Below are 69,278 nucleotides of genomic sequence, written 5' to 3' on the forward strand. Positions count from 1 at the left end.
ATCTACTAGTGGTGGCCTTGAACTGTTACAAATGATATCAGAGCCAGGTACTAGGTGGTGTGACAGTAAGGACGTTGGGTCCCCCCAAGGGGGATGGACTTTGTGAGATCCCACATCGATTGGAGAAGGGAACAAAGCATTCCTTATAAGGGTGTGGAAACCTCTCTCTAGTAGAAACGTTTTAGAACCGTGAGGCTGAGGTCAAAGCGGACAATATCCACTAGTACATGAAACTAATTTAATTTGAGAATACATGACTCTTTGTCAACATTGACTTACTATGAGAAGTTTGAACAGGTGAAAAATCCTCAACGAGACTTGCCAGTGGGGATAGCCTCTTCATTATCTCTTTGCTGTGCACTATATATGTTGGTCTCGATTGTCATTGTTGGTCTGGTGCCTTATTATGAGATGGATCCTGACACCCCCATCTCCTCTGCCTTTGCTCAGAATGGGATGCAATGGGCAGCGTAAGTGTGTAGCACTTGTATGCTTTAAATTTTGATTATCTCAGCTGAAGATATCATCTTTCTGCACCAGTTATGTGGTGAGTGCAGGAGCTGTTACTGCGCTGTGCTCAACATTGCTGGGTTCTATTCTCCCTCAGGTATTGATATGAACTCTTTGAGCTATCTCTCATTTTTAAGCTTTGTTCTGCCACCAAAAAGCACTGACTTTGATCCATGTTCTTCATTTTCAAGCCACGAATCTTGATGGCAATGGCAAGAGATGGGTTGCTGCCCTCTTTTTTCTCGGATGTTAGTAAAAATACTCAAGTTCCTGTTAAGAGCACCATAGCAAGTGGTGTTGGTGCTGCAATCTTGGCCTTTTTCATGGATGTTTCAGAATTAGCTGGGATGGTAAGGCGACTCTTATCTTGTTTTTGTATGTTATGGTTGCATCTTGTTGTTGTGTACGCTCCTGAGCTACGTACATTTTCACGATCTTGAAATCTCATTAATTGTAACGACCCAAGCTCACCGCTAGCTAGATATTGTCCTCTTTAAGCTTTCTCTGAAGGTTTTTAAAACACGTTTGCTAGAAAGAGGTTTTCACACCCTTATAAAAATGCTTCGTTCTCTTCCCCAACCTATGTGGGATCTCACAATCCACCCCCCTTCGGGGTCTAGCATTTTTGCTAACACTTGTTCCCTTCTCCAATCGATGTGGAATCCCCCAATCCATCCCCCTTTGAGGTCAGTGTCCTTGCTAGCACACCGCCTTGTGTCCACCCCCCTTCGGGGCTTAGCCTCCCCGCTGACACATCGCTTGGTGTCTGGCTCTGATACCATTTGTAACGGCCCAAACTCACTCTAGCAAATATTGTTCTCTTCGGACTTTCCCTTTCGGGCTTCCCCTCAAGATTTTTAAAACACGTCTGCTAGGGAAAGGTTTCCACACCTTTATAAAATATGCTTCATTCTCCTCTCCAACCGATGTGAGATCTCACAATCCACCCTTTTTCGAGGTCCAGCATCCTCGCTGGCACATGTTCCTGTCTCTAATCGATGTGGGAACCCCCAATCCACCCCCTTTAGGGCCCAGTGTCCTTACTAGTACACCGCCTCGTGTTCTCCCTCCTTCGGGGCTCAGACTCCTCGCTGACACATCGCCCAGTGTCTCGCTCTGATACAATTTGAACAGCCCAAGCCCACCACTAGCAAATATTGTCCTCTTCGGATTTTCCCTTTCGGGCTGCCCCTCAAGGTTTTTAAAACACGTCTACTAGTGAGAGATTTCCACACCCTTATAAAGAATGCTTCATTCTCCTTCCCAACCGACATGGAATCTCACATTAATGCTGTTTCCATTTCATAGAGCCTAGTTGTCTTCCTATTTCTGTCGACTCCGGAACGTGGAAGAACAAAACTACTCGAGTTATTGATTATATTTATATGGGAAAACTGGTTCAACAATGTTTTGAACTGTGTGCAGGTCAGTGTTGGTACCCTTCTTGCATTTACCACAGTGGCTGTATCAGTGTTGATTCTCAGATACATTCCACCCAATGAGGTGCCATTGCCATTATCTCTTCAAGAGCCATTTGATCCACTGTCCCTAACATGTCAAATGAGTGCTGATGATATTCATGAGAAAAGTTCGGAGATCAATTCTCCAAAGGACAGTGCTAAACCCTTGCTTGATAAAGTGGATTCATCAATTGACATCCCCACAATTGGCAGCTATCTGACTCGATATGGCTGTAAGTTTCATGCTTGTTCTTCATAATGAGCTTCTTCGTTACTGCCAGCATTGTAACCATGTGTTCTTATTTGCTCATTTGTTTGATCGTTGCAGGCATTCTAAATGAGAAGAGACGACGGAAAATTGCCGGATGGTCCATCTTGTCAACATGCGTTGGGGCACTAATCCTAACGTATGCGGCTTCAAATTTGAGCCTTCCAAGGTTGGTTGTTATTACTGGCTTGGCTTCTATTTGTGACGTAGATTCCTGTTTGTTCTATCTCTGTTGGTATGAGGCCTTTTAGGGAAACTAAAAGTAATGTCACGAGATCGTGTGCTTAAGGTAGATAATATCATACCATTGTGGAGGTTCGTGATTCCTAAAATGTTCCGTTGACAAATCTATTAGGGTTGTTCATAGAGATTCAAATTCATGAAGGGAGTAAAACTAGACCATTAATCTCTCGACCCAACAAACCAGATATTCATTACTGGTTGCCTATTGTGAGATCCCATATCGGTTGGGAGGAGAACGAACATTCTTTATAAGGGTGTGAAACCTCTTTTTAGCTAAAAACCTTGAAGAAAAGTCCTAAAGGAAAAACCTGTGAGATTCCATATCCCTACTGTGAGATCCCACATCGGTTGGGGAGAAAAACGAAACATTTTTTATAAGGGTGTGAAACCCCTCTTTAGCAGACGCGTTCTAAAAACCTTGAGGAAAAGTCTGAAAGGGAAAGCCTGTGAGATCCCACATCCCTACTGTGAGATCCCTCATCGGTTGGGGATGAGAACAAAACATTCTTTATAAGGGTGTGAAACCTCTCTTTAGCAGACGCGTTCTAGAAACCTTGAGGAAAAGTCCAAAAAGGGGAAAGTCTGTGAGATTCACATCCCTACTGTGAGATCCCACATCGGTTGTAGAGGAGAATGAAACATTTTTTGAAGGGTGTGAAAACCTCTCTTTAGCAGACATGTTTTAAAAACCATGAGGAAAAGTCTGAAAGGGGAAAGCCTGTGAGATCTCACATCCCTACTGTGAGATTCCACATTGGTTGGGAGGAAAACGAAACATTTTTTATAAGGGTGTGGAAACCTCTCTCTAGCAGACTCGTTTAAAAACCTTGAGGGGACGCTCGAAATAAGAAGTCCAAAGAAGACAATATCTGCAAGCGGTAAGCTTGAGCTGTTATACCTACTCAAAGATTTTGATACCCTAAAAAACGAGGCGGTTAAGATTCATGTTCCTGTCGTGTTTTTTTTATCCTCAGTGGACTAACTAGTAGAATTATGTATGTTTTAGTTTTTCTTGCTTGTCTTGTAATTATATTTTGCCCAATGTGTTTGTTCCATCAGCTATGTGCGGTATTCAGTTTGTGGAACAGGCGTTATGCTTCTTTTATCTGCTTTGGTTGTGCTTTCGTGCATAGACCAAGATGATGCAAGGCACAACTTTGGGCACGCAGGAGGTGAGACATTACTCCTTTAGCATTTTACTTTTTCTTAGCTGAATACTGCTCGGGTTCATACGCATAGTATTAACTTAATATTCGAGTTCGGTAACTAACTAGCTCGAAAAAAATCCTCTTTGGATCACCTATCCTCGATAGAATTGCTAACAGAACTCGTGTTTGCTATCATGGTTAACTAGTGCTTGGATTCGAGTACCTTTGATTCTAATGAAAGTGTGAGATCTCACATCGATTGGAGAGGAGAACGAGTGTCAGCGAGGACGCTGGGCCTTGAATGGGGTGGATTGTGAGATCCCACATCAATTGGAGAGGAGAACGAGTGTCAGCGAGGACGCTGGGCCTTGAATGGGGGTGGATTGTGAGATCCCACATCAATTGGAGAGGGGAACGAGTGTCAGCGAGGACGCTGGGCCCTGAATGGGGGTGGATTGTGAGATCCCACATCAATTGGAGAGGGGAACGAGTGTCAGCGAGGACACTGGGCCCTAAATGGGGGTGGATTGTGAGATCCCACATCGATTGGAGAGGGGGACGAGTGTCAGCGAGGACGCTGGGCCCTGAATGGGGGTGGATTGTGAGATCCCACATCGATTGGAGAGGGGAACGAGTGTCAGCGAGGACGTTGGGCCCTGAATGGTGGTGGATTGTGAGATCCCACATCGATTGGAGAGGGGAACGAGTGTCAGCGAGGACGCTGGGCCCTGAATGGGGGTGGATTGTGAGATCCCACATCGATTGGAGAGGGAACGAGTGTCAGCTGAATGGGGGTGGATTGTGAGATCCCACATCGATTGGAAAGGGGAACGAGTGTCAGCGAGGACGTTGGGCCCTGAATTGGGGTGGATTGTGAGATCCCACATCGATTGGAGAGGGGAACGAGTGTCAGCGAGGACGCTGGGCCCTGAATGGGGGTGGATTGTGAGATCTCACATCGATTGGAGAGGGGAACGAGTGTCAGCGAGGACGTTGGGCCCTGAATGGGGGTGGATTGTGAGATACCACATCGATTGGAGAGGGGAACGAGTGTCAGCGAGGACGCTGGGCCATGAATGGGGGTGGATTGTGAGATCTCACATCGATTGGAGAGTGGGACGAGTGTCAGCGAGGACGCTGGGCCCTGAATGGGGGTGGATTGTGAGATCCCACATCGATTGGAGAGGAGAACGAGTATCAGCGGGACGCTGGGCCCGAAGAGGGGTGGATTTTGAGATCCCACCTCGGTTGGAGTAGCGAATGAAACATTCTTTATAAGGGTGTGGAAACCTCTCCCTAACAGATGCCTTTTAAAAATTTTGAGGGAAAAACCCAAAACGGACTCTGTTGACGGTGGTCTTGAGCTATTACATGTACGAAGATACTGATCTATTGCATTTTCTTTTGTTAGGTTTCACCTGTCCATTTGTTCCTCTGCTGCCAATTGTGTGTATCCTCATCAACATATACTTGCTCATCAATCTCGGGTAACGAACGTTTCATCTTTAAGCTCATGTGTATCGATATCTATAGTGTACATTGTATGGTATCGAAACCATATTCATTTTGCTCGTTCGTTCCTAAGTGATGATCCCTTTCATACCCTTTCAGAGTCGATACATGGGCTCGGGTGTCAATATGGCTAGCAATTGGAGTGATCGTTTACGCCGTCTACGGTCGAACCCACAGCTGTCTACACGACGTAATCTATGTACCAGCGGGGCATGCCGAGAAAGTAAACAAGTACTCGAGGGAGGTGCTGGCTTGATGGATGAGGTTTGGTTGGTAGTTATCAAGAGAGAATTCATTTATAAGGGATCTATTGATGAATTGGTTATGATATTGTTATTTTCATCCATGGAGACTAAGTTGTCTCCTTGTATTATAGGGTTGGTTATAGAATTTCCTTAGCTTGTTTTATTGTTGGGAGGAGGTTAAACACAAATAATGTAAATATGAACGACATTTCATTGTCATTCCTATATATATATATATCTATCTCTCGGTTGTAAATAATATCGGAGATTTATTCCAAATTTATATATCAATTGTTGTGTCAGTAAACAAGTTACCGTTCTCAGTAAATTTCACAGATTGAAACATGGTCGTAATAGGGCGGTATAAACTCTTTGCATGGGCTCGCTGCGCGCTTGTATGGTCTGGAGAACCTTACTTGTCTTATAGTTTAGGTGCTTTATTCGTTTTTGGTTTTATTGCTAGTTGTTTTGTCTGGTTCAATAATACTGCTTATCCGAGTGAGTTTTACGGGCCGACTGGACCTGAAGCTTTTCAAGCTCAAGCATTTACGTTTCTAGTTAGAGATCAATGTCTTAGAGCTAACGTTGGATCTGCTCAAGGACCTATTAATTTAGGTGAATATCTAATGTGTTCTCCGATTAGAGAAGTCATTTTTCAGGGAGAGACTGCGTTTTTGGGATGTGCGTCCTCCTTGGTTAGAACCACTAAATTTTTTGGGCTTTGAAGTATGGATCATGAGATGACTCCTCTATGATTGTAGTTCTCAAACGCTCCCCTCAACCAGTAATCAATAATCACTTGAAATCTAAAGTAGAATATGATGAGGATAAAAATACTTAGTAAGCAACCTATTTGTTGGCTCTCGCACATTCTTGTCCTAGTAAGATTCAACTGACTTTTCTCTCGACTCTAGAAAATATAGGTCTAAGTTTTACATGTACCTGAGCTTTTAGGGAGGTTTTGAAATTTTGAGCAGTTCTCTTGTATGTTATATAAACTCCTAAGAGTATGGAGGTTGTTCACCTTTCTTGGTGTCGTGGATCTACTAGACGACGTAACTTAGTGATAATGCAATCTTAATCCTCAGTGATTCAAGCTTTTGTTGAAGCAAGGATTCTTGAATCAAAGAAATTAACACCTCCTTATACAAATTTTGAATCAACCAAGAGATAATGCTAGAATTAGATTACCTCTTAAGATCAAAGATTTAGAAACAAGATTTTAAACCTTGTTCTAAATTAAGTCACTTACAATTGAACCGGATAGAGACTTGATTGAATGGCTCGGATGCCATCTACCACAAGAATTACATGAAACTTAGAAGTGACAAAGATGATGCTCAAATGTCTGAAAGTGAAAATCTCAACTTGAGAGCTCAATTTCATTTATCAAAAATATGATTTTTACGTGTTAATTTGTGCGTATTTATAGTCCTCCCATAAATGAAACTTTCAACTCTTCAAATGCCCGCTACTAAAAGAAATTAGTTGCTATGATTAACAAGTTCTTCCCATTATCTTTCAAATGGCCACTATAACGAGTTATGGCTGGTAAGTTACTCTCCACTTCAACCTTACAAATGTTCACCTCCGAAGCACCAAATGGTCCTTCTTCTATCGAGTCAACTTGTAACACATGAAATGGAGGTTGAACCGAGCCTATCCAATTTTGTAGATGAAGAATGAATGCTTGTTGAATCTTTTTGGCCTTAGATTATGTAATAGGGTCAGTTGTAACATTTGAAACACCATCACTTAGCCCTGGGGAAACTTTTTTTTTTTTTGTTAGACTTTTCTCGGCTTATATTGACTTGAAAGTGAATGATCGATACCTTAGCTTGAGGCGCAATCTCTTTATATCATAGGAAAATACGATGTCTCTCTCTAAACATCTCTATGAAAGGTTAATGACAACTCTACCATAGGAACCACTACAGAGCTGAAAAGTCTGGGGAGCGACCCCATGTGTTGACCAACTACTAAGTTTATCTCTGTGGTCCTTAACCCCCTCTTAGAACGAGTCTACAATACAGTTACCCGGTTCAGGGGGTCTAGACTATGTCTACATAAGATAAAGGCACTCATCATGAGAAAAAATACCTATGTCCCTCGTTCTCCTCTTAGAAAGGGTTTATGGAATCATGTGACCTTGGCTCTTGACCCATTTCTACACACGATTTTAATTTTTCAAGTAGCCTTGACGTGCCTACCTATTTTACCTTGGTCAAGTTCGACAATACGGGTTCCTGATTACCTACTAGGTCCAACCTAGGTCTTCGAATAGTATTACTGAAGTACTAAAGGGAATAGGAAATAGTCTGGTGCTGGTGGATACCATTCACACTATTAGTAGGCATGATAAGCTTCGATATCATGGAGGTTAACTAAATTCTTAAGAAATCTAATCAATTTAAAACTCAGATCTCATCTCGAATATTCACTTGACTAGCTCCTTAGGGCTAACTTAGTCTGAGAGCATTAGGGTTTAAATCTTTAATTGTAACTCAAGATCTTGGAGTGCTCGGTAATACAATTGATTATATGAACTAAAGAACTCATTTACATATATACATGTAAGCTCAAGAGGAAGATACATCCATCAATCACTTGGAGCACATATGAAAACAACCTAAACCAGTATCAGCATAACAAAAATATCTCATACAACAAGCAATTCAAAATATCATACTAAGGGCATTTTAGTAATTCACCACAACGTACATAAAATACTTAACTAATCTACTCGTCTAATGCCCTAATCATGTATAATCAAACTAGCTATGACAGGTTATATATGCATGCTAGTACATTCTAGTGATCTCGTACAAGTATTGCTTCACAAAAATCGGAATGGATACTTACATAGTTGGGTGTGTCCTGCCTGTGCTCGTTTCTAGCTTGTAAGGTGCTCCAAATTCTTAAAAATTTTCGATGCTTGAACCTAATTCAAGTTATAATAGGTTTAATATTGAAATCAAAGTGGAAGACAATCAATGAAGGTCGAAACAAGCGAAAACATGCTTACCATGTGGGCTCATTGTAGAGTGGTCGTTGTCCCGAGTATAAGTTCTGGATTTTCATATTTTTTCTTTATGTAACTCGATTCAAATTGGTTCTTTCATCAAAGTTGAATAGTTTTAATCCAACAAAAGACCTACCATTTAGATGAACGATTTTTGAATGTTAGAAAAGATGTACCGATTCCTCCGTCTGAACTGAATCCGAGGACATCAGACTCGTTTTCTCCTCCTATGTTGCCCTGTTGCAAGGTGCTTAGTTACGAGCTCCAGTTGTGGGTGTTGGTGCGAGAGTGTGGAGGACATTTTAGAGTTCTCAATTTAGAGTTGACGTAAGGGGGAACCCTCTTTGAACTAGGTGCCCTCGAAGGATATGATTCTAACTGTCGATTAGCAGGGCTGCAGGCACGAATTCGTATTAGGAACGCATGGCTAGATCGATCGATCGGTCTTCTTTGTAAGGGCTACGAAAATTCTACTTATCATGCCTCTCTTTTACTGTCGCTCGGGCACACACTAGACGAACTGAAGAATCAAATTACTTCTTTTTTAGAGTGCAAAACCCTTAAAGGAAGCCAGTACTGAAAGGTGGTGAGAGTGAATCTATCTTACCCAAGTTTTACGGAGTTGTACCAGCTTTACGTCGAGATCTTCCTATAAAACAGGTCTGTTAGGGAGATGTTTTTACACTCTTATAAAAAATGCTTCGTTCTTCTCTCCAACCGATGTGAGATCTCACAATCCCAACTAATACTACTCTCACCCAAGCATGCTTAACTGCAAAGTTCTGATGGGATCCCGTGTATTAGTTTTGATGGGATTGTGAGATCCCACATGGATTGGAGAGGGGAACGAAACATTATTTATAAGGTGTGAAAATCTCTTCCTACCAGACATGTTTCAAAAACCTTGAGTGAAAACTCGAAAGACCAAAGAGGACAATATCTTATAATAGTGGAATACACTAATAATAACGCAGGGTTATTCAAAAGTGTAACGAGCGTTAAAACGAATTTGATTTATACAACATCGATGAACCGCTTATGCACCAATAGAAAAAGAAGAAAAAGGCTTTCTTTTCTCACTGCCTTCTCGGTTGTCCTGTCCTGTTCAATCTGTTGTTCTTTTGTCCAATCAAATATCCCGGTCGAGCTGGTTTGGCTGTATAGACGGTATCTCTTTATTCTTCGTGATATTGACTGCATTAGATTAGAGTGTTGCACATTGTCTTGCTAGTACCTACTCTAGCGCGTCTTGCCGGATAAGGAGTTGATGAAGAACCAGAAGGCCTCTCTCTAGGGCAGCCGCTAAACATGCTAAGGGGAGAAAGAAGCAAACAATTTATGCCTTTGATCGAGACAAATAAACTCTGGGCGGGGGCCAGCCAAAGAAGGTCAGTCGGACTCGGTTAGGACCCTTGATCTAGTTCAGCTAGGTTTTTCCATGCTGGCGAAAGAGGCGAAAGAAGCAATCCATAGAAAGATTTGGCACCGCTCACTAAATGAGGGAGAAACTAGTGATGATTGCCATGGATGCAGCCGGTCGAAGCCAAAAAGTTCGGGATTTGTGGCTGGGTCGGGATGTGGTCTTGGAAAATTGAAGCGACCCCCATCCACATAACCACAAAATGTTTTCTCGAGCAAATCATTCTTCATCGCATAAGCCCATTACAAGTCATTTCCAGAAGTTTCTTTTGGAAGAGCACGGGAAAGACCTATAGAAAAACGGTATAAGAAACCCTAGAATAAACCCTACATACTTCAGTTCCACCATTTGTACGAGGATCTGTCCTACTCTGTTTCGAGATTTCCAATCAACCGAACCCATAATTTCAATACGTTAAATCCGCCCATTATGGCATTTAAATGAGGGAAAATAAACGGTTGAAACCCTACAAAAAACAGCATGCTAACAAGGCTTATGTTGAAATAATATTTTTTTGAACGTGTTAAAGAATATAATAGCACTTATATTTCGATCTATGTAATGAGCTAAAATAGACAATATTTACTAATAGTAGGCTTATGTTGTTACAAGTGGTATCGGACCGGGCAGCATGCTAACAAGGATGCTGGCCCCCACAGGGGTGGATTGTGAGATCCCACGTTGGTCAAGAGGGGTCGAAGCATTTCTTACAAGGGTGGTCTCTAGTAAATGTGTTTTAAAATCGTGAGGTTGACGACAATACGTAATGGACAAAAGCCGACAATATCTGTCGGAAGGTTATTTCCACTATTCTTGAAAATATTTTAAATATCAGATTTAAAAAAAGATATTGAAGAATATATTAAAAGTATTTTAATAATTTACTAAAAAAATAATGAAAACAAAGGAAAAAATTTCAAAGTTTATCAATAATTATATTAACGTGAGCGGAAATACTTCATTTAAATTTCTTCATAAAACATAAATTTCATTTTAAAACACTATCATAGACTTACGTGTTCAAAAAAACCACAATAAAAGACTAAATAAAATAAATAAACGTTTAAATTAAAAACATCTTATTCTAGCCTAAGTTTAAGAAAATAAATGCGACTACTCTATGCATGTGTCATGGTTTCGAATTGCGATGTCATCGTCGGCCGTACATGGATGTCTTACCTTTACTATAATAGAATATCACGTGGCTTGAGTATTTTAAGAAATACTCAAGAAGTGACCCCACTTTTAGGGTTAAATATAGTTTCATAAATGGGACCTATCATATCAGTCTATATTCCTTAGGTGGTTATCCTAAACGGGTTAATTGGATGTGTATTTACTATTCTACACACAGTCCACACGTGTGAGTATGGACCCACAAGTTGGTTCGTACACCTCCTGGGCCCATTTCTTGTCAGGCGAGCATTCTCTAGTAGTTGTTTATGTTGGACACCCGTTTAGGAATAGTGACCATGGCAGCATTGCGATAAACATAATAATTGTTTTCCTGCCTAAACGTCGCAGCATTATGATAAACATAATGATCATTTTCCTACCTAGCCGTCGCAGCATTATGATTACCATAAAGATCGTTGTTCTGTCTTGTAACGTACACGTTCGTACCATCGTAAAAATGAGGTATTCCATAATGCATATACACAAAATATTTTTTTTTTTTTCCTTTTTCATTATCATGTATGACAACCCCTCTAGCGTTTTCTTTCATATAATATCATTATCATAACTTTCATGTAATTTCGAGGTTGTGTATCATGTCAAAACATCTTATTACATGTCATGCATATCATACATCTTATCATGTCACGTGTATCATATCATAAGTATATTGTGTCTTCCAACATATCATGTCATATCGTACACGTGTCATATCATAAAGTATATCACAATATGCGTCGTGTTATCAAACGTATCGTACCATAACATATGTCATATTCTTCACATAATATATCATAGTCATATAATTTCGTTAAACACATCGTACCATAACATATATCATATCATTCACATAATATATCATAGTCATATCATTTCGTCAAACGCATCATACCATAACTTATATCATATCATTCACTGTCATCTGTGCAAGGAGACCTATCCTTTAAAACCATAGAATGACCTTGAGCTCTTTCCAGTTTCGGACAGGGTTGGATATGTGGTATTTCACCACACAAAAGCGTACATGGACCCACTAAGCTGGCTCGTATACGTACTCCAGGTCTGGCTTGCTCATGCTCAACGCTCTATCGAGTCGCCATACGTCACGGAAGGGAAAGGCCCACATCATATCATGACAAACATAAATATTAAAGGTACACATCATACTAACATAACACAATGGGGAAAATATCTTGATACACATGACATACATAAACGCATGAGTTCTCCATGGTTTAAAATCATAATATAACATCAAAATCATTTCTTTCTTCATTTCATCCCTGACATAGTACATATATGTGTCATCTATACATAGTAATCATCGTGGCTTTCATCCTATATCATCACATAGTCCATCACATAGCTTTACACGACAAAACGTAACATGAAATGCATAGTGTTTCATTTCATTTATATCATGACATAATAGATATCACATACATACATAACATGACATCATACATCATTACATAGCACATATAAACATAGCATAACATTATGGTACATGTAGGGGCCACAAGGCATGCATCATCGTACATCCCAACTCCAACAGGAAAGTCACCTAGTCACTACCTAGCTTAGGCTAGTGTTGAAATCTAAGTCAACCTATGTGAGCGAGCACATGACATCAATTTCAAGTTCAAATTTCTGTAAAACTATTTATCTAAATTTTAACAATGGTCTATGTGTTAGACTTCATACGAACATTAAGACTTTGCATGAGCAAGGTTTTCGAATGTCTATATATGTTATTTTATTTAAAGTTATAGTATCTATACTTTCTTGTCATCTGACATTTCAAAATTAAATTCATTTTTGCAATTCTTATTCCTTAAAATCAAGTTGTGTTTCATGTTTTCATTGTTTCTAAATTGTGTTTGGGAGTAACTATTAAATTTTAAAAAAAATATGTCAATATTATTTTTCGAATAAGCCAATTCATTCAAGATCCACTCTTTTTTCTATTCAAAGATCAATCTTTTGTCTCTGTGTTTGCGCATCGAGAATTTTTTTTGCAGACGAAGAGATGTCAAAGGGGCTGCTTACTTCCCAAACAGATCTTCCTATATGTATATATAAACGCTGGTTTATCAAGAATATGCAAGAAAAGCACTTCGAATTGTTGATTCATCACCAGAGATGGCTTAGAACCAATAGTTCATTATCTAATGGATTTTTCCGTTCTAATATCCGAGAGTTATCAGTATTTATCAAATTTGTTCCTATCTAACAGAACGCTATTGGATCAAATGACAAAGACATTGTTGAGAAAAAGATGGCTTTTCGTGGATGAAATCTTTGTTGCTATGGGCTATTACACTTATACATAATTGATTAATACTAAGTAAATTATGTTTTAAACCATCAACCACATGTTCATTACTTAAGAGTACAGTAACAACATATAAGCATACTTAGCCACAACAACTTTTGGTACGTTATTAGGCTTAGACAAAATAGTAGATGCTTTAACAAAAATAGCTTTTGAACTTGAAGGAGTAGATTTAAATTTATGTGTTGTTTGTTTTATCTAGATTTAAATTTTGCCCCATTTTTTCTTTTTTACATTTTTATATTTTATATTCTTTTCTTTTCTTTTATTTGTCTTTTCAGTCATTGTTCGAGTTTTAAAGTCTCGAAAATCGAGTCATGACAGATTAGTATTAGAAAAGTCCAGTAAGAGAGTCGTACACGTACACTTCTGACTCAACTCAATGACACGTCTTGTTGTGACCAGGTATGTAGTCTAACCATGTTAAGTAGTATATGATATGTTGTAAGACGTGTATGAACTCGATTTATGCTTGGGTTATGTAGTTGAAATATTCAGTTATGACAACATCATAGAGAATTAAACAGTGAACGTTAACCCTATATGTAATGCCCAAGCCCAATAGGTTAGCTTTCCGAACTTTTCTATTTTAGTTTCGAACTTTTAAGATTTTATTGAGTTTTAGAAGCCAAAATTATAGATGTATAAGTGAAAAATGCTCGAAGTAACCTCATAAACTTTTTAAAAAATAGTGAAATAGTCATTTTGTCAGGCAAGAATCAAAATCAACTCACGATTTGTTTAATTTCAAGCGAAAAAAGAATGGTGTAAAAAATAAAAACTTGTAAAAATTATAGATCATGTTGAATGAATAAAGAAATCAACGGACCCAAAAATGAAAGTCATAATTTAAGGTATATTTGTAATGAAGTGATACCCCTAAAAGATGTATATAAAGGAAGCAATGAAGGGAGTAAGAAGAAAGCAAAAAAATGGTGTCTAAAAGTAAGAACGGTTTGGAATCTTAGTTATTTGTTTGGATTCCTAGGACGGGAATCGCGTTGATCAATCAAGAGTTTTGCCGCCACTCCTTATTCTTATGGTTACTTGTTGTATGTATCATACACTGATTGCATTGTTTTCCACGCTTCATACCTCACTATTTCTTTTTAAGGTAAGGTAAGGTAAGGTAAGGGACAGGTATGGTAGGGTAGGAGCATAAGCTTTTGCGGGATTATTCCGATCTTGACAAAGAGCAATTTTCATTGAAAGCGATTCCTTCGCCGTTCTTACGAATCCCCAGTTTCCACTAGTAAATCAAGAAGGTGGTCAAACTCTCTGGAAAAGAAAAGACTGACGGTCAAAAGAAAGAGGAAAGGCCTCCAAATATTCGGGTCTTGGGCTAATTCAAATTCTTTCATGGAATTCCATCACTTGTTTGACGAGGATTTATGAGTTGCTGAATTCTTTCCATTCTCTTCGGTGCAAGAACCACTATTAAATGGTGATTATACTTACAAGCTGCCAGACAAAGGCCGAATGACACTGAAGACGCTGGACTCCAAAGGGGTGGACTGTAAGATCTCACATCTGTTGGAGAGGAGAACGAAACATTTTTTTATAAAGGTGTGGAAACCTCTTCCTAACAAACGCGTTTTGAAAACCTTGAAGGAAAGTTCGAAAGAGAAAACCCAAAGAATGACAATCTCGTGAACTTAGGCGGTTACAACATAACTCTTTCCCCTCTCACCATTTACCATTTACTTTGTTGTACATCTTAAGAGCTCACCAGGCTAAATAAATGCTCCTTCTAAGCAACCAAAACCTTATTTGAAATTTATCCTTCTAAAGCGTTCGTCAAAATCTGGCTCTAAATCAAACTTTTTCCTCCATTTAGGCATTTAACCTCCAACAAAAAGGGTGCATTGATCTGCCGTGCTTAAGCTCTCTTTTTCCCTTATTCTTTCTGTAATCCAAGCTATTAGAAAAATCTAACCAACCAACCTTTCTAATAACAAGCAGGGTAAGAAACTACGTAAACATGAACAAAACATCACACTTCTGCATCATCATTTTTGAGATCCCACATCAGTTGAAGAGGAGAACGAAGCATTATTTATAAGGGAGTGGAAAACTCTCCCTAACAAACACGTTCTAAAAACCTTGAAGAGAAACCCGAAACCCAAAGATAATATCTACTAGTGGTGAGATTGAACTGTTACACACACTCAATGAACAAAACATCACACTTCTGCATCATCATTTTTGAGATCTCACATCAGTTGAAGAGGAGAACGAAGCATTACTTATAAGGGTGTGGAAAACTCTCCCTAACAAACACGTTTTAAAAACCTTGAGGAGAAGCCCGAAACCCAAAGATAATATCTACTAGTGGTGAGATTGAACTGTTACACACACTCACTTATCTAAAATGGGTTGGGATGGGATGGAACAAGAGAGATGAATAATTTTCTGTGAAGTAAAGAACAAGAGTTTTTTTAAAAAAATGTTCGACACTTGCATTTGTCAAATGCTAGTCTAGTTTGGCTCTTTTTGCTGGGCTCAGTTTTGTATGTCCTAGTTTCTTACTGAAACTTGGTTTTCCCTCTATGCTTTATTTAATGCTGGACATTGTGAGAATGAATCACACAATAATCATTATTAGTGTCTAAAGTATAATGCAAATATAGACAATTCTCTTCTCACGTATTCACGACGTATTCCAAAGATCAAGAGGGTGAGATCCCACGTCGGTTGAGGAGGAGAACAAATCGTACTTTATAAGGGTGTATAAACCTCTCCCTAGCAGACGCATTTTAAAAATCTTGAGGGAAAGCCGGAAAGGAAAGCCTAAAGAGGACGATATCTGCTAGCGGTGGGCTTGAGCGGTTACTATGAGACTCATTTTTTTGAATAAATACTTGGATCCAAGTTTCTGCAATGCTAATGACCAACTAAAAAGCCCAATGTCCAAATAGACGAAGTCGTTCTAGTGACCAACTCGAACCTACCCTCTCTCTAAATTCCTCTACATCCCTAAAAGTCCTACTATTATAGTAAAGATGACACAAATCTTCAAGACACATCTCTAGCAGAACAGAAAATCCTTAAAATCGTTGTTAGAATAAGGATAAGAGAGGATAATTCCTCATCTTTTTAATCACTATTCAAAATCCAGAATTATGCTTAGAATCCACAAGTATATAAGAATTCATCCTTGATCAACACGAACGTAAAAAGAAGATAAGGGTTCTCATTCCTTACCAGTAAAGTCATTCTTATATTAACTACCAACCTTTCTGTTAGCGACATTAAAAGAGTATGTGGATATAAGCATGACCCCTCTCACATCCACAGCATCCATTTTTGTTCTGGTCGGCAATCCCTTTCTCAAAAGATAAAAGGAACAAAATAGAGAATTAACAAATATACACAAATTATGAATTAATGAGATCATAGATAAAATTTAAAGAACAATAATCAAATTAATACTACAAATTCATTCAAGAGTTTGATCCTGAGATCAAAATAAGAGAATAGATCTCACCATCAGATTGAGGTGTTTGTCTTTTTGATGATGAAAAAAAAAAGCATAGATAATACTCTAGCGTTGTAGAGAGGCTAAGATCTTTTTATATGGCATTTTCGATGTGTCCCTATAAATCTTATTACCTGAAGATTGAATATTGGAACCGTCCTTACGTTTCTATTTATATATATATATAGAAAGTTAAAAAATTATCATATATATAATAATCCAGAAATTGCAATAGAAAAGAAAAAGGGAGGTTTGTGATGATTTCGATAGTTAAAAGGAAAAGCTTAACGCTTTCAGAAGAGTTCGATTGAAACATTTTTGTAGATAAAACATATTATGTAAATAACGAGAATTACCTACCAAAAAACAACTGCAAGGGGAAACATAATGACTAATGAGTAACTATATTACATCAGCATACAAAATCCAGGTACATTTCTAGTTTGAAAGAAAAGAAAAGATGGGTGCTTAAATAACTTGGTAAACCCATTAAGCAAGCAATTTTTTTTGTTTCTAATTGAACAATGAAAAAGGGATAACTGGAAAAGCTTCCTAACCGTGCTTTTACGTCATTAAAACTCAACGAGATTCCCAATCCTTCAACTTCTTGCTTCCTTTAGGCTTCGCAATTGGTGCATTCATTCCAGCCATTTTTGCGTTGTATTTTGCCCGAAGAGGATCGTTATAGGTCCAACTGCATTACATGACAGTAACAATTGGCGTGTCATGACAACCACGCTACGAACGAAAAAAAACAAACAAATAGAGAAGACCCCTTGGAAACAGGGCATCGTTCTAATCATATCTTCATATTCTCCAGTAGATATATATACAAACTAAAAGCCTCGATCTCAAATATTAAGCTCACCACGTCTATTAACCTCATGCTCATACCCAAATTATTTTTATCATTCTCTACTTAACACAATCTCAATGAGTAGACAAGGAATTAGATGCTTTTTTTTAATGGATCGTATTGTAGTTAATCTAGGTATAAAAGGGATACTCAATTAAGAAATCACAATTGACATTGCAATACTTTAAGATAGGAAATTGAGAAGCAGAAAGTAAACAAAGTTAAATCAACTTACGGGTTGTTCCAGTCAGTTGTATCTTCATTGACAAGATGAGTCCATTTTGTTCTCCCACTACGACCAAAGTGCTTGACCTGCATAACCTTGGGCAATATTGTCTTGTCCATCTTATCTTCTCCCGTTGGGGAAGAGAAATCGCGATGGAAAATAGAATCAGATCCTGCGGTTCCAGCATTATCATCAGCATCTTCCTGAAAGAATGCACCCTTGTGGAAATATTTCTGCATGAACTTCCACTTCTGCTTAGGAGGTGGAGCAGGTTTCGGGTTCTTCCTCTCCCATTCTCTCCTCTCTTCCTCAGTCATATTTCTCACCTTCTCAATCTCCTCCCTCTCCTTCAACATTGCATCTCGGAGTTCTCTATCCCTCTTGATCCTCGAGATCTCTCTAACCTTCCAAGCCTCATATTCTTCGGCTTCGTTAATTTCATCATCAGTATCCACATCCGCAATATTTGCCTCCATTTCCAAATTCTTCTGGATCTCTTCATCCTTTCTAATCTCCTCAACCACAATGTGCTTTGTCTCTGCCTTCCTTTCCTCCAATCTCCTTTTTCTCAATTCCTCAAGAGACCTTTCCTCCTCTTCAATACGATCTCGTTCAGCAATTGTCTCTCTCTCTGACTTAGGAACAAATATTGGCTTCACCATTGCTATACCAGTAGGTTCATCTTCTGAGTCAGTTTCATACTCAGACTCCTCTTCTTCCTCTTCCTCTGGTTCCTCCTCCTCTTCTTCTATAGGAAATGCAGCTTCTTCTAGCTCCCTTTGTCGCAACTTTTCCTTGATTCTTCTTCTTCTTTCCTCCAAAGCATCCTCGTCCTCTTCCTCTGCATCTATTCCCTCCTGCCTTCGAGTTTCCTCTTCAATGTTCAAAACAATCTCAGCTTGGCGAATACGTCGATGATCAGCTCTGATCTCCTCCCGATTATCTATCCTACTCTCAGCTAGACGGCGCAACCTAGGGTCGTCCTTCTTAGAAAGATCTGAATCTTCCTGACTTGGAAATGCTTTCTCAAGCGCTGCCACCCTGGACATCCTAATATCGCCATCTTCATCAGCATCATCCGCCCACTCGGGTGCCTTTCCAGGCCAGTACCTCTTAACTTTTGTTTGTCCAATTTTACCTCTAAGTTTATCCCTAACAGCAATTACAGTATCACTAACACCCGCGGTGACCGACATTGTTACTCAGCTAAATTTCCAGAAGCAAAATATAGACCGAAAAGAAGGAACTTTCTGCTTTTTCAACTTAAAATTCCCTATTCGACGAAGCTTAAATCAGGCTTCCAGCCTAATCAACGTTGGTAAACCTGAACACCAATAATGAAATAAGTCAGCGTTAAACAAAGAGTCTCCGAGCGTAACAAACTAAAACAGTCACTTTATGAATCAATAAAACGCAGCAAACAAACGTCTCCAACCAAAAAAATTAATAGTAATAATACACATACAAAATAGATAATAATCAAGCAATAGCTTCACCACAAGATAACCAAAACCCTACACTATCACAACGATTTCTCAACCTTCCTTCTCATACATGAAAACTCGAACGGGAACAGGAATAAAAGCGCGTCTAGATTCCGAGAAATTCTCAATTATTAAACGAAGGGCGAAAATCCAAACGAGGGAAAGATAAAAACCATGGTGAAATTTCAGCCGGAAATAGTCGAAAGACAGAACTACCTTCAGATTTTTCTTGACTGAACTCGGAGAATATCAAACCCTAGACGGAGTTGCAGAAATCTGATGGAATCAACGAAGAGAATGGTGGGAGAGAAAAATGGCGGAGCGAAGGTAGCAGTCCCGATCCTCTCAATTCGAGAATCGATGGAATTTCTAAGGAAATTCTTTTGAACATTTTTTGGGCTTAAAGCATGTCAATTTTCAATTTATATTAAAGTTTTTCAATTTTTTTTTTTTTTTTTTTTTAATTTTAATAATGAAATGGTAATATGAAAATGCTTTGTTAAAATTATTTTTAGGTTAGAGACAAATATTAGAGATATTTAAAAAATTGGGTGACTTAAAAAACCCGATCTAAATTTATATTTTATTTAATTTCATAATTATTTATTCTATTATTTATAATCCAACCACTCTTAAAAATAATTTTGTAACTTTTTAAAAAATATATATCGAGCAGTAATCTTACTTTATAAATTTAAAAATAAATAGATAAACCTTTTACATATTAATCTTTTACTTTATTTGAATTTTCAAACTCAAGTAACTTAAATTTAAAAATAAATAGATAAACCTTTTACATATTAATCTTTTACTTTATTTGAATTTTCAAACTCAAGTAACTTCAAACTATTAATCCTAAAGTTTGTGTATAAGTGATTATCTGATAATGAACAAGAAATATCCGTCTTTCTAAATTTTATTGAACTCATAATTATTAGATACTTTTTATGAATGTCAACAAAGTATCGTAAATAAATTACTCCCGATTGTTCAATCATTTGATAACCAGAGTTATTTTTTTTATAAATGATCACTATAAGTCAGACTCAATAAAATTTGATCTATCGTTAAGGTGGAGAACTGAACTAAGAATTCTCTTTCTTTATCATCGATCGAATCCCTGTTCGAGACCCAAGATTCTATTTTATCATCAATCCAATCACCGTTCCCCGTCTAAAATAGATGTTGAATTCAAATGAAAATTCAAAACATAACCTCAAACTTTGGGTGAAAGCAATGAAAACACAGCCAAATAAGGTTGGGATTTTCCATTTTTTCCCATTATCTCCAGGAGATAGTGCAACAAAATGACTAAATAAATTTCCATTTTTTTGGCATGTTAGATTCAGTTCAAATCCCTAAGAGTTCAGCTTCAAGTTCCCTGATAGATAAAACCTAAAGGATGATGAACAAACAAACAAACTAGTGCCAAACAAAACTGACTGAAGAACATAAGATGGCACCACATTGTCTTGATTCACCGACACGCTAAAACTACGAACATACAGTTGCTTTTTCTTCAGCCGAACGTTGAAATGAGGAAACTCTTGTATATGCTCATGAACTTTGCCACAAAAGCTGCCATATCAGACCAAAAGGGAGATTAAAAACTGAGAGACAGAATTTTTTTTGGCTTCTTCCAGTTGAGTCTATAAAAGGTTGAGAACAAGAAATCTTTTCACAAATGTCAAGAGCATGAAGAGTCAAATCCATCCATGATTCAACAAACCATTAAATTGTATGATGATATTATCCAGCACTTGATGATGAAATTAAGATCGTGGCTGATAAACTAATAGAATCAGAGGGAAAAAAAGAAGCACAGAGGCGTTAAGTTTTCATGTCAGAACAGTTACTCTGATATTTTGTATACCAAATGGATTTACCTTCAATATGGAAGATGGATTTCTGGCCAAGCCGCATCCTGTGTTCCTGGGAAAAGATTTAAGCAAAGATGAGATATGAAACTGAACAAAGGTGAAACTCTCTGCAGCCATGTTTTATCAGTGATATCATATTGGTGAACCAATGCATGTGGATCTATGGCCCGCCGCTATAGTGTTCACAATATGATAGAAACTGAAGTAAGTAGATGATTCTTCTTACGTGATTGTGATGGCAATTTGACCAGAGTAAAAAAGAACAGAGACGTATATTGTTAAAAATTTTCTCTTCGTTGCTTTTATATCCATCATAAATGTGAGATATCACATCGGTTGGGGAGGAGAATGAAGCATTCTTTATAAGAGTGTGGAAACCTCTCCCTAGCAGATGCATTTTAAAAACCTTAAGGGGAAACCCGAAAGAGAGCCCAAAGAGGATAATATCTGCTAGCGATGAACTGTTACAATAAATCTCAAATATAATTTTCTATTATTCAATTCTCAGAATCTCCCCATCCATCAGTATTCACCCAAGTTCCAACACACAAATGCTTAAAGTACTTTGGAGGAAACACTTGATTGGTGTTTCTTTCAAAAGTAAAGAACATTATTTAATTTTAAAAAACTACTTTCAAATATATGTTCATACACACTTATTCTATCAAGTCTAGGAGGATGTAATCCGCTAGTTACTTTTGACGAAAAAGGTCCAGAAATTGCAAAACAAGGAAAACTTGGAGAACTCGTCATAAGACAGAGAGGAAAAAAGTTATTTTAATGAGATTGATATTCAAATTTCCAGCAAAAGTTCTGATATTAAATAATAAAAGGGAATGTAAACAAATTGACAGGTCAAATTATGAACTTACATAATATGCAGCCCAATGACAGACCTCATGCTTTAATTCAGCATCCAATTTCTTGAGTAGCTCATAAAGCAGCCTCTGAGAAACTAGATAATATGAATCTCACATTAAGACAGAAAAAATCAATAGAAATTGGGAAAGAATAATTACCTTCAATATGACCTCTGGTGGAATACAATTAACCAGTAGTTCATATAACTTTCCACGAACCTGGTACAGTCTATACCACAAAAAAGAAGGCCAATTTATTTCAAACTCGCACAATTCTACAACTAGTTAATAACAAAAGAATAGAAAAATTAAAATTTTCACTAGTTCTCACCATATATGTTTCTAATGGACAATTAAATGAATAGGACAATTGCAATTTCTCACAATTCTATAGTTTTTTCTCTGCTGGACAAAAACAAAAGTCAAGGAGGCTCCAATCAAGCAAGATAATACCTAATAGATCATTACAAAAGTCCTTATACACAGAACCGGAAAGGGAAGTGTGGAACACCAAACTTCCTCCCTAGAACGCTCCACTTCCTCAACAACTATATTGTTCCTCTCACCACGAAGACCCCATAACAAAGCATAAATGTCAGTTATCCACAAAACCAAGCTTTTTTTTTTTTTACTAAAGAGGAGATGAAGCAAAGACTCCTCGATAGAATGACAACCACATTGATGCCAAAGGGTTAAAATAAACAAGTCCGGACTGCCAATCATAATCACAAGACTACAAAAGATGATCGAGGTCCTCCATTGCTGCCTTACAAAGGCCAAGGACATGTTGAACAAGGATTAGGAATCTTCACTCATCAAATTCTCAATTTCATCAGTTATTTCTACACCTATTGAGGCTATAAGTCCTCGAAATCGTCGAGAAGAGCAAAATCGATCTAATGAAGTTCACTACACTCGGAAGAAAGAGTCAGCTCCTCTTATGTTCCCTATTCTAGAAAAGTCAGCTCCTCTTATGTTCCCTATTCTAGAAAATTCAGATTTTAATGAAGATGTTCTAGAGGAATCATGTTCATGACTTCTAATAACAGTGCCAAATCAAGTCCATTCTTCAGCAAATGTGAGTCAAATGTCCTCTGAAAATTGAGCTTCCAACATTCATCTCAATCAGATATCAACCTTCCGGTCCAGAGCAGGTTCTCATGTGCCTTCATCACTTTCGATCGATTTGGATGGGGAATCTGATGTTAGTTTAAGTAGTGTGGAGACAGTCTCAACTCTTGAAGCCTCAGAATTTTAGGGCTGATAATGATTTCATTTTGGAGGTCTCTTACGCAGAGACTTTAGGTCTTCTTTTTCAGGATAATGAGAATGAGCCTCCAGTAACAAATTCAGCTACTTGTGAAACTCTTCCAGTAAGTACTTCTCCTCCTCCACCAACAATTCAAAGAATAATTTTCCTTTAATTAAAATTTGTGGTCTTCAAATTCGTAGTATTCCTCCAACATCCCCAATTGATTTTTAAAATTTGTTTAACTATTGTGAGTTTCAACAATGAAAGTTACATCATGGAATACTAGAGGCTTTGGGGATCATTCTAAAAGTACAGCTTTGAAGAAATTTATTCGGCTTCACTGCCCATATTTGGTATTAATTTAGGGATCAGTTGTGTTTGAAAATTCAAGGGTACCAAGACAAGCTCGTTTTTTTTTTTTTTTTTTTTTTTTTTTTTTAACCACTTTCCTTTACTTTTTGGAAGCTGGAAGTTTTGTTTGGAGGCCTTTCCCTTTTAGATTTCATAACAGTTGGCTGTAAATGTCAGATTGTGAGATGATTTCAATAATTATTCTTTGTGATTCAATGAAAATTCTATCCTAGAACACATGGGGGTTTGAAGAAGTTTCAGCAGCACCGTTGTCCAAATTTGTTCTTCTACAAAAGCCAAATGTTGATATTGTTTATTCAAAGCTCATAAATTCATGTGGAATTCCAAGGTAGCATTGTATGTTCCCGTGCTTAATGCATTCGTTGGAAAAAAGGTAGTTCATATAACATTTCTTTTGGTTGGTTAAGGGATGAAGTCAAATTCCGATTTAAGTGACCTTTAACTGAGGAAATTATTATAGCTCATTTGCATGAAGAGAATTTAAAAGATGTCTCGATGGATGAGCTAGTGGCTGAGAAGCTTTTAATAATGCATGAAGCATTTGTAGTTTTATTATTCCCAGGGCTGAGCTTTATTTGATTGTAATTGCCGCTATGTTCTTGATTTTTCTTTTTCTTTTTCTGTTTTCACCCCTTTAGGAGTTTGTATCCCATGAACAATTCCTTCATTATATTAATGAGAAGTTGTTTCTTGTTCAAAAAAGAAAATTCAATCTCGACTAAAAAAGGTGAAGTATCAGAGAGGACACTCTAAGTTCTAGTGGTGAACAGGAAATGCTACCACCTTCATCCCACCAGACAAAGATCATCATAATCAAGGATACCATCAATAGAAGTTTAAGGATTGTTTATCTTCATGTAATCATTTGTTCTTGAAGAATAGTTGGACAGCAGAGTTTAAGAAACAAAAGCAGTTTCATTATCGTTTGCATAACAGATGGGATGTCAGAAGTACCCAACTAATGTATATGAAGAGAAGCCACACGTATATGATATTGAGATGTTTGTTATAGCATAAAATACAACAGAAAAAGGTACATAAGAGAAGTACCTCTTGGGGCTCTGCTCCTTCATTATGTCAGACGCTATCTCAGAGATGTACTCCTCCCAATCCATCGGTGGTATTGCCTGGTTACTAACAAAAGGATACCTAACCCAAAAGATAAAATAAATTAACAGCTCAGTACCAATCCATAAAGATTGATGTCCAATGTAATTTGATGACAAGCAGTGAGAGAGAAGCTTAGATCATTATGAGTCCAAATGGAGACTAACTGTTGAACACGACAAGTCTCGAATGATAGTATAGCTCTCCTCAAACTCCGGTTTGATTTTTCTGCAATGCGGGAAGCAAATCCAGATGGAAGTTGCAGTCCTTCTTTCTTCCCAATGAACTCTAGTACCTTGACAATCTGGTGAAAAGATGTAACTTTTTTTTAACAGCTTTTAGGTCCAAATGGCTACAGTAATTCTTTCTTTTTATTATTATTATCTGAAAAGGCATTCTTTCTCCTGAACTTACATCTAAATATTAAATTAGATACAAATGAAATTTATCACGTTGGTTAGAACATAACATTTATAATTACATTCTTCTGGTCCATCATTTAGTTTATTCAAATTCATATTCAGCACAAAAAGTTAAAATTACAATACAAAGAAACCATTCTCTCCTGACCTCATCATCTGTTGGTCCATTTATTCGCACATTTAGGCAGCGAGAACGGATTGCTTCAGTAACTCTTGATGAACTATTGCAGCAAAGTATTAACCTACAATACGAGCTATATTTCTCCATCGTTCTCCTAAGAGAGTGCTGTGCTTCTCTGGATAGTTTGTCAACGTCATTTAGAACCAAAACTGATACATCACAAGCACCAAAAATCTCAATATCTTATACATATACAAAGTCTTGAGCATTCAAGCATACTGGTAACAAAAGCTACCAAATGATCAATGAAAAATCAATAAAGTTCTCAAGCATGATCAACTTATAAATATGGTTGGAGGGTATGGGGAAGAATCAACACCTTTATGTCCCCTTTTCCCTTTGGAGTCAATGGGTCTGTTTTTCGCCATATCCTTGATTATCTCTTGAACAATATACCTATCTTGGAAACCTGCATCGCTGGGAGTGAGCTCGACGTGGTTTGTACTTGATATGGTGGTTAACTCTATTTCAACATTTCTAGTTCCAGCCTGAGAAGAAAAACGAAAAAGGAAGGGCATAGAGACAGAGAAAGAAGAGATTATGAGAATATTAAGTGAAACAGCAAATGAACAGCTTCAACTAGTTAAATTTTTACGCAATTCTATAACATTCTGAAGTAACAATCATATCAACAGATAACTAAATTGCTTTCAATTGCCTTCCAATGGCATCACTAAAAAACGGAAACTTACATCAACTTTCCAGGTTTTATTCTCCACCTTCACCTGCAGCCAAAAGGTAAGCGAAGATCAACCACAACAAACAGACAGAAAAAAAAACAAAATCCCAGCAAGTAAACAAAAACTCAAGAGCCAATACCTTCTCCGCACTTGCTCCAAACATCTGCCGGATAAGCGCCATGACTAGGGTTTTCTTTCCGGAACCGGAGGGGCCAAAGAAGAGCAAATGAGGGCAGTCCTGCTCGGTAACCTACGAGAAGATTAAAAGAAAAAACACATCAAAAGCGCCAAATTGAAGCATGAATTCAGGAATGCAAGGAAAAAAGAGGTAAGAAAACAACAACGAAATTTGGTTACCAGTTTCTTAAGATTCTGTGCTACATCTTGATGAACTGTGATCTGATCTAGGGTTTTTGGACGATACTTGTCGACCCACAGCATCTTCCCTGGCGTTTCGAGATTAGCGTGAATCGAGAAAGAGAAAGAAGAATCGTGCGTGAAAGAGAGAGCAAAAGCTTGGGCGAGGCTTGAAATGGCGGGAAAAAGAAACAGAACTGATGGCTAGTGAGAAGGGAGGCGACCTCAGCAGTAGGGTGTGGATTGCGGGCATTCAATTTTAATTTTCCTGTTAAATTTTATAAAGGCTAAATAATAATAAAAAAAAATATTGTTAAATTATAAAATATAATATTTTTTTGTAAAATTATAATATATAAAAAAAATTATAAAATATAATTTTTTTTATTTTATAATTTTATAAATTCAAAAATACCCTAAATTATAAAATTAATTTTAAAAAAATTGTTAAATTATAAAATCAATTGACAGCTGTGGGATTTGAACCCACGCCCTTTCGGACCAGAGCCTAAATCTGGCGCCTTAGACCACTCGGCCAAACTGTCAAGTTGTTAACTTGTGGATTTGTAAATTTACTTGTTTGTTTGTTATAGTTCTTATTTTTATTTTATAAAACATTAAGAGAATTATGGGATTAAGAATTTGTTTACAACACTTCAGTAATTGAGATTTCAAAGTAAATATCTAACACCAAACCAAAAAGGCTGATGTCATGACTTGAATGTTGTGGCTTGTTCGAAGAACAGATCGAGACTTAAACGGGTTGAAAATACGATAAAGTTTTTTACAAATAAAAATAAGAAAATTTCCGAACATAATATGCATACATATATATTTAAAGTTCCAAACAAAAGTATAGTTTACGTGTTCAAAATACAGAAGGGACCAATAAAACAACAAAATAATTTTAGAGGTTGTGGGTGTGGCTCTCTATAGCTCGTGCTTTAGATCTCGCTCTCATTCCCGATCAACTGCTAATTACTTGAAAAGCATGGAAACTATGGAGTGAGTACAAGACTCAGTAAGCAACTTACATGTAGACTCTTGATCGTGGCTACGGTGGGAGTTAAGGTATACTACCTTGTTCTAACCGGGAACTTGACATGGTTTCTTAGCTTGTGGTCATGGGTTATGTTAGTTGTCTTGAACATGTCCCTAGACTACTCCTATGGAAGACCTAGAAACTCACATGGTTGGAGAATATCATGAACGTAAAACATGTCATCTGACAAGAAAAGTTGTCAGGACATCCTAAGACAAGGATAGGACAAGCCGACAATAACATGAGGCAGGGTAACCTATTAAACATGGCAAGCGTCACGGTAAAAACATGGTACATGGCATCCCATCTAGGTGAGGAAAATATGAAACATGACAACCTGCTAGAGAAACATGGTGAACGGCATTCCACCTAGATTAGGAAAACATAGAATCATGATGCATCTCGTACTGGAGGTTAAGAATCATATAGGGCATAGGTTGGAGTAACACCTAGTAATCTTAAAGGGGTCACGCTAAATTTAGAACATGGGGTGCATGGTGATCTTATTTGACTTGGTTCACGGCCCTAGAGTAGCATCTTAGTACTTAAATTCATGGGCTAACCCTAAGGTATAGCATACCCTAATCTTGTAACATAACACAAGGTTCATGGCCCTATAGTAACATAAGTAACAGAGTCACGGTAAATTTAGAACACGGGGTGCATAAGGCTCGACTCTTTTTCTTTTGAAGTCTTAGTCATTTTTTACCATCCCTTCGAAGAGCTAACATGGCTAAGTTTAGGGCATAACATGATAGATGAACACGACTCTCCACAATAGTATGATGTTATTCACTTTGAGCATAGCTCTCCTGGCTTTACTTTGGACTTCCCCAAAAAGTCTCATTCCAATGGAGATTGTATTCGTTGATTATAAACTCATGATTACTCCCTAAATTAGTGGATGTGAGACTTTTCTTTTCATCCAAGAGTGAAAACTAGATTGGCTATGCAACCTCTGGATAAAAAATGAATCTTAAAAACTTTAAAACTTTGATTTAATAGGTTAACTTTCAACGTTATTAAGCGTTTAATTTTATGTCTAATAATTATTCAAACCCTTTAAATAAATATTTAGTTCATATTAATTCGAATATAATTAAATAAATAAAATATCAATTATCATACATCGATTTATTGTATGAGAAAATTTGTAAATTTCGTATTTAATAAATTAATCATCAATTATATAAAAATCAGTACTTATAAATTAACATAAACATGACGGGCGTTTGGCTCGGTTAATAACTCAACTCCACCCATTGTAATCCTCAAACTTCCTTACCCAGTTAATAACTCGATCCGGGCTGTAGATCTAGTATTAGGCTGAGGGCAGAATGACCGCGTTAGGTTGAAAGACACTGTGACGTATAGGGTTACGATAGATGTCTAATGAGGATTACATGGTACAAACCATGAAATTATAGATTTGGTAACGAACCAAAATCACGGTAACAATTGGAAAATTAAAAAAAATAATAAATAAATAAATAAAAAACGTCTCGAGCACAGAGGAGAGAGAAATCTCTGGGAGCGCTTTCTCTGTAACGAATCCGAAAATTAAAAAAAAAAAAAAAAAAAAGACGAAAAAAAGACCCACTGCACAGAGGAGAGAGAAAGGTTCGTCAGAAAATCACAAGAAGTCGGGTAAGGAAGACGAGGTCCATCGAATCCGAGTTGGACCTGAACCATAACCCACACCCCAGTCCAACCTGTAGCGGCTCCGACCCGAGACCCAAACTCACCTCGGTACAACTCAATCAACAGCCCACGCCTGCAACTCAGTCGTGAATCCGCAACCCGAACCGCGTCTGGACCCGCGCCTTGACCTGACGTTGCTGCACGACGTGGCTTGCCCTGCTGCTACCATGTGTCACCTTGTGGCGCGAGCAAGCCGACGGCGCGACGGCGGCTCAGTGGCTAATCGGCTCGACTTTTAATTTTTTCCCCGATTTCCACTGTTCTGATCCTTACGAATCTATTTTCTTCCCCGATTAAGGTAAGTAAGGCCATTTTAGAGCCGTATTTCACATTGTTAGTTGAATTATTAATAAAAATGTGAAATACTAGCGAAAGGTGATAATCGGTGCGATAGGAAGCGAACCCCGACAACCTTTGAAGTAGCTTTCGAGGAACGGAATCTTGCGTTAATGAAATTAGGGAGTACTTCGGCTAAGGCCAACTAAGTAACTAGTTTTACTATAGGATAGACTAGAAATTGTATGAGTTATGATGATGCATGAGTTGTATCGTACAATGATATACGAGTATATGATGAAGTTTTGAGTATATGATGATGTATAAGTGTATGATGTGATGGTGTTAATATAACACATGCGGAAGCAATTTGGATCTTAGGCACTTTTAGAACATCAATTATAGTATATAACTAGCATGTTCATAAGTATTAAAACTTAATTAGTTTAGATACTAACCTTTTGTAGTTCAAATTTCTTTTTCCTCACGAACCGGTTTCGAACCACCACTAGTGTCTTCTCCACTATCCTCCGGCCTTAGAACGGGATTGTGGAATCCGGTGAGTGACTAAATTTGGGAGGGATTTTGTATATGTGAAGAGAGTGTTTGTGAGAGGTTTTTCTCAAGGTTTGCCACCAAGAAGAAGACCTTCCATGTACCAAGATCACTTTATTTAAAGAGTCATATTTGCATGTTCATGCAAATTTGAGATCACCAAATTTTGACACTTAAAATTCCACTCAAATGTTTGGGATTATGTGGCAAGCATGCATGTTTGAGTTAACCAAATTTTGACACTTAAAATTACACTCAAACTTGTGGGGTTTATTTGGCAAACATGCAAGTTTGGTTAAACCAAATTTTGACACCTCAAAATTCCACTAACATGGATTTTTCCATTTGATGAAAGTCAACATTTTGACTTTCTTCATTTTAATTCAACAATTAATTTGAATAATGAATTTCAAATTAAAGTAACATTAAATGATTAATTAAACTATTTAATTAATATTTAATATTAATTCGAATGTCAATCCCAATACACATAATTGATTAAGATATTTAAATCTTATTTAAATATCTCAGATTCTCTCCTTTTGTTTAATTCGTAAATAAAACAAAAATGCGGTTTAATATATCATATATATGTAGCGCATATTCCCTAATTTGAATTCGAACACTTCGAACTCACTCGTCACACTATTCTATGGTTTAGTCTGATATGAGCTAGCAGAGGGACCTAATGGACCTATTGATCATGGGCTCCAACGATCCAAGATTAACCGGCTAAACTCATTAACCTTGTTAATCAACATTCGTTAACTACTAGGACACTCCACTATAGCCTAGTAGTTGCACTCCCTCACTATAGATATATTTCTGTCCATTTGATATAACCATGATTAGTAAGTCGATCCTTCACAGGTTGTTTGTAACTAGAGCTTGGTCAATTTACCGTTTTACCCCTAAAGTTACTTCTTGTTCCTTATGTCTCACTGATCCTCTAATGAACAATTGGTTTGTGGTCCAACCAGTAAACTGAATCCCTCTCAGGCCAATGAGAGGGTGGGGCCCTTGTTCAAGACCGGGAGTCAGTGCTTAAGGGAACTACCTTTCTTCTATCCCTAAAAGTGGGTAGGAGTGAATTCCATCTTGCACCCCACGTCCCCAGTCATTCACCCAGTCTTACACCTGAAATGGGAGGCCTATTGAGTCGGCGAACTAGAGCCACTCTCACCCCATGCAAATTTAAGGATAATTCCGAATAAACAGGAGTTCATGGTTAGTTCAGGATTAAAACCGAGTTACCTAGGTTATCGAATGAAAAGAAAATCAGTCTCAACAGTAAACGACATTATAAAGTGAGAGTGGTTTTCTTCATGGTCCGATCTTATGCAATATTCATTGCATAGGACGCCCCCACTCACATGTCTCCACATGTACAATTTAATGATCACATTGTTTATATCATATACAAAAGTGGGCCGCATCCATAGTGTCCCCAGAATAAGGTACTCAGCCTTATCCTTATACTATGATCGTTTTGACTATATACTTGAACTTGATCCACTCTTATGTCTTTACATATAGTTCAAGTAATCATACTATAGCCAGAGTGTTCTTAGTTTATTGAATTTAGATTAATGATCGTAAAGTTCACTTTATTCAATAACAATCTTTACTGAATAAATAACAATAATAACTTTATTGAAAATAGAATATGTTTTTGTTTACAAACTATGAGTTTTAGGACATAAAACTCAACATGATGATGTATGAATTATGATGCTTAATGATGTGCGTAATATATATAGTTTGATGTATGACATACTTGATATGCTTTTATGCACTTTATGACAATATGATGAGTATGATGATTGCATGACGTTTGTCTTAATATGTTATGTTTTTCATATTAAGCATGCTATATGATGATGAGTGTCATATTGCATCATGTCGATAGACCAACATAGGACATAACCTTAAGAGCATGAAAATGATATTAATATAAATATCCAACGAGCATGTGTTACTTAATATAACAAAGAGATGAGTCTAGAAGGTTGTGTTAGAAGAGACGACAAGATGGAATTTAGAGCGACCTCATGTATATTGATGTTCGTAAGCATAGGGATACTTCCCCAGAGACGATGAGTTCGGACGCGCATAGTATGATGATGATGGTGTTCATGGGGAGCATGACACTATGGAGTTCTGTTAACCTTTGGACGTCGCTACAGATTAGCTTGATTAGAGAGGGTCTAGGGGGTGTGCAAGCCCCCTGGAGATTCACATTTGCACGTGTGGATCGTGTGTAGAGAAGTACTACACATCCTATTTGTCCGAAACTATAGGTCACCCCTAGAGAATAGAGATAGATCCTAAGAGCATGATTGCATGTGTTTGCATTTGCATGACCCCCTATAGTGAGACCACTTACTTAGTATTCTTTAATACACTCAGGCTGTGTGCCACATCATTTTTTAGGTAAAGGCAAGACGCACATGTACGGAAGACGGCGACATCGCGAGCAGAGACTGTGGCACGTGCATAGGGTAGACTCATAATTAAATTCCTAGTCTCATGTTAGAATATGCTCTTTTGCATTTCATCATTTTAAATTATTTTATATTTGTTTTTGTTTTATCTAAATTCTAGTATTTCGTATTTAAACACCTAAGACCATACTGTGTTGGGATTTATGCCATAAAGCCTTGTAATTCATTATTTAGTTTCTAACAATAATTTTTATTATTTTATTTGTAATTTAATTATTATCCATGGCATAAAAATTCAAGGTTATTAATGTAATCTTGAACCGTACGTAATTGACATACAAGATAATCGTATTCAAGTAATAACCTAAAGAGTCTATAGTATATGGATAATGTTGGGTGTCTTATCCTGGTAACACTTTTGATACGATCCACTTTGTAATCGTTACAAGTGATTTGATCCAAATCGTTCATGTGGAGACATGTAAGTGGGAGTATCCTATACAATGAATTTGTATAAGACTAAACCAATAAATAAATCTCTCTTTATAAACCTGTTAATGAGAAGATAAATATTTCACATGATAATCATATGCGACTCGATCTTAATTCTGAGTGAGTTATGAACTCCGAAAGCTTGTCCTTTAATTTACATGGGTGAGAATGACTTTTTGAGCCGATTCAATATACCTACCATTTTAGGGACTTGACCAAATAGGGAGTTGGGAACATAATATCATGAGATGAAATTCACTCCTTTGCTGAAAGTAGATGAGTTGTTCTCTTAAAGTACTGATTTCGGGACCTGAACAATGAGCCCTACCCTTTCATTGGCCCGAGATGGACTTAGTTTATGGTTGAAATTAATATATAAAACCTATTTAATTGAAGATTGAAATTAATATTTAATATATTAGATAGGTTAAATATAAATAGAAAAAACATATTAATTTGTAAGGTCAAATTAATATTTAATATATTAGATATATTAAAAATATATATATATATTTATTGTATTTATTACGACTAAATATTAAATTAATTAATAAAATTTCCCGTAAATAAAAATATATTTGAAATTTAAATGGAATTCAAATTAGTTAAATATATATTATGATATGCTATAGTATTTAAATATGATTGGTATAAAATATTATATCGATATGCAAATATATTATTAATAAAGATTCTCCAAGAGTCCGTATAAATAGGATTCTCGGGTTGAGCTAAAAACATACAAATCTCTTCCAAAGAATAAAATTACATCGGTATAGAATTCTCAAAATTATTATTCTCCAATCCCTTAGGGATTTTCTTTCGAGAAGCTCTCATAAGCCTTAACCTTGAGTTCGAGTCATAGCAAGGAAGATCTCGTGGAATATTGGAGAGCTTTTGCATGGTTAGAATACTTCTTACAAGCTAGGGTTTCTTCAAAGGCAGAGTTCTTACCTTTGAATTTATTGCTTTTGTTTTAATTCATAATAAAATCAAAACAGTTCCAATGCTTTAGAGTTCATTACCTTTCATTGGTATACGAGCCTATTTGCGATATATGCAATTTTGATTTTGCAAAATTGATTTTGTCCTCGGGTTTCAAAAACCCTAAATTGTACCGTAAATTGATGAACGCCATTGTCTCTTTTCAATTTACAATAAACCTAACCCATAAGGTATAGATTTGTCTAACAAGATAAATCTAGTGTCACACCGATATGCTAAAACGATCAATTTTGCAAAATCAAAATTGCATATATCATATATATGATTTTAAATAAATTACGCACCGTACTACTTTTAATTCAAAATAAAAATCAATAGGATCTTATACCAATTAAAGGTAATGAACTCTTCATTCACGTAGCGGAAACATCAGAACCGTTTTGATTTTATTATGAATTAAAACAAAAGCAATAAATTCGAAAGTAAGAACTCTACTTTTGTAGAAATCCTATCTTGCAAAACTCGTTCGAGTATTCCAACCATGCAAAAATTTTTCAACATTCCACAAAATCTTCTTTGCTAGGACTCGAAAGAAAATCTCTAAAGGATTGGAGAAGAATAATTTCGAGAATTTTCTTAGAAATGTAAGTTCATTCTCCAAAATTTTTGAAGTAAATGGAAAACTTTTAATTAAACAATTTAAATTTTTTAGCTAGGTTGTTGCATAATCAATCTGGTTGCCACCGATTGGGTACCAAAATTCATTCACCAATTTGTCATCCGCAATTCGTTAAAAACGAGAGAAAAAAACCCCTTAAATTGGCGATTTTCTCGGGAATTTCATCGATTCGAGCTTCAATATCCCCTTCCGCTTTGGAGGCCAATTTCATCACAGATTTCTGCCATTCATACGCAATGGATTCATCTTCTTTAACCATCTCATCATCTTTCATTTTCCGTAATTCATCGCAGAAATTACTTGCCATTAGAAAGATTCAAGACGGTTTGTGTTTCCGAAGGAACAAATTCTCCAAGATCTTCGCGGTCTATCCCAATGGCTCTGCTTCTGGGGTTCGTACTTTTCAAATTGGTTATGTGATTCTATTTGCTGTTTTATATTCAATGGACGAATATGGTCCTGCGTTCATTTAGGTTGAATCTATTGTACAGTCATTTTTGTGCATTTGAAGGTATTTGGTTGTTTGGTGCATACATTGGATTATAATCGACTTTTTTGAGCTATGCTTTTCTGCTAGAAGCTGAACATTTTGGTTTAAAGTTAGTGCTATATTGTGTTGTTTTTTTTTTTCCTTCTTATGTTTGCATTCAGTTTAAACTTGACAAGGTTTAATGAGAAATGGTAAAGCATAGAACTCCCACATGTGAAAATGGCGGTCTCTTTATATAACTATTGTTTGTCTGATGGTCAAATGGCAGGCTCGTTTCATATCTGTAACAAGAACCATTTTATACCGTTAATTCCTTAGTGTGAGATTCCACATCGGTTAGGGAGGAGAACGAAACATTTTTTTATAAGGGTGTAGAAACTTCTCCCTAGCAAATGCGTTTTAAAAACTTTGAGGGAAGCCTATAAGGGAAATCCCAAAGAGGACAAATGGTATCATAGCCAAACACCGGGTGATGTGCCAGTAGGAGGTTGAGCCCCAAAGAGGGGTGGACACGAGGCGGTGTGCCAGCAAAGACGCTAGGCCCCGAAGGGGTGGATTGGGGGGAGGTCCCACATCGATTGGAGAAGGAAACAAATGCCAGCGAGGAGTGCCAGCAAGGATGCTGGGTTCCAAAGGGGGTGGATTGGGGGGAGGTCCCAATCGATTGCAAAAGGGAACAAGTGCCAGCAAGGACGCTGGGCCCCTAAGGGGGTGGATTGGGGGGGGAGAGGTCCCACATCGATTGGAGAAGGGAACAGTGCCAGTGAGGACGCTGGACCTCTAAGGGGGGTGGATTGTGAGATCCCATATCGGTTGGAGAGGAGAACCAAGCATTCTTTATAAGGGTGTGAAAACCTCTCCCTAGCATACATGTTTTAAAATCATTGAATGAAAGCCCGAAAGGGAAAGCCTAAGGAGGACAAAATCTCCTAGCGGTGGGTTTGAGCCATGTACCACGGCCTTTTGCCTGCTGAATTGGCATAATTGATTGAAACTGGCAAGAGCATTTGTAATAAGTAAACAAGCATTTGTGATAAACCTCAGCAATCAATATCTAATGTCACTAGCTGTTGGCAATAGTAGCTAGACATCAAACATAACCTCTGCTTTTCGCCTTTTCTGTCATATTCCGATCTACGTGTTTGTGATTATGTATTCAATCATATGCTTCTAAGTATATGATCTGCTTTCATAGTTTGTGATTGCTATATAATTATGGTTTTGAGAATCTTGTCAAATTTTCTGGATGTAGCCGAGGGATTTTTCAGCTGCAGATGTTCACAGACAACGAAGTGCTTTTGAATCTTTATTTTGCTATGATAAGGCTATTCCGGAAGAAATAATTGAGATGCCTGTTGGAATATCTCTGGCAGAGAAAATGATTGGAGATAATCCCCGTTGCACTGATTGTCATGCTAAAGGTGCTGTTCTTTGCACAACTTGCTCCGGTTCGGGCTTGTATGTCGACTCGATATTGGAGAGCCAGGGAATCATTGTGAAAGTTCGTTGCCTCGGTAAAATCTGTATGTTTAGTTCTCAGATTACTTCTTGAAAAGTTTCTGTCCTAACTCTAATCATCTTCTTGTAGGTTGTGGTGGAACTGGTAATACCATGTGTTCAGAATGCGGCGGTCATGGTCACCTGGGATCTAAATGAGTTCCAAAGACTCGTTTCGAACGTTTTGTCTTGAACTGCCCCCAGCTTTAATATTGGGCATGGATTATGCAATGATGAGGAGATATATTAATCTTGAAATTTAGTGAAGATTGATAGAGTTCATCTTTCATTTAAGCAGCTTGTCTTGCCATAGTTTGGAGCAATTATATCTGATTCAGTTCAACTTACTCCATAGTGTTCATTTCCCTCAAGATGTGTACTTGTTAGTCAAACCGACACGAATTCTTTCTGAACTGACTACGAAATCAGAAATATATGAACTTCAAGGAAAGTTCAACGAATTCTTTCTGATTGATAGAGTTCATCTTTCATTTAAGCAGCTTGTCTTGCCATAGTTTGGAGCAATTATATCTGATTCAGTTCAACTTACTCCATAGTGTTCATTTCCCTCAAGATGTGTACTTGTTAGTCAAACCGACACGAATTCTTTCTGAACTGACTACGAAATCAGAAATATATGAACTTCAAGGAAAGTTTTCATAAATTACTGCATGAATCTCTTTGTTTTTATTCTTGTTAGTAGTTCTGAAGCTTTATTATGTGTTTGAAAAAAGAATCTACCATGAATTTCTCTCTAAGAACAAGATTTGCAGGGAAAAAGGAAGAAGCTTAAAGCTGGCATTGCTGTTTCAGTGGGTGAAGGCATTTTTTTCTTATGCCAGTCTCTTACTGGAGCTTCAGGAATGGTCTAAATCTGCTTCTTCACTTGTTTTCATGTTTCAGGGTTGGTTAAACTTGCAACCTCCGCCGAAGTTCTCGAATCCGGTCTGGCACGGTGGAGTCGAACCGAGGATGCAGGGGATTGTCTGCATAAGCTACGTAGTAGGCAGACACACATGCTTGTGGCCACGCCATTCCGATTCGACACTGCAACAACAACAACAACAACAACAACCATGAACATCAATCCAGAAGTTAAATTCCTCTCAGGTATTACCATTAAATTCAGTTACAGTTTAGAACAGTTCAAATATTTCAGCTCATTACCACAAAATAGCCAATCAGGAAGGCGTAGATTGCTAATTCTGTTGCGTAGCTCTTATGTATTACAAGTGCCCAGATCCCACTTATGATGCTACAGATTGCACCACCCGAAACCCCGCAAAGAACGCAGAACGAGACGGTGAGATCGGAGTCTATAACGATTTCCAAATCCACCTTCTCGAACGCCTCCCAGGTATCATATGAAGCTTGCACAATCCCTTTATTGTAAACTCCAACATGGACAAAACCCCACCTGTTTCCATGGTTTCTCAGCATTGAAGCTAATTCTGAGTAGCAGGGTGCACAAGAGAAAAGGAACTCATCCGAGTCTCCTGCCACCAACCTCATGGAACGGGCCGATCCGTGAATGAAGCTGATAAAAGGGATGATGGCTGAGCCAAGAGAAATAGTTCCAGCTGAATGCTTTATTATGTCGTAGAAAGCTGCTCGTATGTCCTTTTCCCGACCCCAAGCTAAATTAAAGTACTTTATGCGCGAGATTGTAACGTGCACTACGTTCTTGATAACCTGCAGAGTCCAGGTTAGGCTCAACAGTATTGCTGCTATGAACAATGCCTTAAAACTCGACGTAATAGAAGTTGCTCCACCGATGCCGATGACCACGAAAGCTGCGTATAGAACGCCAATGAGGATTGATCCAAAGACAAAGATTGGAGTGTTCGTAGGAGGGTACTTAGTAGAAAGTGATAGAAGTTGAATTGCATAATTCAACCGGTGATCGATCCAACAGACATATACAGACACAATCAAGGAAGAAACTATGAGGATAACTCCTGCTGCTAAACCGCCACGAGATCCGACAATGATAAAGAAAACACCAGAAGCAAGTGATAGCACAGGGCTAAACCAGAAGGCTGTCTTGAAGGCCATAGAAGGTGAACAGCCAGTGAAGGCCTGCCATGAAAAGGCAATGATTCCAGAGCTCCCAATAGAAGCCAACAATGGAGGGTACCATTCTTTGGGGTGAAAATGATGCGTTTTAGAAGCCGAACGAAGTCCGAGAACTGTCAAAACAATCACCAACACGGCTACCAGACATATATGAATCTTGAAAACTATGCTAGAAAGCCACCTGAAAATTCTCCATCCCATGGCAGGCTCGATCGGATGGCTCGGTTCTTGAACCTACAACAACAGCCAATAAGATTCCTTCATATACATGTAAGTCAACGTCCATACACCAAAAATGGATCTGAATTTTCATGGATATGATAATGGAAATGCTTTCTTGATTGAGAAAGAGAGAGAAACCTGGTTTGGTGTTGAAGATGAAACTCTACTTTCTTGAGCTTGGTGGGAGTGGTTCTGTAACACACTTGGTAGCGTTCTGGCTTCCATAATTTCATTTCAGGGGGAAATCAGCTCCTAAAATCCACCAAGAACAGCACCAGTTTTTGTAGTAGTTGCTGTGTTCTTGAAGTTCTATGGGTTGGTTGAAAAGCAAGTAATCTCCTTTGAAATCCTGGGCCCTCTGAGATTTGGACTTCTCAAGTCTTCTTAAACTAATCAGGTTTTGAATTCTCAAGAACTCTCTCTCTCTCTCTCTCTAGATATGTACACATGTATGAGGAATTTCATAATTTTGGTCAAAGTAGGTGTGGGTTTCTGTTGTGCTGATGTGTCATGATGTCGTGGCAGCACGAGGGAACAGCAACGTGGATCAAAGGCTATCTTCCTTCTTATCCATGTCTGTGAGATCCCCATCGATTGAAGAGGGGAACGAAACATTCTGTATTAGGGTGTAGAAACCTCTAAAAACCGTGAGGCTGACGGTGATACGTATCGGGTTTACAACCTCTCTGGAACGAAAAAGGTCTCCGCTTTCTGTTATCCTTTTTCTTTTTCTTTTTCTTTTTCTTTTTGTGTTTCATTTTATGAATGAACTCAAAGTTGAACAAGTTAGCTACAACCTTTTTCTTTTCTTCTCTTTAGTTATTTATTTAAGAATCCTATGTGTTTTTCAACTCTTTTGTGTTTTTTTATACAAAGAACCAAATTACAGTTTTGCCCTTCCAAGTTCCAATAATCTAAAAGTTTTTATTCATTGTTAATGATTATAAATGAATGATTGCTTTGCAAGTTAAATTCTGACTTTGTCAACGTTTTTGTTCACAGATAAGATTGGAGGGACTGTGAGGGAGAAAGCATGACAGTCAAATCCACAAACGCCATGTGGCAGCCAGGTTAGTCGAGTTAACGTAATCTCGCTTCTCATATTCTAAAGCTGGAAAGTTGCATGCTTTTCACGTCTTACTGATAGACCTTACCAAAAGGACAAACATAAAGTAGGCAAATTGGTTAGGCTTGGTTTCGTTTTCTTAACCCGAAACGCGAAACCGAACAATTTGTTTGATAATTTCTTTTTAAAAAATTTAATAGTTATATTGTTTTGGAATTGATAAAGTTGTTTGAAATAAATGGAAATAACTTTATAAAATGAATTAGGTTCTTATGGGAATTTCACAAATGTTCACTTTTTTTTTTTTTTTTTTTTTTTTTTTTTTTTTTTTTTTTTTTTTTTTTTTTTTTTACCTTTATGAAAATATGCTTCTCCAAACTTTAGAATATTAGAAACTCTTACGGAACAAATTTGAGTGTTAAATTAAAATGTCCTTTGTTTTCATTATATTCCATGCATTATACCTTTTATGAAAAAGAAATATCAATTTCTACCATGTTCTAACATTTACTAAGTTACACCAACGGCTTCTGATGCGATTAATCTAGCTTGGGTTTGATACGCTCGGATTCTTCCCTCTTAGATGTCAAATGGGTTCATAGATTATGAAGCCAATTAGACTATGATTTAAATACTTTTTTCTGATTCTTTTGTTTATTTTTTATTCTTTGTTGGGGAAAAAAATTCGTTCTTATCCTCGTAGCTCAAGTTGTATAACTCTCACTCGAAGGAAAACAACCCTTAAGTTTAAGCATTTCATTTATTGAGTCGTCTCTAATCCTTTAGTTTTTGTCTGTCTCCTTTAGAATCTATTTTAATTCTTCGTTAGGATCTAGTTTAGTTATTGAGGCAATTGAAAAAGATTTTTACTTGTTGAGGGATCCTTGACTTTTCCCTCTTAGTTTGAACTAGTTGGAAGCATTTAAGGTTAGTATAACTACTTTTTAGTTAGTTTAAATTATTTTATGTAAAATTAGGTGAGTCAATTATGATTATGGGGCTCTAGAATTAAATTTCAAGGACTATTTGTAACCGCCCAAGTCCACTGCTAACCAATATTGTTAGGCTTTGCCTTCAAGTTTTTAAAATGTGTATGCTAGAGAGAGGTTTCTACACCCTTACACGGAATACTTCATTCCCCTCTTCAACTGATGTGGGATCTCACAATCCACCCCCTTTGGGGGTCCAGTGTCCTCGTTGGCACACCGCTCGGTGTCTGGCTCGAATATCATTTTAACGGGCTAAAGTGGATAATATCTGCTAGAGGTGGATTTGTGGAAACCTCTCCCTAGCAAATGCGCTTTAAGACCGTGAGGCTGACAACGATACGTAATGGGCCAAAGCGGACAATATCTACTAGGAGTGGGCTTGGGTTGTTATAAAGCATTAAACTAGCATTAATGGAGTAGTGACTTCGGCCTAAACCAACCAATTAAGTGGCTCTACTATTGGCTTAGTTGGATGAATTGTATTATGTATGATGATGCGTGCCCCATGACCCTTGCACGTGTCATATATATGCATGATATGTTAAAATATGTTATTTTTGTTTGATGTTATGCTATGTTATGTTATTCTCTGCTATGTTATGACATATAATGACATGTTATGCTACGATAAGTTATGTCATATGATAAAACTGTCATTTTGTAGTTATGTCATGTTATATAAAGTTATTATAAAATCGATAATCTATGATGCATAAACATTCATAGACCATACCATAAAAGCTATGACCCGAACACCCTGAACCAACCCAATAAAAAAAATCATGATTGGATTCATTATTTAATAAGAGTTATTTGGGTTAAAAAATTACAATCCGAACAATTAGGTTATAAACTTATTTGTGTCGAGTTCAAATAAATGAAAACTTTACGAATTAAGTTGGTTGATGGATTTCTCTAAAATTATATTGAGTTGAACCAAACAAACTTGGAATTATTGAGTTGGGTTAGTTTAAGTTCATTATTTAATAATGGTTGTTTGGGTAAAAAAAAAAAAATTTGCAACTCGAGTAATTGGTCAGGTTTAAAAATATCTCAACCAAACCCACAAATACCGCTAGCAAGTGTACATCACTAAATTTCGAAGAGACACCAACACTCGATCTTGAAAGATATGAAAGATCTCCCTCCAAGTCGTACATACGACTTCCATCGAATACGACTTTCCATAGAATGCTATATGTATCTACGAGATCGAGTATGGAATTCTGTCTACTCACTTTAAATTGAGTATTCATTTCCCTCCTTTTCCTGTTAGGATCGGAAATCCTGTATTTTACATATTCATACGATTGAGTCCTTGTGTTTCCGAAATAGTGTAAAAAAGTTGCTTCGAATCATTACTATTTGACTCGTATAATTCAGTAATAATTATCACGCATCTTTTCTCTTCAAATTAAAAGATTTGAATTTACGACCGAACTCCGTTTAAAAATTAATTAATTTGTACATACGTGTTTAATTGATTAAATAATTATCATATATAATACAACTACCATATGGTCTAGATTACACATCAACCATATTTTAAATTCATAAATAGTTGATTTGTTACATTGACTTATCCTCCCAATGATAATAATAAATCATTGGTTGACTAGGTGTGAACTTCCTTTAATAAACTATTTTCCATTTCTATAACTACCAAAGAAAATGACCTATACAACTACCATTGTTGTTAATATAATCAATCTCGACTTTTACAAGCTTCACGTAAGTTGTTCGTTATAATGTCAAAGTTTGAATAGAATAACTCTTGGATATGGGTTGATGAGTAACACCGAGTAACACCGAGCATTTGTTTGATGGGTTGATATATGCAAGAATGAAGCCCGACTCAGTCACTTTTACAAGTTTCTTCGCTTAGTTTCAAATTGTAACAATTCAAACCCACCGTTAGCAAATATTGTCTTTTTTGGGCTTTCCCTTTTAGGTTTTTCCTTAACGTTTTTAAAACGGGGAGAGGTTTCCACACCCTTATAAAGAATGTTTTGTTCCCTTAACTGATGTGAGATCTCATAATCTACTCCTCGGGCCACGTCACTGGCAAACCCAATATAAGTTTTCGTTTATTTGAATTAATGAGAAATAGGTTTATAATCTAATTGTTCAGGTTGTAATTTTTTCAACCAAAATAACTCTTATTAAATAAAGAACACAATCATACATTTTTTGGATTGAGTTGGTTCAGGGGTCAGGTCATTTTTTCTCGTAAAATATTTATTTATTTATTTTGAAACAAATAAACATTTAATTAAGATTTACAACTCAATTTAAATATATATTTTGAAAAATTACCTTAGAAATAATTTAAATTTTTATTATTTTAAGAATGGTCGGTAAATAAATAATAAAAAAAATAGTTACGAAATAAAATAAAATAAATATATGCACATATGATAATAATAAAAAAAAAATTGATTAAGCAATAAAATAATAAATGTACGGACGTATTTCAGAGAAATTCAGGCCCATTTTCGGAATTTAGATACTTGGGCCACCCATACAAATGGGGCCCATTATGAGATCACCGACAGGAATTAAATAACCGCGTGGGAATCACGTTCTTTAATTCAATTTTCTGACCATATACTTTTTCAATATTTTTTTTATACCTCACAATAGTATGGTACGGTTTGTTAGGAATTACGGATCTCTACAATAGTATGATATTGTACAGTTTGAATATAAGCTCTTATCGTTTTGCTTTGAGCTTCCCAAAAAGCCTCGTATACATGTTGATGTATTTCTTACTTATAAACCCATGATTGTTCCCTAAATTAGCCAATGTCGGACCCCCTCTCAATAGTCCTCAACACGGACACGTACACTATTAGGTAGGAGAACGACTATTATGTTTTACATAATGCTGTTATGATGACTACTACTTCTAATGGGTGTCCACCATAGAAACCTCCCAGAATATGCTCGACCGACAAGGAAAGAAGCCCAGCAGTGTGCAAATTGACTGGTGGGTCCATACTCACACGTATGGGGCATGTGTAGGAAATGAATTGCACATCCAAGCTACCCATTAGGATAGTACGGTAGGAAAATAAACTGTTATGATAGGTCTCATCATTGCATTCGCATGTTCTTGCATTATAACCTCGATAAGTGGGTCACTTACGAAGTATTTTTAAAATACTCAAGCCTCGTGCTATTACATTTTCCAAGGCAATGCACCCCTGTAAGGCTGACGGAGACATCGCAACCCTGAGACCGTGACACATGTATAAGATAGATTAGCAGTGTGCGAATTGACGGATGGGTCCATATTCACACGTGTGAGCTGTGTGTAGGAAATGAATTACACATCCAAGCTACCCATTATGATAGTACGGTAGGAAAATAGACTGTTATGATAGGTCCTATTATTGCATTCGCATGTTCTTACATTATAACCCCGATAAGTGGTCGCTTACTGAGTATTTTTAAAATACTCAAGCCTCGTGCTACTACATTTTTCAAGGCAATGCACCCCTGTAAGGCTGACAGAGACATCTCAACCCTGAGACCGTGACACATGTATAGGATAGATTAGCAGTGACACATGTTTAAGATAGATTAGCAGTGTGCGAATTGACGGATGGGTCCATACTCACACGTGTGAGTTGTGTGTAGGAAATGAATTACACATCCAAGCTACCCATTATGATAGTACGGTAGGAAAATAGACTGTTATGATAGGTCCCATCATTGCATTCGCATGTTCTTACATTATAACCCCGATAAGTGGGTCGCTTACTGAGTATTTTTAAAATACTCAAGCCTCGTGCTATTACATTTTCCAAGGCAATGCACCCCTGTAAGGCTAACAGAGATATCGACCGTGACACATGTATAGGATAGATTAGTAGTGTGTGAATTGACTAATGGGTCCATACTCACACGTGTGAGCCATGTGTAGGAAATGAATTACACATCCAAGCTACCCATTAGGATAGTGAAAACAGACCGTTATGATACATCCCGTCATTGCATTCACATGTTCCTGCATTATAATCCCGATAAGGGGTCACTTACGAAGTATTTTTAAAATACTCAAGCCTTGTACTACTACATTTTTCAAGACAATGCACCTCCTGTAAGGTTGACGGAGGCATCGCAACCCCAAAACCGTGGCACATGTATAGAATAGATTTGCATTTTCTTCAGTAGTATAGGTCAGTGTAGGTTGAGTTGTATTTTTTTATTTAGCGTAAGATTTATAATTAATTTATTTAATACTAATTTTGTAATTTATTTGAATGGGTTTTAAAAAGTAAAAAAAGGGAACAAATTCCCTTCCCTTCCCTTCCCTTCAAAGCAAGGAACCCCTTATTCATCACACACTTCCAAACCCTTTTCCCCCATTTCTCCATTAATGCCTTCTTCTTCTTCTTCTTCTTCTTCATTTTCTTTCTGAAACTCAAAATTTTCTCGCCCATTTTCTCACCCATTTTCTCGGGAAAATGAGTCTCAAGCTTCTCACAATCTCCTTCCTTCTAACATCCACTCTCCTCTCTTTTTTCTTCATCCAAACAAAATTAACCAAACCCATCGCCGCCATTACTCCCCCAATCAACTCCCTATACTCCCCCAAATCAAATCTCTCCTATCCAGTCTCCTTTGCATACCTGATCTCCGCCTCCGACGGCGATGCCAGACGCCTCAAGCGCCTCTTGTCTGCCATCTACCACCCCGGGAACCACTACCTCATCCACATGGATCAGGGCGCCTCCGCCTCACACCACCGCGAGATCGCCGAGTTTCTGACTCAGAATCCCGTTTTCCGACGAGTGGGGAACGTTTGGATGGTCGGAAAACCTAACTTGGTCACTTACAGAGGACCCACCATGCTTGCTACCACTCTGCATTCCATGGCGATTCTTTTGAGAACTTGCAAATGGGATTGGTTCATCAATTTGAGCGCCTCTGATTATCCCCTGCTTACTCAAGATGGTATGGTGAGTGAAATTTGATGTGGTTTTTGGTCGATTTCTTTAATGGGTTTCGTTGGAATTGGATGATTCGTTCATTTATAAATCCATTGATGTTGTTTTCGTTGGATTTCCTTTCTGGGTTTTGTTGGAATTGGATGATTTGTTCATATAAATTCATTGATGGGTTTTCAGATCTAATCGATGCCTTCTCCGATTTGCCTAGAGATCTGAATTTCATTCAACATTCAAGCCGTCTGGGTTGGAAGCTGTAAGAATCCATTGTTTTCCCCAAATTTGATGATGTTCTTATTGTTTTGTTTACATTTTGGATTGGAAATTGTGAATTCAGGAACAAAAGAGGGAAGCCTATCATGATAGATCCAGCGCTTTACAGCATGAACAAATCAGAGATTTGGTGGGTTATCAAGCAGAGGACACTCCCCACTGCATTCAAGCTCTACACAGGTTTGTTAACTTTGATTCTTTCTGGATATAATTATTAATTAGTAACCATGTGAGGGTTCTGAAGGATCTTATTGCATTTAAATTAGGATTATCACGTGAGCTAGTTAAGTTATGATTTGCCTAGGGAATAGACATTCTTGTTTAAATAACTATGTTGCTTGCTTGATTCGATTCGATTCGAGCTTATGACCTCGATTAAGTAGTCTCCTTATAAGGAAAGAAAGGTAAAGAAAAGGAAAACGTTGTCTTATGTGACACTCGAGTGACGGGAAAGATGCACCTTCCTTTTTGGTGGGTACTAAGCACGGGAACTCAAATCGGATCGGTGACTTGTGAAAAACTCAAAAATCACATGAACTCTGGAAAAAAAATGCACCTTACTTTTTGGTGGCTCAATCACAAGAACTCTGTAAGTTAAACCTGTTGAAAAAGCGTGTGTTGGTTTGTAGGAATAATCATCGTTCCTGTAAGTTAAACATGTTGTTAGTTTGTCATGAGAGCTTATGCTAAAAGTGGACAATATCATACCATTGTGAAGATCCGTGATTCCTAACATGATATCAGAGTCATGCCCTTAACTTAGCCATGTCAATAGAATCATCAAATATGGAACAAAGAAATTGCTAGTATCGAAAGTGGAGTCAAAAGTGACTCAAGTGTCGAATAAAAGGTGTACTTTGTTCAAGGGCTCTAGAGAAAGGAGTCGGGGAAGCTCTATAGTGTACTTTGTTTGAGGGGAGGATTGTTGGGAGGGAGTCCCACGTTGGGGTTTATAAGTGAGGAATACATCTTCATTGGTATGAGACCTTTCGGGGAAGTCCAAAGCAAAGCCATGAGAGCTTATGCTCAAAGTGGACAATATCATACCATTGTGGAGATCAGTGATTCCTAATAGCACGTTGAAAAAGCCTGCGTTAGTTTGTGGGGGTAGTCATCGAAATTTCGAGAAATGGGATATTACCTTTTTACCCCTAATTAGCGAGTGAATTTAGGATTCAATCGAATAAAATTAATGTTTTAAAAAAAAAGAAGTGGTTGCCTAACGAAACCAAATAAAACGAACTCGTTTCGTGTGGAATTGGAATGTCGTTTTCCAACTAGATTTAAAGGTGATTTAGAAAATAGAGATATGGGTATTGGTAAAAGGGAGTTATCTATAGGAGTTTGGGCATTCCATCACTCATACCTACTGACGTTCCGATATAATTACAAGTTTAGTCCCTGATTTTTATGCATATTATAAATTTAGTCCTTAATATATAATATATTATAAGTTTAGTCCCTAATTTTTATGTATATTACAAGTTTAGTCCTTAATTTTTAGTTATATTACAAATTTAGTCCCTGATTTTTTATTATATTACAAATTTAGCCCTTGAATTTTGAGATGGTATAAATTTAATTCTTAAATTTTAAAAAATATGTCTTTTAATAAATTTTATATCTAAAAATCTTTAACAAATATAAATCTTTTAAAATTAACTTATTTACTATTAAAATTTTTAATTTGGTGTCTCATATATAAATTTTAAAAAATTACTAAATTTGGAAGTTGAAATTGTAATATTAAAACTTCATGGGCTAAAATTGCAATTTAGCTTTTTTTTTTTTTTATAATAAATAATGATAATAATAATAATAATTTTTTTAAAAAAACAATTTTTAATTATAAGTTTTTTGAATTTTAAAATATTTCAAATATATAATAATAATAATGACTTTAATTTTGTGTGTAATTTATTGGGTGTTTTATAATATTTAATTATGTGTAATATTAAATATGTTAAAATTTGATTTATTTAAAAAATTGATTATAATTATTGGCAGGTTCAGCATGGACAATACTATCAAGATCATTTGCAGAGTATTGCATTGTGGGTTGGGACAATCTCCCAAGAACTCTCCTCCTTTACTACACCAACTTCGTTTCCTCACCGGAGGGATACTTCCAGACCCTAATCTGCAACTCCGATCACTACCGAAACACCACCGTCAACCACGATCTTCACTACATCGCTTGGGACACGCCTCCCCGCCAACACCCCCGCTATCTCGGCCTCCCACACTACAAGAAGATGCTCACCAGCAACCGCCCCTTCGCCCGAAAGTTCAAGGACAACGATCGCGTGTTGGACAAGATCGACCGCGACATCCTCAACAGACATCATCATGCCTTGTTTTCCTACGGCGGGTGGTGTTCCGGGAATAGCATGTTTGGGACCGGGTCTTGCTCGGGTCTCGAAGAAGAGAACTATGGTGTGTTGAAGCCTGGACAAGGGTCTAGGAGGTTGAAGACTTTGCTCAATAGGATTCTTTCTGTTAGGTACGTCAAGAAGATGCAATGCAGATAGATAAATACTATTCTTTCTTTGCTTCCCACTCCCACTCCCACTCCCACTCTTTTGTTTGACTTTATATTAAACAAATAACCATGTTTTTTCTTACCTACCACTCAACTTGGTCTTACAATGGGTCCAAAACTAATTGGCTTTCAACACGAAATCTACACGATTATGCTACTTAACGGTCGTTAAAGTATGTGAGCTGCTCGGATAGCTTCAGATCAAGTTCTTAGTGGAAGATGGATTGAGATCGAGGTAAGTGAACCTACTGATGATGGATGGCTATAAGCTAGATCGGAAGACTTGTCATTGTATGTTGGAATGTATGATATTATGTATGCATTGTGATGTGTATGATACGGGTTAGACCTCCTAGATGGCTTAAGTGGAAAATGGATTGAGATAGAGGTGGGCGTTATAAGCTAGACCGGAAGACTTGTCATTATATGTTGGAATGTATGATATTTACGTATGCATTGTGATGTGCATGATATGGGTTATGACCATGAGATTCTAGTAGAATTGTGATGTTGATGATGCATGTGTATGATTCATGTCATGATATGGTGATAAGATATTGGTCATACTTTTAGGAATGGTAGTCCCGAGAGGAATGATAGTATTACATTAATAGTCATAATGGTATGTCACGAGTTGTATTAGACAATCGTATTTTATGGGACCTCATGCATATGTAAGTTTACGAGCCATGATATTTAGAGAATGTGAGGACGTGACGATATGACTCCTCTGATGTTTTTCATGACGGTATGGTCATAACTATATTCTCTACAAACTTAGCAATATGGCCACGAGGGAGAGTGGTGATATTCCCCCTACATTTTAGTGGCGATATGGTCACGATTAGACGATATGACCAATAAAAGAACGTTATGAAAGGAAAGTCTTCACATATAACATATTTGTATGTATTTGCATTTTTCGACCTCAACAGTAATGGTGGATTTTGTGTGTACAAAAGTGGTGCACATAGAACTATGCACGTAAAATTGATACACTTCCTAAGTATATGAAAAGAATTAGAGTCAAGACCATGAATTAAAGTTGGTGCATTCTTCCACCTCATCAGTGTGGCCACTTACTAAAATGATATGAACTTAAGGCTTTGAAGTTTTTAAAAGGTCAAGTCACATCATCTATTATATCAAATAGGTAAATGATAGACTCGAGAATTATAAGTTTACTTTTAAGATTTAGAGGTTTTTACGATACAAAATCAAAAGTTTAGAAATCTATTAAACATTTTTTAACGTTAGAGAACAAATAGATACAAATCTAAAAGTTTAGAAATCAAAACGCCCAAATTAACCGACACTATTTCTTCCGATCACATTCCTATCAGCTTCTTGATGATTCTCAAAATGTCAACAATCAAGCATGAAGAACACCCTGAATCTCAACCTAAAACCCAATGAAGAAGCAGAAGAAGAAGAAGAAGAAGAAGAAGAAGAAGACAATGATGAACAAAAACTAATCAAATGGGCATATACGTCGATCTAAACCGATCTAACATACGAAACCGTATCGATTCTGGAATCGACTACAAGCTAATTCAACCAAGGCAAGAATCTGTACCACAACAATTCAAAGAAAAAAAGAAACACTTCCTAATTCTTACCACAAAATCCACTGTCATAACACCAAACTCAAATAGAATCTTGAAAAACTAAAGTAATAATTGTCAATTCATCAATACACCAAAACTTTTACATACATGTTTATACAAAAAAGAAGAACAAAATAAAATAAAAAAAACCACATTTTCTCCCTCAAACTTCAAACTCTTTAAGGGGGATAGGGATCGTAGGAACGTGCTCAATTGAAAGAAATCAAACCGCGACTCGGACTCACTTTTCAAAAGATTGCAGAGTGGAAAAAGAATGTAATCAAACTGGAAAACCAAACCCAAATCCTGAAATGAAGAGGAAAACCACAAAAGAAAACTCCCATATGATTCTATTACTTTTACCTCTTATGATTACCAGCTCAATCAGAATCACTTGAGCTTGAGCTGGAGCTGGAGCTAGATCCTGATTTTGATTTTCGAGACTTTGCCTTCTTGTCTTTGGTTTTGGAAGCAGATACATTGGAATCTACGGATTTTTCGTCAACTATATCTGCTGGTTTGTCGACGTTAGCCGTGTTCGATGGGATAGTCTCAATGTTGGAATCTGCTCCATATGGTTCTAATCCTCCCTCTGATGGATCATTTGACACGGAGCTCGTTGGAAGTTCGTTCAAGTTTTTCTCTGAGGCTTGCAGCATCAAGGCAACATGAATATCTCCTAGTGATTTTGCTTCAACAACTTCCAAATCCAAACTTGTTTCGGTTTTGGCTTCTTCTTTAACCTGGTTTTCGACCGTGCTGGGAAGGATGACATCCTCCACATCTACTCCTTCATGGAGTTGCCTAGAAGCTAAGTTGATATCATCTAGTGATGTTGCTTCAAGAATTTGTATATCTGATTTAGTTTCAGTGGGATTGGAACTAGAACCTGATTCACCTATGTTATTCTCTGAGAGTTGCATCGAAGCAACATGGATATCTCCCAAAGATCTTGCTTCGACGACTTCCAAATCTGAACTCTTTTCTGGAATGGCTTCTTCCGTAACTTGGCTTTCAACCGCACTGGGAACAATGACATCGTCCACGTCTACTCCTTCGTGAGGTTGCCTAAACGCTAAGTTGATATCATCAAGTGATTTTGCTTCAAGCATTGGTATATCTGATTTTGTTTCTAAGTTGTTGGAACTAGAACTTGATTCATCCATGTTATTCTTTGATACTTGCGTCAAAGCATCATGAATATCTCCGAGAGAACTTGCTTCCACAACCTCCAAATCTGAACTTGCTTCGGGATTGAGTTCATTAATCTGGCTTTCGATCGCACTGGGAAGAATGACATCCTCAACATCGACTCCTTCGTGAAGTTGCCTAAAAGCTAAGTTGATATCATCAAGAGATTTGGCTTCAAGCATTGGAATATCTGATTTAGCTTCTAAGTTGTTGGAGCTAGAACTTGATTCACCTATGTTATCCTTTGATACTTGTGTCAAAGCAACATGAATATCTCCGAGAGATCTTGCTTCCACAACCTCCAAATCCGAACTTGCTTCAGGATTGAGTTCATTAATCTGGCTTTCGATCGCACTGGGAATAATGACGTCCTCCACGTCTACTCCTTCGTGGAGTTGCCTAAAAGCTAAGTTGATATCATCAAGTGATTTCGCTTCAAGCATTGGTATATCTGATTTAGCTTCTGTCGGATTGGAATTAGAAACCAATTCAAATCTCTCTGCTTCAGCTTCCTCTGGGAGTACCTTTTCTTCAAGGATTGGTTCCCCAACCTTCTTCCCGCTGAAGTCCCCAACTTCGTCCAATTCTACTAACAATCCTTCATCAATATCTGTTATTTCATTTACCTCTTCCCTAATCATCTTTTCCGAAAAACGAGAACCATGTGTTTCTGCTAGATAGTCCAAATGCTTCGATACCTCCTCACGATCCTCAGATACGACTAAATCAACAATATCATCTTTTGGATTCCTACCAGTATTAGGTGATCTAACTGGTGAAGATGTGGACGAATCAGCTTCAACAGAAGATAAAGCTGTTGAAATGTCTTGATGAACTTTTGGTGTTACATTTTCAGAGATTACTTCAGCAGCAGAATCCGTCGATAAAACGCCTTGTTCCTGCAAAATATCAGCTTGATACCATCATTTTACTTCACTAAACACATAATATGATCATCATAATGTTCTCTCATGAAGCCACAATCAATTCATTAAATAACATGATAAAAGAAATTTTCATACTCAGATCAGTTAAAAGGGAAAGTTACAATGCTATGTTAGATCTTAGGAAAACAAGACCACATGCAGATATGGTTATCCAAAGGCCACGACGAATGTAATAATTATTTATGGAGTTTAGTTAACATCTAATCCATGATGGGCACTACATTATGATTTATGAGTAACTCTATGGATTGGATCTTTTCAAGATCATTGATGTCATAGCAAGAAGAGAACCATCAACTCAAAAAAGTAAGCAAAAGATCACGAATCTAGCAGCACTTACCTCAACATCGTCACGGTTACCAAGAATAGGTTCGACCATTGACTTGTCTGACCACGACTGCTCTAATTCAGTAACAGATGAAATAACTTCAGGAGCCACATTAGGAGTACTAGAACCTGAAGAAGCTATTTTTATCCCCAGATCTTGCAGGGATTCACTCTCTGTGTGTGATTTAACACTTGAGGGCTCAACAATATCTTGTTCAGACCTAACAAATTCGTCCTCATTCATTGACCTCTCCTCAACTTGCTCCAATCCAGAAGGAAATGTTGAACTTAAAGAAATCAAAACGGCTTCCTCCTCCACCACTGGAGGGTTTTTTTGTTCCTGTGATCCAGGAATAGTTGCATTGGCAGTAATCAATTGGTCAGACAAAGTAGCCAAAGAATCTGTCGTTTCAACGAGGTCATTGATGTCCTGAGCCGGGATTTCTGAACCACGATTTGATGTAGAAGTAGTAGGTTGATCACTATGACAAATTACATCAGTTTGCAAAATTACTTCCTCCACAGAACTGCTGCCGGATGAACTTGATCTGCAGATATTTGTTTGTTCAAGTTCAGAATTTTCTTTGTCATTTAATGTTTCATGAAACTCCACATGTTTTTCATTTGAAGATGACCCAATTTCTGCTGAAACATGGTTTACGGCAGAAGACAGTTGCTCCTCGGGTTCAGTGAAAGTCGGTCTACTACGAGAAGAGATCTGATCATTTGAAGGTGAAGAATTTAGATTCTCATCTTCAGTTTTGTGAATATCTTCAATAATATCCTCCTCCTGGCTTGTCAACTGATCTTTATCTTCCACAACATCATCGACTATTCCTTTCTCGATCGATGCAATGTCTGAGAAGGATGGACCGGAATCTATTGGAACATGCTCAACTAAAAGTTCATGGGCCACGGCCAAGTTTTGAGCATCATAGTTGGTGCCATGTTTGGGAGACTCAACCTTCGTAACCTCGTGAACAATAACTTCTGGAACTTCCCTCGACTCTTGTTCATTTTTATCAACTATATGTAACTCTGAGGAGTCATCATGCGTATCTTCCAAACTCGAAGTAATGTCCTGTTCTATTTCAGATTGTAGTTCAGATTCTTTACCTGAAAAGGGGCCAATTGTGTTAGTAAAAAGGGAAGAGCGCATATTGGTTTCTCTGTATATACATTAGAAAGAAAAAAAAAACAAATGAAAAAGAGAGCTCGCCTTCTGCTGAAGGGCTTGAGTCATAAACAGGCTCCTTATGCTGATTGTCATCCAACACTTCACTGACAATCTTGAAGTCTGCATCTTTTTCGAAGGCAGTCGACATTGTTATGCTAGTAGTATCAATGCTAGATACCTCTGTTCGCAGGCTATTCGGTTTCGCCTCATCTGTTTTGACCTCAATTGACGTTTCATTTACTTCTGATAATGAAGACAAGCTGGAATGGCTGCTGATATCTGTTTCAACTAATATATTTTTGGAGTGAATTTCACTGGCGTTAATCTCCACTGGGATATCTCCAGCTCCGATTTCAGATGATCCAGATTGGCTTTCAAAGTGACTCTCGGTCGATCCCAAAGTAATCTCGATCACTTCATGATGCACATCTCTGTTTTCTTGTACGTAATTTTCAGAGCCTATATCCTCCCATGGCCCATTTCCATGCTCAATAACACTGGCTATGGGGTCAAGGAAGGAAACTGCTGTTGTTTCCAGAAAAGAATGTGATTCATCAGGCTTCTTGTCATCCTGATCTGCAATGGAACTCATTGATTCAGTATCAGAAACACAGCTCAGTTTTGATTCACTGGCTTCACTAAGTTGTCTTTCCAATGGAGAGTAGTTCGTTTCTTCTGCAGCTGTTTTTTCAGGCATGAAATATGGTTTCCATCTAATATTTTGTTGCTCTAGCTTGGGAATAGAAAAGTTTGAAGGGCCCACACTGAAACTTTCATGTCTTCGGAACATATCTTTCTGTTGAGGTGGCAAAAATTCGTGTTCGAAGTCATCACTCTTGAGATCCGGTTTTTCTTCATTTGGGTCATATGGAAGATCAAATGGATTACGTCTAGGCAACAAAATAGATGGAGCAGACCCAGGAATTGGTGGCAATCCCATATTATTGTATGAATCATAAGGGAGATCAAATGGGTTACGTCTGGTTGTCGATATGGGCGCTACATTACCAGGAAGATCAAAACCATCCAAGTCTATCAAATTCATCCCAGCCAACATTCTCAGGTTGTTCCTTGCTCTTCTCCTTGCAATGAGATTTTCCAAACGCTGATTCCTTTCGAGCTCTAAACTTCCCAAATCCATGAGATTCTTTTGGTCATCCTCAGTCCACTTGATAGCGGATTTGCTCTCATCCTCCTTCTCTTCCTGCATCCCCTCATCATCATCATCCTCGTCATCCTCGACAACACCGCCTTCTTCTCCCTGGTTCTCAGCCTCATCATCTGACATCACACATTCACCATCACTTTTATGATACAGTTCTGAATAAGCATCTGATTCTTCATTTGACCCTTGAGCAGGTTGTGGAGTTTCTGAGTCCAAGAGAGGGTGCAACTCATCCAACAAAGGTATGATATCAGTCATTGAGGCATCAGGTGAGGAGCTTTCTGCTCTATCAGACTCAGAACGCAAAGAATCATAATCATTTTCAACATGATCATCTTTATCACTGAGAGATAAGCTCAGCTGATCTCCTTTATGGGCAAGTTCTACGGAGATGTTATGATCTTCTACTTCAAAAACCTCATTTCCCGTGCTTTTGGCAGCCAAAAGCTGGTTCTCTACAACATTTTCACCATCTGTTGTCAAACTTTTAACATCCAAATCCTTTTCATAAATTTCTCTCCTCTCCTCCAACTCTGAACTAGGGAATTCCCTCTCTGTTGCTGCCTTCTCAAGTTCACCCTTCTCAAATTCCTTAACTCCATCCCTCTCAAACTCCTCAACACTGCCCTTCTCTAACTGAATTTCACGATTGTGCTCATCGATCACCGGAACAAGGCCAACAAAACCAGCATGCTCATCAAGCATGCTTGTCTTCCTCTCTTCTTCAGAACCCCTTTCCACATAAGAATTTCCTACTTGATTTCCTTCAAATCTCTCAACAGTAAAACTATCATCCTCCTTAGCAACAAATCTCTCAACAGTAAAACTATCATCCTCCTTAGCAACAACAGTAGCATTGTCCAAAATCTCCAATCCGAAAAAAGCTACATCATGTGAAACCTTCTCCTCCGTTTCGATTTCAGGTATATTAGGTTGCCCAAAACTCAGAAGGGTTCCAAGCAGAGCAGCCGTGCAAATCAAAACAGGGGACGCGGACACCAAAAGGGAAAACAGAAAAGGACATGATCTATAAAGGAGAATCAACACACAGAGTAGGGCAAAGAGATATGGATAATTACGAACTGATCTGTAGCAAGTTCTCATAGATATGACTGCAAATTTCTTAAGATCAAAAACTATTTTCATGGCCGATCCCCTATCTCTCCCCCCCTTCCCGGACACTTCCATCCTTCTTTGTGAAATATCAACTGGGTTTTTCCCACCAAATGAAGTTTCCAATTTGTCTGTGTCGTCGACAGGAAGCTTATCAGCAATTGGACCCATCAACCTTTCGAGTTCATTCATCTGAAAAGAGAACACTATAATTAAACCCCATGAATGATTATCAGAAAAATAAATATGTTACCTGACATTTCCTGTTGAAATCACTTTTAGGCTTATGCCACATTGCACCCAATACCAAGTTGGGAAAATAAGAGAGGATCCAAATTTCTTGTTCTATTAAAATATTTTAACAAATTAAACTTGCAACCTCACCTTGGCCTGCCGTTCATCAGGGGACAAAACCTTTTCTGTCGCATCATCTCTCGACTTTCTAGCAGACATCTTTCAGAATTCAAGAGAGTTGAACAGAACTAATTACTTTAGTAGATACAGATTAACCGTTTGGATGCTTTCCAGATGATCTTGAACAAGAAATGATATAATTGTTAGGTGCTTCACCATATGGTCTGATAATCTTTAGACGCTCGGACTAAATGAGGCGCATGATCATTCATTATTCACCTTCAAAAGAAATCGACTAGCTCAATCAAAGCGACACATTACAGCTCAATCAAAGCGACACATTACAGCTCAACTAATTACTTTAGTAGATACAAATTAACCGTTTGGATGCTTTCCAGATGATCTTGAACAAGGAACGATATAATTGTTAGGTGCTTCACCATATGGTCTGATAATCTTTAGACGCTCGGACTAAATGAGGCGCATGATCATTCATTATTCACCTTCAAAAGAAATCGACTAGCTCAATCAATGCGACACATTATAGGTCAACCATTTCTCATCACCTAATTAGTTTATCTTCATTTGGCATTGCCTACATTTGCTACAGTTGTTATCGACCCATTCAAAGAGAAACCAACCTAACATAGAAAGCTACAACCAAATTGCAAAGCTGAAGCCATGGCCAAACAACATAAACTTCTTTATGGTTGCAATTTATCTTCATAATCCAACTCTCCTAGAATTGTAAATTTCAGGCACTCCCAGAAATTAAACAAAAACAGATTGAAAAACAGAGAAATCATCACGAGATGCAATCGCACGATCCAGAGGATATAAATTAAGAACAGAACAAAGATAACAATCGGAAAACAATGAATGCCTACCTCGCCTTTCAACGATCGACCGCAATAAAATCAAATCAAAGGAGGGGATTGAACGAACTCCAAATCCAGCAAACAGGCAACGAAGCGAGCACAGCGAGAAACTCGAGGATTGCTCGCCATTTTTCCCGAGCTTGATACCGCGCTTGATCGGATCAAAATTTTGCTATTCCACAGAGAGATCGGGAGAGAGATAGAAATTATATCTGCCAGATTACGCGAAAAACACAAAATTAACAAAGGTCATTAAAACACCAATACTTCAAGAACTAGAAAAACAAATACACAAAACCAAACTAAAAACCAGTATAACAAACAAGGAAACCCCCAATTCTGAAATCAAACGAAAAACTACGATCAACCCAATACCTAAAACGAGGAATCGAAGAAACAAACCGAAATTTAACGCTGCCAAACCGGATTCTGAATATGGGTAATTTGCGTATGAATCAAAAAAAAAAAAAAAAAAAAAAAAACAGATTAGAGAAAGAAATGTAGGTGGGATTAGGAAGAACAGAGAGAAGATAACAGTTGGGGAAGAAAGAATTGTGGGATGGGAATCATGCGTTCAATGTGGAATGTGCTCTATGGCTATGGCTATGGCTATGGCCCTCTGCTTTTGCCGCTTTTTCTTTCGAGGGGATTTGTCAGCAATGCCAACTCCTCCGTCAGATTACAAAAAGAGAGACATATATGATATTATTTGTATATTTGGCATTTTCTTCTTCTTCTATCTATTATTTATTATTTATTATATGATCCCGACCGAATCAAAAGTATATGTCAATTATCATTAAATGACGTTCATGTTAACAAATTAATTGTATTTATTGTATAATGTAAGATATTAATTACGTATGATCTATTTAAAATTATATTAAAAATACATCAACAATTAAAAAAAAAATTATCACAATCACGCGACCAGCCATGTATCAACTTTGTTCACCAAATTAGTTATGATCGTATGACCACCATCAACTTAGATGCCGCTCAAGCTCAAACTGTGTTTGGAACCACTACAGTTTTTTCTACCCGCTTCAATGGTCCACTACTGAGATTTCATTTGTGTGTTGAACATTGTACGTTCGTGAAGTCTCATTGGCAGTAAGTTTATGTTTACTCAATCTCTCTCGGATTCACTATATTGGGTTCTTTTCAATCACTTGATCGCTCATTTGGTTGTACTATCATGTGTTTGACGGGTTTAAGAGTGTCGTACCATACCTAGGATCCTTGTTGTTGCAAATAGTATCAAATCTCACTAAAGAAGAAGAGGTCGCCGCCTTAGGTTGGACGTGTGACTTAGTCGCATTTGGTTCGCTACAAGCGACATTCGTGTCTAGTTTGCCTCGACACAACGCAGGGTTTTTATTTGGTGCAACGCTTCAGTTCAATTGTCACACCCCAAATTTTGAGGCGTCAAAAGACCGAGAGTGACTGAACAAACTATGCAATGCATGAAAATGTAAAAATAGGTAAAATCATTTATAAAATTTTTGTGCGAGTTTGAAACTTTACGAACAACAAGAAACATCAAAGTAAGATCAGAATGTATATTTACAGATGTCAAGTTCATGTAATGGGGGAAATAGGGATCAGGATACATGGTGTATGTAAAATGTCAACTATGCATAAGTAATCTAGACAGACGCCTCGGGTCGACAGTTTCTCTGTGACTTTCAAGCTCGCAGACACCCAAACGCCACTGCAACTTCACGGACCTAAAAAAAAAAAAAAAAAAAAGGTGTAGATAGGAGTGAGTATAAATATACCCGATAAGTAATCTACTAGTAGACTCTTATCGAATCCAAGTCCTATGAGAGATCCATCGACTTACTCTAGGTCCTATTGTTTCAACACTCTTAGTACGTAGCTCTAGGTAGAAACTTAACCTTCGTAGTAGTGTTCGACATCTGAGGATGAGGCTACCCCGTATAACTTTGTACCAGTTGGGAACATGGTGAGCGCTAGCATGCTCGTCGTCCATGGAAAAGTTAGCTAGTGAATCTGTCCCACAGACCATGAAGTTACCTAAAGTTGGGAGGCACTACCCCCCCCACGGTACAAGCCAGCTCAAACAGGTTTCCTGCATGGTCAACATCCTCCCATAGGACAGACCATTCGTGCAGGTAACCTATGACTACCTGCGTGATCAACGTCCTAATATAGGGCATATCCATCATGTATAGTAGACGATCTACAAATAAATAACACAACCCTAACCAGTGTCACGCCTAGCTTGATGGTACGGTATTAGAGTAGGAAGGGAAGTGAAAGTTCCTCGAATGTTATACAAGCTACTGATTGGCCAAGAGATCTTTCTCCTTCATCCCGAGGTTCTGAGGTGACTCTCTAGGTCTCAAGGGCAGTTAGCCGGCTTTGATAGGGACTCTGGTTTCCTGTTTCACAGTTCCTAACTCCTTGAGTTTGTCATGATCCAGGGCTAAAGGGTCTGACCCTCTAATTTTCCCTCACGATTCCACTTAATGCAACATCTAGAGGGTCCTCTATCTAGACCTAACCCAATCACTATTTATGCACACCCTAAGTTTAAATCAACCCTACTAATTATTATTTACAGGAAAAGTTCACACAATCATTCACCTGGAGTTAACATACATCTAACCATGCATACAGTCACACAAGCTCAACGGGGCGATTACATTCATCAAGCACCCGAAGCGTAGATACACAAATATCTCATCCACCGACATAACATGATTACGTACAAGTAGTGAAGTATTCAGGAAGGCATATAGAATCTAGGCATAAAGTTCCATCAATTAGCAAGTCCATCAACTATATAGTTAACCCCCTAAGCATAAGATATCCCGAGTCTAGCCCACCTAGGATTAAGTTTCGCTAGCTTGCATGCATCACCAAGCGCATCCTACAAGTATTACTTCCTAATTCTGTGTGGTTACTTACAAGATTGTCGCCTGCCTTCCCAAGTGCAGTTTACTTGCCGAAAAAAGTCAACAAAATCTTTGAAAAACCCTTGGAGAAACCTATTTCAAGTAATAATAGGATTAATATTGAAATCGGGACGAAAAACAAGTAAACGGGAGGTCGAAAAAAGAGAACCACTCACGCGCGCAAGAGGTTCCCCACACACACTTACCACACATGTGTGCCACGCGCAGGTGGAGCTGCAGTCCCGGGTTGGGTCAAGTCGCTTCAGGGGGCGCGTCAATCACAAGGCGTGGATTGGGTCAAAGGTCAAATGTATATTTTTTTTCCCCATATTTTGGTTAGTTGCCTTTCCAATGGATTGGGTCAAAGGTCGATGCCCGTTTGTCAGTTTTTCATCCTGATTTCGATATGTACCTTATTTTATTATGAATTAGGTCCCACCATAAGGAATTTGGATTTCTCGGACAACTCCTTGACTAGAAATCATACTCGAGAAGGCATGCGATAGACCTGTAAGTAACTACATAGATTTCTATGAAGTAACACGTGTAGGAATCTCTTAGATATGCATGCATGCTAAAGAAGCCAACCTTAGGGGCTAGTTCAATAATACTTGTAACCAGGAAATTGGTTAATTGCATGAATACTTACTCTAAATTCTCGAAATGGATGAATTGATTTTCGCATGTTAATTTGTGTTGTTTCTTCACTGCTTATACAATAACACGAGAAGCAGTGGATGAAAATTTTTGTATCTGTGTTTCAGGTGTTTGATGGATGTTATCGCCCCATTGAGCATAAGTACGACTGTATGCATGATCGACTATACATTAACTCCCCATTGAGCATAAGACAAGTGTGCATTAGTTAGTTTGGCTAGTTTACGACCTATAATGGAACGTCTCCTTACGTCGAGCATTATGGAATCATGAGAGACAATTAGAGGGTGGGACCCCGTGCTCCTAACCAATTCAGACTTGAAAAGTCGGAATTGAATAATCTGGAGATGTTGAACTTCGTCAAGACCACCGAACCACTCTAAAGATCTAAATGACCACCACAATGAACCTGGAGGAGATAAAGGTAGTGTGTAGGCCGGTAGCAATTGGTTGGTGTAGTGTCCGTGGAGCTTCCACTTCCCTTTCAACTCTAGTATTGTACCGTTGTGCTAAGCGTGAGACCAATTAGGGAATGTGTGGCCAAAGTGTGAGAGTTTGGTTGGGCTACTCCACACGGAGGATCCGACCTATGGGAGGGCATTCATCATGTGGGTAGTTAGCAAAGCTGATTCATACAAGGGGTAGTGCCTCCGACCTTGTCGGACTCCATGACCTATGAGATGGGCTCGCCAACTACCTCCCATGGATGATGAGCAGGCTAGCACTCACCATGTTATCCTCACTTGATTGTGAGAGTGTTCTTTGAGGTAGCACCTCAACTCCAGACACTGGACACCGCTGCATAGACTCACTAATTACCTAAGGCTATGCATAGTAAGAATGACATGTCTAGGTCCTAGTGATAGCCTGAGGTCACCTGCTAGGTCAATGATGCGATGAGTTCCTATAAGTAGTTGCTTATTGGGTATATTTATATACTCATTCCTTTGCATTTTCATTTTCAGGTGCATGACAGGACCAGTCAAGGCAAGGTGGTGCTTGGGAGCTCGGTAGTCATAGAGGGATGTTGACCCAGAGTGTCTGTCTAGTCCACATACGCTGTAGTCGTCATTTAAAATAAAATATATGTTATTAACACACTATATTATATTATAAACCAAAGTTAAGTAGACATGTACTAAGGTTCGGTTAAGTATAGTTGGGTTGGGTTGAGTTGAATTTTTTTTTTTTTTGAACCTATATAAAATTTTGGGTTGGTGACGCGAACAACCAGAATAGAATTCCTAACCCAATCCAACTCAACCTTCTATTTTTAAGTTGGGTTGTCCCGTTGTTTTTTTTAGTTATATTAAAAAAATCATATTTATCCACGATGCTACATTAATAACTAAAATCTCATACCGTTTAAATATCAAATATTTACGAGTCACACGACATCACTAACATCGATTAAAAACATTAAAAATTTCTCTTTACAAGTACGGTAAGGTAAAGTTGGATTATAATCATATTTTTCAGATGGGTCGGAGTTAACTTGATAAAAAAATGTCAACTCACGAACCAAACCATGTAAACAAATCTAAACCAGTTTTAGATTGAATAGTTAGAATTGATCAAATTATCCGGTCGTATGAACACTGACTATATGAAGCAGGTACGATGATGTTCAACCGTCAAAACAACTCCACTAGATTATATATATAATTATAAAAATGGTTTGCTATTTATTTTATTCAAAACAAAAAAACAAAAAAACAAAAAAAACAAACAAAAAAAAAAAAAAAAAAACAAGTTTTTTATTTAATTATTATTTAAGAAACTGAAAATAACAAACAGTTAGTGGGGAATTGGATTTTAGTCTTTTTATATTAAACGGTTAGCGCTATGCAAAGTTTTCCATATAAATAGCACTCACTCTCTCGCCGGCTCAACTTTTTTCCATTTTTCCCGGCGCCAATCTTCCGATCTCTCTCTCGCTCTCTCTGAAATAACAAACTCTTGCTCCGGTCAAGCTCGGGAGAAATGGCGAACAATCCTTGAGTTTCTTTCTCGCTTTGATCGCTACGGTGCCTGTTTGCTGGACTTGGCGTTCGTCCGATCCCCTCCTTTGATTAGATTTTCTTGCGCTCGATCGAAGGAGGATTGTGTCGACACGATTTGAAAGGCGTGGTAGGCTTTCGTTGTTTTCTGGTTGTTGTCTTCGTTCTGTTCTTCATTTATATCCTCGGAATCGTACGATTGCATCTTGTGGTGATCTCTCTGGTTTTGAATCTGTTTTTTTATATATATTTTTGAGAACGCCTGAAATTTAGAATACAACGGGAAGATAAACTGCAACCGTAAAGAAATATTTGTTGTTTGGCCACTTCTTCAGCCTTGGAATTTGGCTGGAGATTTCTATGTTTTGTTGATTTCTCTTTGAATGCGTCGTAACAACTATAACAAATGTAAGCAATGCAAAGAGAAGATTAGTGACCTATGATGCATCGCTTTGATTGAGCTAGGCCATTTCTTTTGATGGTGAATAATGTATTATCATGCGCCTCATTTAGTCCGAGCGCCTAAAGATTATCAGACCATAGGGTGAAGCATCTGATAGCTATATATTTTCTGGTTCAAGATCATCTGGAGAGCATCCAAACGGTTAATATGTATCTACTAAAGTAATTATTTCTGTTCAATTCTCTTCGATTCTGACAGATGTCCGCTAGAAAGTCGAGAGGTAATGGGAGCGAGAAGGTTTTGTCCTCTGAAGAACAGCAGGCCAAGGTGAGGTTACAACTTCGATTTGTTCAAAAATTTTAATAGAACAAGAAATTTGGTTCCTCTCTTATTTTCCAAATTTGGTACTGTGTGCAATGTGCCACTAGCCTGAAAGTGATTTCAACAGGAAGTGTCACATAATATATTTAGTTTTCTGATAATAATTCATGGGGCTTAGTTATGGTGTTCCCTTTTTTCAGATAAATGAAGTAAAAAAGTTGATGGGTCCATTAACTGAAAAGCTTCCTGTTTTATGCTCGGATGCATCAATTTTGAGGTACCTCAAAGCAAGAAACTGGAATACAAAGAAGGCCAATAAAATGTTGAGGGAAACTTTGAAATGGAAGCTAGAATACAAGCCAGAGAAGATAAGTTGGGTATGGATTTCTGCAAACTTCACCATTTTAATCTCTCTGAAAAATGGAAAATGGAAAATGAGAATCTAATTACTGAACTGAGGGCAAAGAAAATACATTAATTTCTACAATGGGTTCAACCTGTTGAAGATAGAGTTCAATCAAATGGAGGATGCTAACAATCATTGAGAATGGCACTGGAAACTTAAAAAAGAAAGCCTTCTTTTCTTCATTATGATTTTGATTCTATTTGAAGCATTTTCATTTTATTGAGAATATAGTTAGCTGATTGAAGGCATGGGGGATTTCATAGTGGTATGCACCAGAAGAAGAGAGCGGTCACAATCCTTGCTAACTTTAAAATGTAGACATTCACTGCTTAAAATGAATGCTTAGCTTGCTCGAAATTATGACCATATTGATCTTGGCGCTGGATTCTACTTGTATGCGACTAAACAATAATGTCTTCTTTGTGCTTCAAGGAAGATATTGCTCTGGAAGCCAAGACAGGAAAAATATACAGAGCTAATTACACTGACAAACAAGGAAGGACCGTTCTTGTAATGAGACCAAGTAGTCAGGTATTTCAATTGCATGATGACCACATTCTTTGAGTTGTTGTTACTTGCCTCTCATTTCTTTTTAAAAATAGATCATACTAAACATATTTAATAAAACACTGATGTGAATCTTATTAATACGTTAGAACAAATTTTAAGTTCGGATAATCAACTCATTTTAGCTTTAAAAAGGTTCTAATAGGTGTCTGAACTATACTTAAGATTTTAATAGGTTATTGAACTTTCAGGTCAGATATCATAAGCTTTATTAGTTATGCAAATATCTAGGCTTGCTTGAAATTAGCCAAAGTGGGAATAACATATTGACATAACTTGGAAATCAACCTATCAGTGTTATCTAATAAAAATACAGAGTGACAAAGAATGAGTGAGAACTCTTCTTTTACACTAGTTTCGATCCTGGAACTTGTGTTCGGTTTTTTTTTTCCCCCTTACGTAACTACTCGTGGCTAAAGTAAAATTAACATTTCTTATAACAATGCCAGAATACAGAATCAACGACTGGACAAATCAGATATTTGGTTTACTGCATGGAGAATGCGATCTTGAATACAAATTCAACAGATGGATACATGGTATGGTTAATTGATTTTCATGGCTGGAACACATCTTGTCTATCCTTGAAGGTTACTCGAGATACAGCGAACATCCTGCAAAATCATTATCCTGAAAGATTGGGCCTTGCTATTCTCTACAACCCACCCAAGGTGTTTGAGTCCTTTTGGGTGGTAAGCTTTCACATCATTTCCATATTTTGTTGCATTATTGTCTTCACATTTATTGCTTTCCATTATTTGTTTGCGTCTAATCCTTATCTATATCCTTCTACTTCTACAATGTCATGGTGATTCATTAGCATCTTTTTCCTCCGTGCAATTGAATTTAAGTTTCAAAACTTTCTATAATTTCACAAGTTTCATAACAATCCATCAGCGATTTGATTAAAATTTCCTCGTGCCATAACAAAATCTAGAAGGGTTACCTACTCTTAACGGTCAAAGCGAGTTCATAGATCCATGTGATTTACTAGTGTATTCGATTTGCATTGGGTTAGAGTGGAGTTTTTAACCTGTTTCATGTCATGATTTTGACTCCAAAACTATCTTATTATGATATGTTTTATTCGTACGTAAAGAGAGAGAAGGAAACGGTAGGTTTTGTTGATTAAGATCTTGGTTGATAACTGTTCTATTTTTTATTTTACGCGTTTGACAATTGTGCCTGTTTTCTCTCCTTTTTTTTCCTGAAGTCACAAAAACATGTCTTTTTCGTTGTGTTCATAAGCGAAAAGGGTGTAGTTTCTTAGATTTGGGTGTGCTTTTTTGATGTGTATTGGTTGAGATATAATAATGCAGATGGTAAGACCATTCCTGGAGTCGAAGACATTCAAGAAAGTGAAGTTTGTATACTCAAACAACCCAGAGAGCCAAAAGATAATGGAAGACAACTTCAACGTGGAGGAGTTGGAAACATCATTTGGTGGGAAGAACCCAGTTGGGTTTAACTACGAAGATTATGCACGAAGAATGGTGGAAGGCGACAAGAAAAAGACTGAGTTTGTTGACTCTGGTTTCTCTTCTCCAACTTCTAAATCCATTTTATCCAAATCTCAGCTCCCGGACTCGGCAGTTTCCGACGTCAACTCTCAGGATTCCGACGACGAAAGCGACAACGAAATGCAGCCTTCAAATTTGGCGCTTCCAGATGACAAACTACAAGAGAAGAAGTAAGCTGCTTATTGCATCACTGCCTGCTCATTAACCTACCAATAATAAATCAGCGGTCAGTTTGTTCTTTCTTTTCCCTTTTTTTCATTTTAAGTTTCATGAACAATCTCTCTTGCCATTCCTTCTTGGGTTAAAGTTGTATTATTTTTCAAATTTGGATATTACATGGAACACAACGTTTATGATATAAATACTATACTCGAATAATCCTTGAACTTATGCCTAGTTCGGTTTCTTAGAATTTTAGTAGTTTCTACTCGAAATACTAGATATGATAAATAACAAAAAATGTTATTATAAGCTTGTTATAGTGTTTTTTTTTTTTTTTTTTTTTCGTTATTGAGAACGGATGTTATTATAAATCTAAAACGTTTTAGAGTTTAGAGTGTTTTTTACCGTTGTAATAGAGTATGGAGTTATAACTTGTATAAATTGCTATGAAAAACATTTTATAGCCTTTTTATTAAGGCTATAATAAGTAAATATAGCTAAAATAATGTGTTATTTTTGTCATTAATTTATAACAACTCTACCTCTTAATTGATAATATATGTCTCATTCGGGATTTTTTAATTACAAAAAATACTTTTTTAAGTTATTATATTTATAAATATCCTAAAGAATAATAATTAGAAAATCTACTACCAAGATGAAAAAGATGTAATATTCACTATAAATGTATAGTTTTGATTTTGTTAATTATATAATATAGTATTTATAGTTTAGTCTATTGTTAAGGTTTAATGAATTCTTTTACAGATTAGGGATCAATTTTTTTTTTTTTTATAAACTACAAATATTAAATTGTTATATCATAAAAGAGCAATAGAGGCTAACTTGTTACATGAATTTTGAAGTACGTGTACAAACTAAAGTCTACGAACTATTTTAGTTTTATGAAATGATAGGGACCAAACGTTGTTATGGAATCAATCAAAGGAAAGTTTTGGAACGGATTACTTTGATGAAAACCTGTTTCTAAACTCGTGACTCGAATCACTCTCTAAGAGATTTGATCAATTTCACTCGAACGATTCTTGCAACTTAGTTTAGCTCTCAACAAATCTAAAATAGAAACTCTAATATTTTCAATTCCAAAATGTGATGTCTATCATTAAAGAAAAGATAGCTTTTGACAACATTTAGCTCATATGAGTTAAATACACACATAATATTAAAATGACTAATTAACGATGAAATATGATAATGCATGTGGTTACAATATAATAACTTTTCTATTAAAAACGAGCTAAAATGACAAACAAATATTGAAATTATAATTAAAATAATGTTAGAAAATAAATGTGTTATCTAGTAACCATTTTTTGACTAGTTCCATAAATTAGCAAATTAGAGTGCATTGAATGCATCTTTATTTTTTAGCTCAACTTTGCACAAACATGTAGGGAAGAACTCCAACATCTTCTAGAATTTCCTGCAACGAGTTCATCATAGCTTGAATATAAGTGAATCAAGATTGTTGTAACTTCTCGACTTTCGTACTTCTAATTAGATCTTGAGGAATGAAAATTCCTTGATCGTAGTTCATATCAAACTTATCATTTAATGAATAACTCCTACATGCCATTGTAAAGCTTTTAACACCCAAAAATATGTCGGAGGGAAACTTAGAGAGTGAGTTGTACATTGTAATTTAAAGTACGAATTGATGTTTATTACTATCTAACTAGTGGGACAGAAGAACAAAGCAACGACCTTTAAAATGGTAATTAATGAGTTTATCTACTTAGTAATTTGATAGGTTTTAATAAAAAAGACGTGAGTATTTCTTTACTTGAAATTGCTCGAAATCTTTAGTTATGAAAACTTTAGTTGTGATGTCCCACATTCGTTGGGGAGGAGAACAAACCACCATTTACAATGTGGAAACCTTCCCCTAGAAGACGTGGTTTAAAGCCTTGAGGGGAAGCCAGAAAGGGAAAACCCAAAGAGTACAATATTTGCTAGTGGTGGATCTGGATCGTTACAAATGGTATGAGAGCCAGATACAGACGATGTGTCAGCCTTCTTGCTGTTCCCCGAAGGGGGGTAGATACGAGGCGGTGTGCCGGTAAGGACGATGGGCCCCAAAGGGGGGTGGATTTGGGGGCGGTCCCACATCGATTGGAGGAAGGAAAGAGTGTTAGCGATGACGCTGGACCTCGAAGGCAGACACCGGACGATGTGTCAGCCTTCTTGCTGTTCCCCGAAGGGGGTAGATACGAGGCGGTGTGTCAGTAAGAAAGCTGGGCCCCAAAGGGGGGTGGATTTGGGGGCGGTCCCACATCGATTGGAGGAAGGAAAGAGTGTCAGCGATGACGCTGGACCTCGAAGGCAGACACTGGACGATGTGCCAGCCTTCTCGCTGTTCCTCGAAGGGGGTAGATACGAGGCGGTGTGCCAGTAAGGACGCTGGGCCCCAAAGGGGGGTGGATTTGGGGGCGGTCCCACATCGATTGGAGGAAGGAAAGAGTGTCAGCGATGACGCTGGACCTTGAAGGCAGACACCGGACTATGTGCCAGCCTTCTCGCTGTTCCCCGAAGGGGGTAGATACGAGGCGGTGTGCCAGTAAGGACACTGGGCCCCAAAGGGGGGTGGATTTGAGGGTGGTCCCACATCGATTGGAGGAAGGAAAGAGTGTCAGCGAGGACCCTGGACCTCGAAGGGGGTGAATTGTGATGTCCCACATTGGTTGGGGAGGAGAACAAACCACCATTTATAAGGGTGTGGAAACCTTCCCCTAGAAGACACGTTTTAAAGCCTTGAGTGGAAGCTCGAAAGGAAAAGCCCAAAGAGGACAATATCTGCTAG

General features: G+C 37.5%; 8 protein-coding genes and 1 non-coding gene across 18 annotated transcripts in view; 4 read left to right on the plus strand and 5 right to left on the minus strand.

Annotated features, from left to right (window-relative positions):
• LOC111803327 (cationic amino acid transporter 2, vacuolar) overlaps positions 1-5,669 on the plus strand; it is an 8,725-nt gene extending 3,056 nt beyond the window's left edge. For both annotated transcript variants that reach the window (XM_023687675.2, XM_023687676.2), the window contains 8 exons: positions 298-470; positions 541-607; positions 702-860; positions 1,936-2,203; positions 2,299-2,407; positions 3,541-3,653; positions 5,041-5,116; positions 5,241-5,669. In XM_023687675.2, coding sequence (XP_023543443.2) covers positions 298-470; positions 541-607; positions 702-860; positions 1,936-2,203; positions 2,299-2,407; positions 3,541-3,653; positions 5,041-5,116; positions 5,241-5,397 — 1,122 coding nt within the window. In that variant the 3' untranslated portion in view covers positions 5,398-5,669. The remainder of the gene's footprint in view (positions 1-297; positions 471-540; positions 608-701; positions 861-1,935; positions 2,204-2,298; positions 2,408-3,540; positions 3,654-5,040; positions 5,117-5,240) is intronic.
• Positions 5,670-17,202: 11,533 nt separating this feature from the next.
• On the minus strand, positions 17,203-19,784 carry LOC111803337 (uncharacterized). The gene is made up of 3 exons (XM_023687689.2): positions 19,600-19,784; positions 17,909-19,223; positions 17,203-17,511 (listed from the first exon to the last, which is right to left on the minus strand). Exons 2-3 carry the CDS (start codon positions 19,093-19,095, stop codon positions 17,397-17,399), a joined length of 1,302 nt encoding a protein of 433 aa, XP_023543457.1. The 5' UTR covers positions 19,096-19,223; positions 19,600-19,784; the 3' UTR covers positions 17,203-17,396.
• Positions 19,785-20,636: 852 nt separating this feature from the next.
• Positions 20,637-26,744, minus strand: EMB2775 (ATPase family associated with various cellular activities (AAA)). 2 transcript variants are annotated; one of them, XM_087127331.1, is made up of 11 exons: positions 26,495-26,744; positions 26,277-26,387; positions 26,150-26,182; positions 25,777-25,945; positions 25,425-25,606; positions 25,022-25,158; positions 24,798-24,896; positions 22,283-22,352; positions 22,136-22,210; positions 21,270-21,315; positions 20,637-20,961 (listed from the first exon to the last, which is right to left on the minus strand). In XM_087127331.1, exons 1-11 carry the CDS (start codon positions 26,576-26,578, stop codon positions 20,903-20,905), a joined length of 1,065 nt encoding a protein of 354 aa, XP_086983457.1. In that variant the 5' UTR covers positions 26,579-26,744; the 3' UTR covers positions 20,637-20,902. The 2 variants fall into 2 exon arrangements, with proteins under 2 accessions (XP_086983457.1, XP_086983458.1); XM_087127332.1 differs by lacking the exon at positions 20,637-20,961 and adding an exon at positions 20,987-21,175.
• A 215-nt stretch (positions 26,745-26,959) lies between these two features.
• Positions 26,960-27,039, minus strand: TRNAL-UAG (transfer RNA leucine (anticodon UAG)). The gene has a single exon. It is a non-coding gene; the product is annotated as a tRNA-Leu (tRNA).
• A 7,657-nt stretch (positions 27,040-34,696) lies between these two features.
• On the plus strand, positions 34,697-41,631 carry LOC111803362 (uncharacterized). 5 transcript variants are annotated; one of them, XR_015422725.1, is made up of 8 exons: positions 34,881-35,020; positions 36,492-36,641; positions 36,707-37,725; positions 37,832-37,972; positions 38,053-38,228; positions 38,314-39,310; positions 39,439-39,613; positions 39,916-41,631. XR_015422725.1 is itself a non-coding variant. In XM_087127774.1 (3 exons), exons 1-3 carry the CDS (start codon positions 34,865-34,867, stop codon positions 36,772-36,774), a joined length of 495 nt encoding a protein of 164 aa, XP_086983900.1. In that variant the 5' UTR covers positions 34,697-34,864; the 3' UTR covers positions 36,775-37,663. The 5 variants fall into 5 exon arrangements, 2 of the variants coding, with proteins under 2 accessions (XP_086983900.1, XP_086983901.1); XR_015422723.1 differs by lacking the exons at positions 37,832-37,972; positions 38,053-38,228; positions 38,314-39,310; positions 39,439-39,613; positions 39,916-41,631 and having other exon boundaries at positions 34,697-35,020; positions 36,371-36,641; positions 36,707-37,431; positions 37,519-37,663; XR_015422724.1 differs by lacking the exons at positions 37,832-37,972; positions 38,053-38,228; positions 38,314-39,310; positions 39,439-39,613; positions 39,916-41,631 and having other exon boundaries at positions 34,697-35,020; positions 36,371-36,641; positions 36,707-37,427; positions 37,519-37,663.
• On the minus strand, positions 37,280-39,191 carry LOC111803336 (uncharacterized). The gene is made up of 3 exons (XM_023687688.2): positions 39,052-39,191; positions 37,783-38,925; positions 37,280-37,662 (listed from the first exon to the last, which is right to left on the minus strand). The coding sequence occupies exons 1-3, from the start codon at positions 39,136-39,138 to the stop codon at positions 37,525-37,527; spliced, it is 1,368 nt and encodes a 455-aa protein (XP_023543456.2). The 5' UTR covers positions 39,139-39,191; the 3' UTR covers positions 37,280-37,524.
• A 3,655-nt stretch (positions 41,632-45,286) lies between the features above and the next one.
• UNE7 (Core-2/I-branching beta-1,6-N-acetylglucosaminyltransferase family protein) lies at positions 45,287-48,895 on the plus strand. Its single transcript, XM_023687697.2, has 4 exons — positions 45,287-45,930; positions 46,104-46,179; positions 46,261-46,376; positions 48,204-48,895. Exons 1-4 carry the CDS (start codon positions 45,441-45,443, stop codon positions 48,725-48,727), a joined length of 1,206 nt encoding a protein of 401 aa, XP_023543465.2. The 5' UTR covers positions 45,287-45,440; the 3' UTR covers positions 48,728-48,895.
• A 1,455-nt stretch (positions 48,896-50,350) lies between these two features.
• LOC111803319 (uncharacterized) lies at positions 50,351-58,191 on the minus strand. Of its 4 annotated transcripts, none has more exons than XM_087127769.1 (7): positions 57,900-58,191; positions 57,507-57,709; positions 56,980-57,122; positions 56,650-56,898; positions 54,030-56,457; positions 52,824-53,926; positions 50,351-52,435 (listed from the first exon to the last, which is right to left on the minus strand). In XM_087127769.1, exons 4-7 carry the CDS (start codon positions 56,716-56,718, stop codon positions 50,726-50,728), a joined length of 5,310 nt encoding a protein of 1,769 aa, XP_086983895.1. In that variant the 5' UTR covers positions 56,719-56,898; positions 56,980-57,122; positions 57,507-57,709; positions 57,900-58,191; the 3' UTR covers positions 50,351-50,725. The 4 variants fall into 4 exon arrangements, with proteins under 4 accessions (XP_086983895.1, XP_086983893.1, XP_086983894.1 ...); XM_087127767.1 differs by having other exon boundaries at positions 57,873-58,191; XM_087127768.1 differs by having other exon boundaries at positions 56,650-57,122; positions 57,873-58,191.
• Positions 58,192-62,961: 4,770 nt separating this feature from the next.
• Positions 62,962-66,685, plus strand: LOC111803345 (uncharacterized). The gene is made up of 6 exons (XM_023687701.2): positions 62,962-63,208; positions 63,740-63,808; positions 64,003-64,179; positions 64,641-64,739; positions 65,225-65,467; positions 66,095-66,685. Exons 2-6 carry the CDS (start codon positions 63,740-63,742, stop codon positions 66,467-66,469), a joined length of 963 nt encoding a protein of 320 aa, XP_023543469.1. The 5' UTR covers positions 62,962-63,208; the 3' UTR covers positions 66,470-66,685.
• The last annotated feature ends 2,593 nt before the right edge of the window (positions 66,686-69,278 follow it).

Source organism: Cucurbita pepo, chromosome 10 (genome assembly GCF_057944985.1).
Source record: "Cucurbita pepo subsp. pepo isolate OVF chromosome 10, ASM5794498v1, whole genome shotgun sequence".
Classification (NCBI taxonomy): Eukaryota; Viridiplantae; Streptophyta; class Magnoliopsida; order Cucurbitales; family Cucurbitaceae; genus Cucurbita; species Cucurbita pepo.

Excerpts from the sequence above, each read along its gene's own strand:
- LOC111803337 (XM_023687689.2), bottom strand. The coding sequence starts at position 19,095 with ATGTCGGTCACCGCGGGTGTTAGTGATACTGTAATTGCTGTTAGGGAT. Across the intron at positions 17,512-17,908 it reads ACAACTGACTGGAACAACCC|TTGGACCTATAACGATCCTC; the intron begins GTAAGTTGATTT and ends CATGTAATGCAG.
- EMB2775 (XM_087127331.1), bottom strand. The coding sequence starts at position 26,578 with ATGCTGTGGGTCGACAAGTATCGTCCAAAAACCCTAGATCAGATCACA. Across the intron at positions 25,159-25,424 it reads ATGGACCAACAGATGATGAG|ATTGTCAAGGTACTAGAGTT; the intron begins GTCAGGAGAGAA and ends TCTTTTCACCAG. Across the intron at positions 21,316-22,135 it reads GTCATTGGGCTGCATATTAT|GAACACAGGATGCGGCTTGG; the intron begins GTAAGTTCATAA and ends ATCTTTTCCCAG.
- LOC111803362 (XM_087127774.1), top strand. The coding sequence starts at position 34,865 with ATGGATTCATCTTCTTTAACCATCTCATCATCTTTCATTTTCCGTAAT. Across the intron at positions 35,021-36,370 it reads CCAATGGCTCTGCTTCTGGG|CCGAGGGATTTTTCAGCTGC; the intron begins GTTCGTACTTTT and ends TTCTGGATGTAG. Across the intron at positions 36,642-36,706 it reads TCGTTGCCTCGGTAAAATCT|GTTGTGGTGGAACTGGTAAT; the intron begins GTATGTTTAGTT and ends ATCTTCTTGTAG.
- LOC111803336 (XM_023687688.2), bottom strand. The coding sequence starts at position 39,138 with ATGGAAGCCAGAACGCTACCAAGTGTGTTACAGAACCACTCCCACCAA. Across the intron at positions 38,926-39,051 it reads CATCTTCAACACCAAACCAG|GTTCAAGAACCGAGCCATCC; the intron begins GTTTCTCTCTCT and ends CTGTTGTTGTAG. Across the intron at positions 37,663-37,782 it reads TCCTGATTGGCTATTTTGTG|TGTCGAATCGGAATGGCGTG; the intron begins GTAATGAGCTGA and ends TTGTTGTTGCAG.
- UNE7 (XM_023687697.2), top strand. The coding sequence starts at position 45,441 with ATGAGTCTCAAGCTTCTCACAATCTCCTTCCTTCTAACATCCACTCTC. Across the intron at positions 45,931-46,103 it reads TCCCCTGCTTACTCAAGATG|ATCTAATCGATGCCTTCTCC; the intron begins GTATGGTGAGTG and ends ATGGGTTTTCAG. Across the intron at positions 46,377-48,203 it reads TGCATTCAAGCTCTACACAG|GTTCAGCATGGACAATACTA; the intron begins GTTTGTTAACTT and ends AATTATTGGCAG.
- LOC111803319 (XM_087127769.1), bottom strand. The coding sequence starts at position 56,718 with ATGTCTGCTAGAAAGTCGAGAGATGATGCGACAGAAAAGGTTTTGTCC. Across the intron at positions 56,458-56,649 it reads CTGATGAACGGCAGGCCAAG|ATGAATGAACTCGAAAGGTT; the intron begins GTGAGGTTGCAA and ends TTCTCTTTTCAG. Across the intron at positions 53,927-54,029 it reads CTCAAGCCCTTCAGCAGAAG|GTAAAGAATCTGAACTACAA; the intron begins GCGAGCTCTCTT and ends GCCCCTTTTCAG.
- LOC111803345 (XM_023687701.2), top strand. The coding sequence starts at position 63,740 with ATGTCCGCTAGAAAGTCGAGAGGTAATGGGAGCGAGAAGGTTTTGTCC. Across the intron at positions 63,809-64,002 it reads CTGAAGAACAGCAGGCCAAG|ATAAATGAAGTAAAAAAGTT; the intron begins GTGAGGTTACAA and ends CCCTTTTTTCAG. Across the intron at positions 65,468-66,094 it reads TGTTTGAGTCCTTTTGGGTG|ATGGTAAGACCATTCCTGGA; the intron begins GTAAGCTTTCAC and ends ATAATAATGCAG.